At 44.4% G+C, this 72,089-nt stretch overlaps 1 protein-coding gene across 1 annotated transcript; it reads left to right on the plus strand.

Annotated features, from left to right (window-relative positions):
• Positions 1–4,139: 4,139 nt before the first annotated feature.
• LOC310782244 (protein NLRC3-like) lies at positions 4,140–30,039 on the plus strand (the record flags this gene model as incomplete). Its single annotated transcript, XM_083642925.1, has 6 exons — positions 4,140–4,374; positions 13,137–14,934; positions 15,049–15,222; positions 17,110–17,262; positions 23,501–23,547; positions 29,999–30,039. 6 exons carry the CDS (start codon positions 4,140–4,142, stop codon positions 30,037–30,039), a joined length of 2,448 nt encoding a protein of 815 aa, XP_083499051.1.
• Between the last annotated feature and the right edge of the window lie 42,050 nt (positions 30,040–72,089).

Raw genomic sequence — 72,089 nt, forward strand, 5'->3', positions numbered from 1 at the left:
CCAGGTGTGCATTGCTCTAACTAAAGCCGTTGTGGTGCTGTGCTTGGGCAGATATGCATATTGATTTTTAGTTACACACATCGAGCACTGTGGGCATGAGCTTTTTTAATACAAATCGTTCTATTGTTTTCCCTACACAAGAGGTTAGAGAGATGGGACGCCAATCTGAGATTGAGAGCCATGGTCTTGGCCTTTGGGTATGGGACAGACGTTTGACTCTTTCCATGTGTCGGGGACACGCCCCTGTTGGTAAGAGCAGTTGGCCAGATGTGTAGGCTAATGACCGGAGCCAGGTCCTCGGCCTGTTCTTTAAGCAGCCAGGTTGGAATGCCGTCTGGCCCACCTGCTTTCCGGGGGTCCAGCCGAGTGAGGGCTAGCTTCATCTCACCTATGCTACAGATATCACTTTGTGTGGGAGGTTTGGGTAAGGGGAAAACACAGTAGGGCGTTGCTTTAGTCCATGATTTGGCAAAGAAGTTGTTCAGGGCTTCTGCAGCTTTGTTTTCTTCTACTCCCTGTATTCTAATTTTTGCATCAGGTGATTTAGTACGTCCTAGGCCTTTATTTATAAAGTCCCACCATTCCTTGGGGTTCTTTTTCTTCAGATTTTGCATTTCATTTTTATAGTATCTTGTTTTTACCTTATGTATAAGTCTTTGGACGGAGTTTCTAATTTCTCTCCTTTTTCCCACTTTCCCCCATTTATTATAGGCTTTTTGTCTTTTCTTTATAGCCTGCTTTATTTTCTCCGTCATCCATGGTTTGTCCGCAGTTGTTATTTGTTTCTGTCTCACAGGCATGCATATGTCCATCGCTGTCTGGATATAGTTGTTGAAACTTGCTGCCTTGGCAGTGATGCCCTCAGCCTCGTAGACAGCAGACCAGTCGGTCATAGTGATGCATGTTGCAAGAGCCTCTTTTCTTTCTTTCGTCACTAACCGGCCCCTCCTCCGCTTCACCTGTTGTTTCTGCCCTGTTGTGTTTATTGGGCTCAACACCAGACACTTGTGGCCGCTGGAACCCAGGGGGGCAAGGGTGGTCGGAGGGCTGTAGAGTTTAGCCATGTTCGTAAAAATCAAGTCTAGGGTGGCCTGCCCCCGGGTCTGACGTTTAACTATCTGCCGAATATCAGGGTGGGAGGAGGTTAATGTAGTTATAGTATAACTACAGGGTACAAGGAGTGAATTTAAACTTTAACTAGAGGGTAACAAGATCTGTAGTTATAGTATAACTACGGGGTACCACACTGTAGTTATAGTATAACTACGGGGTACAAGGAGTGAATTTAGACTGTAACTAGAGGGTAACAAGATCTGTACTTATAGTATAACTACGGGGTACCACACTGTACTTACAGGTTAATTACAGGGTCGCGGGCTGTATTCTAAAGCAGGGGACCAATTCTGTACTTATAGGCTAATTACGGGTACCACACTGTACTTATAGTGTAACTACGGGGTACAAGGAGTGAATTAAGACTGTAACTACAGGGGAACAAGATCTGTACTTATATTATAACTACGGGCTACCACACTGTACTTATAGTATAACTACGGGGTACAAGGAGTGAATTTAGACTGTAACTACAGGGTACAAGGACTGTAGTTATAGTATAGCTACGGGGTACAAGTAGTGTAGTTATAGTATAACTACAGGGTACAAGGAGTGTAGTTATAGTATAACTACGGGGTACAAGGACTGTAGTTATAGTATAAATACGGGGTACAAGGACTGTAATTATGGTATAACTACGGGGTACAAGGACTGTAGTTATAGTATAACTACGGGGTACAACGACTGTAGTTATAGTATAACTACAGGGTACAAGGACTGTAGTTATAGTATAACTACGGGGTAGAAGGAGTGTACTTATAGTATATGATGTCATCAATCTAAGGCTGTAAGGCTATTATAATGTAAGGCTATTATAGTGTACACAAGTGCCAATATAATGTCATCAATCTAAGGCTGTAAGGCTATTATAATGTAGGGCTATTATAGTCTACACAAGTGCCAATTATGATGTCATCAGTCTAAGGCTGTAAGGCTATTATAATGTAAGGCTGTAAGGCTATTATAATGTAAGGCTATTATAGTCTACACAAGTGCCAATTATGATGTCATCAGGCTGCTTTTTATTTTGAGCTCTGATTCCTTTTTTTGGCCAGTGCACGCAGTGGCGCAAGCCCTATAACAGGGTTTGTCCACCCAATTTGCAAGCCCATTTGGTCCCACTCAGAAACCATAAGACCTGCTGCTACCGAACTTGGTAGGTAGGTTCACAGAGTCACCTTTTACTATGGGTGGAGAAATTACACTTGTTGACCACTAGGTGGCGCTCTAACAGCCCTCTTTACGTTTTGGTCCATAACTTTTGAACGGTAGCATCTACAATCAAAATTATTTTTTCCCTGGATTCCTTGGGTTATTCCGCATCTGCTGATAGAGGCCACACCCATTTTTGTCTAACTAGATTTTCCACCATTTTGAATTGTCCCCAAAGCACATAGCTGCACACCTGTAACGAGGTTCATTAGGACCTAATGAACCTCGGTACAGGTGTGCAGCTATGTACTCTGAGCTGATAAAAAACAATTGTGTCATTTCGACTATAGGGGGCGCTATGGCAACAATAAGTACCTGTAGCTCAGAAACCATAAGAGTGACTGTTCCCAAATTAGGTTCATAGAGTACGCTTCTACTCTGGCCTAAAAAATTACACTGATTGACCTCATGGTGGCGCTATAGCTGCCCTCTTTACGTTTTGTCCATAACTTTGGAACCATAGCTTCTACGTTCAACATTCTTTCTATATAGACCACGCCCATTTCCGTCTAACTAGATTTTCCGCCATTTCGGATTTTGTCCAAAAGCATTTTTTCGCTATTTCTCCTTCAAATTTTGTCAAATCTCCACCAAACCACATCTGTCCTGCACAAAACCTGTCTTGCCGTTTTTTGAAAGACCTCACCGTTGCGATAATCGACTTGCAAAGTGTCGTGGGTGGGGCCTATTTCACAGAAATCGCTATTTCGCCTTCTAATTTTGTCCAAACCACAGCGCACAGCATGTGTGGACTGTGCTGCTCAAAACTTATTTTGTGGTTTTTTGAAAGCCAGCACCGCACCGTAGGCTATTTCATCATGAGCTTATGATTTTGGGATACTGCTATGGGAGAGATGTAATTAGAACAATAGAAGTTGAAAAGGCACCATGAGGCTATCCAGAGGGGTGGGGTCCTTTTAATGCAACAAATACACATAGAATTTCACAATAAATACATTATTGCACATGCGCGCGCGCGCGCACGCACACACACACACACACACACACACACACACACACACACACACACACACACACACACACACACACACACACATTAATGTATTATAATAAAATGTTTTATTAAATGCAACTACATAAATTTACATAAGCTAATTAAATAATTATTTTCTAGGGCTTTCTTACCATACTGATTTTCCATTATATTCTTCATACTTTTGCCTTCGACAGCCCTCCACTTTAACAATGTCGCTGCCTGCTACAACCAACAGGCCTGTCAACGCTTTTCTGCGCTGGCCATATGCTAGGTTTCGACCTAGCCTTGTTTATTATCATTTTTTCTGCCTTATGATTAAATTGTAATGTGAATGTACTGATATGGTGAGGTTCCAATAAGCCCTCGTTGGGTTTCCTACCTCACCAGCACAAGTTTTTTTCTCTCTCTCTTTCCTCTAAAACATTTATTTTATGTATATGATTAATGTTTATCTTGTGCAAACCAATAAACTAAACTAAAGTAAGAACCACTGACACTTTTTGTGGTGTCAGTACCATTCAGAAAAGGCTTGAACCCCTTTCATTCACTTTGTGTCTATATATACAGTATATATATATTTAGAATCAGAATCAGAATTGTTTTTTTCGGCCATAGTATGTTTGCACATAGGAAATCTACACGTTTTATGTAATATATTTTCTTTTACTGTACATTTTACTTGTGAAGCACTTCAAGATTTGTTTCTGCAGATGAAAACCCAATTTATTATTATTATTATTATTATTATTATTATTATTATTATTATTATTATTATTATTATTATTATTATTATTATTATTATACCAGGGAAGCAACAATGGCGGATAGAGAGAAGCTCTTGAAAATACTGGATGCGTTGGGAGATGAAGAATTCAAGAGCTTCAAGTGGTTCCTGCCACAGGCCATCCCAAAGAGCCGACTGCAGAAGGCAGACAGGCTGGACACAGTGGACCAGCTGGTGCAGACCTACAACCAGCAGTCTCTGGAGGTGACCAAGCAGGTTTTGGTGAAGATCAACAGGAATGATCTAGATCCTTACCTAGGACCCAAAGGTAAGTCATGGACAGATATAAATATATGTGAACAACAGAAATGACACTGAGGCCCAACTTTAAAGAAAAAAAAAAGTGAACCTAGCTGCGTCTGTGTTTAGCCATTTCAATGCTATGTCTGCTGCTCCACACGGGTAGAAATTTCCCAGAAAATCTGGCGGACAGGGGCGGACTGGGATCATAATTCAGGCCGGGCATTAGATACCAAGTAGGCACTGCGTCCGAAGGCCGTTTGAAGCCCAATTTGGGCCGTTTGAAGCCTAATTTGGGCCGTTTGAAGCCAGATTTGGGTCGTTTGAAGCCCGATTTGGGCCGTTTGAAGCCCAATTTGGGCCGAGTCCAATTTTACAATGAGATGCACCCACTTTAACCCTGAGTAAAGTAATAAAACCACTAGTAAACCAGTAGGCGGCGCCTGGCCTGCTGTTCAGTGAGTGGCCCGACTGCGGGCACAAAAAAAAAAAAAAAATTGCAGGCCAGACCAGGCCACCGGGCATTTGCCCGACGTGCCCGATTATGCAGTCCGCGCCTGCTGGCGGATGTGACGTTCTGCGCATTCATGAGCCTGCTTCTCAGTGCTTCAGCCAGTAAATACACCAACGAAGAAGAAGTAGGCTAACACAGGCTAACATTACGTTAGCTAGCTAATGCAGTCAATAAATTCAGCAACCAACCAACAACACAGAGTCCAGTAAAAAGTGCACACAGAAAAAGAAAAAAGATTTATCTAGTGAAGCCCGTCTGGCCAAACAGCAGCAATGTGACTGATGTCGTGGGGGAAACTAGAGTCGGGGCTGTGTTTTCGGTTGGAGGGACTGTCCGCTTGTTGTATTAGCTGCTGTGATATTGTGGTTTTAGCCGGCTATAGATAACGTTAGCTGCTTGCTAACGTTATTACCTTATAGCTAATTGATTGACCCCCCAGAAGCTCCGCTAATAACCTTACCGTCTTGTGTGGATAATGCAACCGTTGCAAATATGTGAGGCTGCCCTGCGCTCTGTGGTGCTCTGTGAAGCTGCCTATTATAATGATAGCTTGCTTGCTAATGCGGATAATCAATTAACACCCAGAAGCTCCACAAATAACGTTACTGTCTTGTGTGGATAATGTGATAATGTCATAAATATGCCTTACGTTACTACTGTTATGCTTATGGAACATTGTTTGGCTGTTCCGTTTGGTCGTGTCCAGCTTACATCAGCCCCAGGCATTAGACTGTATAATAATAGGGGGGAGCAGTTAGCTCCTGGCTCATGCTAATGTTAGTATCCACCAGGCCTGGACTGGGACAAGAAAGTGGCCCTGGCATTTTTGGCCAATTGTTTGTAAACAAATGCACGTCCAGAGCACATGTATCAGCTGCCCCACTGACGTCAACACTTGGCTACACTATTAGCATAACAGCTAGCTACACAACATGTCATGTCCTCCATGGAAACGCGCAAAATGCAATGCTTTATAAGAGACAGTACTTCTGCAACTTGGAGAGAGTTTTTGCCGAGAGCAACCATTTTCCCACTGGCATTCTGCGAAGACCCGCCCTACTCTGCCTGTGATTGGTTAGTATGTTGCCTTCCTTGGTTGGGATTGATCTAACCTCGCGTCACCAGGCTCTTCTCGGCAAGAAAGAGCCTCCGTTTACAAGTGATTTTATCACCCTGCCTGTTTCCGCCCTAGACAGGAAACAACAGCGGAAATAGCTCGTTAACTTGACAATCAGACACAACGAATAAGAAAATAAAACGACAAACAACTAGCCTCAACACGAGACTCATCAGTCATTAACAAAATATGGACATACCGAACACAAGTTTTTTATTAGAAGTTCTTGTAGAAACATTGCGGATTCACAATATCACATATTTTAAGCCAATACAGAAGCTTTACTTTTCAAACAAATGGCCAGTTGATGGAATAGGTATAGTTGTCTGTCCGCTGTTATCGATAATGGAGGATCAAGTACAACAGTTGAAATCCAAAGGCATCTCTGCTCCAGGGCCGTTTCTAGCCTGCTACATTAGGGTGGGCTGGTAGAAATATTAGGGGGGCAACTTTGGCGGTAGGTTGCCCAGAGGTTGTCGGTTCGGAGATGGGGATTAAGTTGCCTTATATTCTAATTTATAAAGAACGATTCGAAGCAGGGTGTAGAAGCCATTTCCAGAGTTAAGTGTAGTAGGGACACCAAATTGTTCCAGTAGGTGACTGTGTCACCATTGTGCTTTGGGTCACATAAGTAGGAACTTACACTCAGGTGACAGGCCAATGTTTACAAATCTATTAACTATTTGCAAACTAACTATGTACAAACTAACTATTTACAAAACTATTATTATATTTACCAGACTTTTAGTCTAATTCAAACTCAAACTGAAAAGTGGCAAAGAACTGGTATTTGATGTGTCCTATAAACTTACCTGACTCAAAAGAAATAGCTATAAGCGAACTTTGTCAAAACAAAATGTGAAAAGGTCGATCAGATCGCTGTGTTTGAACAGGCAGCCCCTGACCTGACCCCGACATACTAGAGGGGGCCTTTTTGAAACACAACTTCCAAAGCCTCCAAACACGTCGGGACATCCCCAGGGATCAACACACACAAGGTTCGAATGGTGCAGTGTCACACCTTAAAGAAGCTATGTGTATAGGTATCACATGACCGTAATCTGATAACCTCGCTTTGTGGCATTTTCAGCCTCATTCATCATTCATTTTTTCTCTCACGTTTCTCACATTTGTAAGGGAGTCAGGAAGGCACAGTGACCTACATCTAGACCAGCTGTGAGTCCAGATTTGAATGAATCCTCATCATCGCTGGAACCTCTTTTCTTTCCCCACTCCACCTTACATCCTAATATATATATATTATTGACGGTGTTGGTCTCATCTCGGAATTGTAGTCAGTATTACTCAAACCAGACTTTTAGTCTAATTCTAACTCAAACTGAAAAGTGGCAAAGAAAACAACCTTGAAATCAGATTAACTCGCCCTAAAATTAAATAAAAAGTCCTTCATCCATAGTTTCAAATAATCAATTCCATAACTTTTTTTTCATTGGATGAGCTTAGTTCTCAAATAAAATCAAAGACTAATACAGTGAGAGTTCTCAGTCACCATAGCTAATATTAACCAAACTAGGTCTTATTCAAACTCAAACTGAAAAGTGACAAAGAAAACAACTAAATCAACAAATCAAGCCTATACTCAAAATTCAACCTAACTATATTAGTATACGGTATATTATATATTTGGGATATAGGCTATATCCCAAACGGGCAAAATCAGAAACACTTTACAGGAGTCGGAGCAGTGCCTGTGGAGTGTACAGGAGCTGTAATGTTAGCTGGAGCCTCTGATGTGCTAGCAGCAGCATCGCTAGAGGCAGTGCCAGCCCAAGCCTTTATGGGGCCCTAAGCAGAATCTGATTTGGGGGCCGCACCACCTCGCCCAGACACCCATATGGCCATCTGTAATGGAAATATACCTTTGTCTTTCTGTTGTTCCCATCTTCTCTTTTCATTGTGTATGAATGTAACACCAGCTCTGACGGAGACAGTGGAAATTAATTAAAACACTAGCATTAACTAGCCCGTCTGTACAACACAATATTATGTTTTTGTGTGATTAATATTCAAATATAATATATTGAGAAGAATCAAGTGTTCTTGGGGGCCCTAAGCAGGTGGGGCCCTAAGCAGTTGCTTAGTTTGCTTATGCCTAGGGCCGGCCCTGGCTAGAGGCAGAGGCAGCACAGGGCTTTAGTATCAGAAACCGATACATCATGAACCCTTTCACTAGCATCACAGCATTCACAAACTACACATTTTCTGGGAAAGGGAAGGTCAGATTGCGATGCTTAAAATAGGGATGTCGACGGTTAACCGTTAACCGGTTAACCGCCGACAACGTCATTGGTCGGTTAAGCATGTCGGTCAAATGGTTAATTTGCATATTAAATTGGCATACAACATGTTGCCAATATGGTGTTTTTTTTCCCTCCTTCGCGGTAAGCAACAATGTTAACTAGCCTAAGTAGTTACTGTAGCAGCATTATATAGGAATTAAAAGCTCCTGCCACTGCCAGAACAACATTCATTTAGAGAAAGGCTTTTCCAAATGGAAAAGCAGTGTGCACTGTCCGCCTCTCCCCCCGCGTGCGAGATGTGCTCTGTGATAAACTCAGCTCCACACATGCGCCACACCCCCGCCTCCCCTCTGCTTTGACCAGACGGGAGAAGACGCCCTGCCCTGTGCAGAGTCAGACTACAGCGAGCCAGTCAGTCATGCTCCTTCTGTGTTCCAGCCGCGCTGTCATGAGACCATGAGGTTACTTTCAATGACGCGTTTCAAAACAAGCTGCGTCTTCCACATCGATTCACTGAGGAATCCACACTTTTACCGTAAATTGAGTTCTCTCCGGGTCTGTCTGTCTCTCAGGTGTAATAATCCCACAACGATTACAGCAAGAGTGAGAATGCTCTTCTAAACACATCGGCTATTAATATATAATTATTTCTCTGCATCTCATATTAGATCGGTAAAAAGTTTGGACAGCCTGCCTCATTTGTTCATCCTCCCGAGTCCCGCAATGCTGACAGCTGTCAGCGTGCGGACTTGCTGCACTCGTCGTCATGTCGTGCAGCCGGACACACAGAGAGCATACAGCCCTCGTCGCAGATAAAGAGAGAGAGGGAGAAGCGTGGAGAGAGAAGCAAACTATTTTTTTGCACATCTCAAAAGCAGGTAAACCACTGTTGAATTAGTGAGAATGTCAGAAGGAGAGAGCAATAAGCGCTTCGTCAGTGCGCCCTGCAGCGTGAAGGCTTGGGGCGGTGTCTTGATGTGCTATTCAAAGTGGAAATTCGTTCAATTAGCGACACGTTTCGTTCTGAGCTTTTAAAATTAGTTTCTGCTGGTTTTATTAGACTATTTACGACACATGCACATGCGGTAAGATAATTCATTTAAGAATTGTGAGCGTGAGTATGGGTTTTTTCCCTCCGTATTTCCCCCTTCTGCAAATGCGTGCAGCTCCTCATAGCCTATCCGAGGAATGTTTTTGTTTAGATGGCTGGAGGATTTAACTTGTCTTCTCGTTTTGTTAATGTGTTTTTTTCTGCTTGTAGATGTAAAAATAAACGCTTTCTACTGAAAAAAAATCAAGCATCTGGTAAGCCTAAGGTTTAATGGGGCACAGACAGTAAAATAGCGCATTTTAATCTTCTCGGTTAACCGACAGTTGTCGGCTAATGAGTGTCAGTTGTCGGTCAAGAAAAATTATGATTTTCGACATCCCTAGCCTAAAAGGACCCTATGTATTTTTCCGCTCCGAATCCAACGCCACCACCCACGCTACGATCTACAGTTGCAGAGAATCGTCCGCCCTGAAAAGAAGAGTATTACTATTTTCCTAACTTTTGATTGGTTGGGCAAGACTCATTTCTGGGTGGGCTTAGCCCACCCCTGCCCATGCCTAGTTCCGGCCCTGCTCTGCTCTGCTGCCGGTGCTGGGAAAGATGTATGACTCATTATTAGCCAATGAACAGCCAGGAAGGGGTCTTGCGCTACTTTTAAATGCTAAAATAAAGCTGAATGTACAATTTGATTCGGAAAAAACCCTGTTAAAAGTACAACACAAACTGTCCATTTTGCGGCAACTCAACAGTGCTGCTTAATCCAGGACCTTACTTCCTGGAACTCTTGAGAGTAAAAAACTGGTCCATTGGAGTGAATGGAGATGTTGCGAATCTTCTATATACACGGTTTTAGACATGAGCTCTGGACATGAGGAGCGAGATCACAAGGTGATTTAAAGAGACAGTACAGTGCCTGGTCGGCTGGTCCGCATGAGCCGCTGGCCTGGGGGAGATTTATTTATTTATGTATTTATTTATTTTCCCCCCAACGACCGGCCGCAAGGTGCGTTTGCCCATGCACCGGGAAAACGCCCAGTGAATTAAATGACCAATCCAGGCCTGGTATCCACTTCCCCGCCGCCAATGCAAGCCAAAACACGACCAAACATGCCATAGTGACGTCCACCAATTCGTCCAGAATCCTTCCCGGCCGTCTCGAGGCTGATCTAGCCGATAAATTGTCCAGGTTGCCGTTTTCAAGTGACTTTTATCAGCTAACGTTACAAAGCAACCAACACCTCTGCTGTCGTTGTTTTAGCGAGCGGGGCACGCGCGCCAGCTCGAGCACATGCTGCCTGCAGTCCCTCTAACGGCCACCGGTGTCAGTTAGAAGTTACAGAATGGACCTTTGAATCCTGCTAACACTGGATAGTCAAATATTGACACCAAACTAATGATCAAGTGACACAAAGTAGATGCTCAACAAAGTGTCACTTGTGTATTTGCTCTATCTCTACAGACTATGGAACCCTACACCTAACATTACTGTAACCCAACCCCAAGTTTAACCCAAGACCATGGGCATCGCTTATAGACCAATTTGACCTTAATTTGTAGTTCCGCCAATCGTTCAGTATTTATGTAAAGAGTTGTTGTAAATTCAAGCTCCTTTAAAGTTTATATCTCTCTCTCTCCCTGCATCTCTCTGTCCCTCTCTCTCAGCAGATGCTGACGTCACTGATGGCTGGGAGACTTCAGAAAACAGAGGAGCTTCCTTCATTCAGCCACAGACTGTTCCTCTTCAGCGTTCCTATGACCGCAGTCAGACTAAAGGTAAAGCTATAAGAAGGAAGATAGATACAGTATAGAAAAATAGATTTTATGTCCACCCAAATTACTAGGGTTATGTATGAAATAAACTGCCATATTTAAATTTATTTTAGTTAGTTTTTCTCACAATAGTTTGTTAGTTGTTTTTTGTAAAGCCTCAGTTTTGTTTTTATTTCAGTAAACAAAACTGTTTTTAGATATCGTTATTTTGTTTTCATTAACGATAATAAACTTGCACACTTGTAATGGAATATCTGAATATGAGAATTATCCACAGTCTGCTCTGCCTGATATCACAACCTGTCTGTTCCACTATGTAATCAGGAAGCCTCTGTTCACAATAAGTGCATTCGTAAATAATCACTCCGAGCGCCAGAGCGCACTGGACCGTAAATTAGGAGCGGCATTGTAATGTACTGTACATCTGTGCTCTCATTTCAGTGTAGCCGGATAACTGCAGAGTTCCAGGGCATGTCTGAAAGGGCCTTATGAATCTTTTTGCTATAGAGGGATAGAGGTTTAAGAGAAGCCTTCAGCAGAGTAACATAGCAGATATGTTGTATTATATATATGATATATTATCAGCAATATATATAGATCCAACTTAATACTCTGTCTTGAGTATGATCTCCTATTCTGCATGTCCTATTACCTGATACTTATTTATGCATATATTTATTGTTACTTTTAGGTTTTTAGTTTTAGTTTTTTTAGTTTTTAGTTTTGTCACACTTGGTCTTATGCTGTTTTGTTAAATGTTTTGTCTAATCGTGTTTATTGTATTGTATTCATGTAGGGACCCCCCACAAAACAAATCTAATGAGATTACCTAAATTGGCTGTTTGGAGTGATGTTCAATATAGTAAATCATGAAGAATAAGTGCACAGTGTTTTCTATCATTTAATCTAGTGATATGAGAGGTTACGGCATGACAGTATTTTTTGGCCCCCAGCAACAATCTCTATTTCTCATGTGTCGTCCCACCGTCCCCCAGTCCCCCCCAGGAAAATGAATTGCACACCCCTGATTTAGGGTGTGTGTATGGACATAATTTGACCTTCATTTGTAGTTCCGCCAATCGTTCAGTATTTATGTAAAGAGTTGTTGTAAATTCAAGCTCCTTTAAAGTTTCTCTCTCTCTCTCTCTCTCTCTCTCTCTCTCTCTCTCTCTCTCCCTGCATCTCTCTGTCCCTCTCTCTCAGCAGATGCTGACATCACTGATGGCGCGGAGACTTCAGAAAACAGAGGAGCTTCCTCCAGTCAGCCACAGACTGCTCCTCCTCAGCTTCCCTCTGACAGCAATCAGACTAAAGGTAAAGCTATAAGAAGGAAGATTATACAGTATAGAAAAATAGATTTTATGTCCACCCAAATTACTAGGGTTATGTGTGAAATAAACTGTCATATTTTAATTTATTTTAGTTAGTTTTGCTCACAATACAGTTTGTTAGTTGTTTTTTGTAAAGCCTCACCTTTGTTTTTATTTCAGTATACAAAAATGTTTTTAGATTTCGTTATTTTGTTTTCATTAACGATAATAAACTTGCACACTTGTAATGGAATATCTGAATATGAGAATTATCCACAGTCTGCTCTGCCTGATATCACAACCTGTCTGGTCCACTATGTAATCAGGAAGCCTCTGTTCACAATAAGTGCATTCGTAAATAATCACTCCGAGCGCCAGAGCACACTCAACCGTAAATTAGGAGCGGCATTGTACTGTACATCTGTGCTCTCATTTCAGTGTAGAGGGTCAGATTGGATTCACGAACGCACCCAATGTCACCTTCCTTCTTTGCTATTTCAAAAGAAAGGATGTATTGATGTTGACAATGACAACATGTTATTTACAGAGCACAAACTTTTATAAAGAAATAAATGAATAAATAAATAAAATTAGCTTCAAATGACTTTCCATGGTCTCACAGGCATCTGTTTGGTGCCACTACCTGCAAAAGAGCCTTGTAGTTTAGTTGAGTTTTTTATTGAATGTTACTTTGTTCTAAACAGATTTCATCACATGGCACCAACAAGCATTCCAATCTAACCTCGAGGACAGTTATATGTGCGTAGAAGAAGGATGGTTAGAGAAGAAGGATGAGAAACCTCTGGATGTTATCTACACAGAGCTTGACTTCACAGACGGGGGGGTCGTACACATCAACAGCCAGCATGAGGTCTGGCAGATTGAGATGGCATCAAGAAAGCCAACAGATACAGACAAAAAAATCAAACCCAGCGACATCTTCAGACACCATTCTGCAAAACACAGATCTATAAGAACAGTGCTGACCATTGGGGTTGCAGGAATCGGCAAAACGTTCCTTGTGCGCAAGTTCATCCTGGACTGGACAAAGAAAAGAGCCAATCAAGATGTAGATCTCATATTGCCCTTCACCTTCCGCCAGCTGAATTTACTGAAGGGAGAAAGCTTTCGTTTTGCAGAACTAATTCACAGATGCATCTGGGAAACCAAAGACATCACATTGGAGGCTCTTAATTACATCTTCACAGAACTACAGAAGTCAGGAAACAAAAGCTTCGAAAAGAGTAAATTCAAAATCCTGTTTGTGTTAGACGGACTGGATGAGAGCCGCCTTCAACTAGACTTCGAAGCCAATGAAAAGTGCTCTAATGATGTGAGACTTGTGACCGAGCCAACCACAGTGGATGTCCTGATGACAAACCTAATCAAGGGGGAACTGCTTCCCTCTTCTCGCCTCTTGATAACCACACGACCTGCTGCAGCCAAACAGATCCCTGGGAAGTTTGTTGATGTGGTGACAGAGGTGAGAGGCTTCACTGACCCCCAGAAGGAGGACTACTTCAGGAAGAGATCCAGTGATGAGGACCAGGCCAGTAGAGTCATCTCCCACATCAAGACTTCGCGAATCCTCCACATCATGTGCCACATCCCAGTCTTCTGCTGGATTGCTGCTACAGTCCTGTTGGAAAGCAGTGACAGAGTAGACATGCCCAAGACTCTGACTGAGATGTACACAGAATTCTTGAGGTTTCAGGTCGTTCAGACAAAAAAGAAGTATGGCGCAGAACACTGCCTTCGGTACATTCAGTCACTTGCAAGACTGGCTTTTCACCAGCTGGAGAAAGGCAACCCGATCTTCTATGAGAAAGACCTAAAAAAGAGTGGCATTAACTTCACTGAAGCCTCACAGTACTCTGGAGTGTTCACAGAGATATTTAAAGAGGAACGTGGTCGGAAGAAGGACAAAGACAAGATGTTCAGCTTTGTTCATCTGAGCATCCAGGAGTTCCTGGCTGCTGTTCATGTGGTCCTGTCACTCATCAACAGCAACAAGAATGTAATGCCCATGCCAAGACTGACTTTCACAAATCTGCGGATGTTTTTCAGCAAAACAACTACAACAAAAGTCCACAGGATCGCTATTGACAAGGCCTTACAGAATCCAAATGGACACCTTGACTTGTTCCTTCGCTTCCTCCTGGGTCTTTCACTGCAGACCAATCAGGCTCTCCTCGAAGATCTGCTGACACAGAGAGGTAGTTGCTGGCTGGGAGCTCAGACACCAATGAGCTCAGAGACCAATGAGAAAACAGTCAAGTACATCAAGAAGAAGATAAAGATGGACCTGTCTCCAGAGAGAAGCATCAATCTGTTCCACTGTCTGAATGAGCTGAATGACCATTCTCTAGTGGAGGAGATACAACTGTACCTGAGATCAGGAAATATCTCCACAGTCAAACTCTCTGCTGCTCATTGGTCAGCGCTGACCTTCATCTTACTCTCATCAGAAGAGAAGCTGGAAGTGTTTGACCTGAAGAAATACTCTGCTTCAGAAGAGGCTCTTCTGGGGCTGCTGCCAGTGGTCAAAGCCTCCAATAAAGCTCGGTAAGTGAAACGATAACTTAATATATTAGGATAACTTGAGTATATCTTTATTCAAATAGTACAAACTTGAAAACATGTTAAAGTTGTTTGTCATCATTACTAATTCTCCTACAGGCTGAGTGTCTGCCAGCTGTCAGAGAGAAGCTGTGAAGCCCTGGCCTCAGTTCTCAGCTCCCAGTCCTCGAGTCTGAGAGAGCTGGACATGAGTAACAACGACCTTCAAGATTCTGCAGTGAAGCTTCTCTCTGTTGGACTGGAGAGTCCACACTGTAGACTGGAAACTCTCAGGTCAGTATTCCTCAACCTGGTGAACATTTGTTCTCTATTTTCTATCTTTACACTGCTACGATTTTGTTATTCATGTCTGCGCTTGCTTGTAAAAATTTATTTTCTGTTTATTCATGCCTTTCCCCGGACCGCCACCGTTCCTTATTTCCAATTCAAGGACTTGGCAACCCTAGTCGTGTGCGTGCTTCTTCCTGAATAAGTGCACAGTATGTTTTCTAAAATTTAATTAAGTGATAACTGTACAGGCAAACAAGGGAGTAATTCGGTGTGGGGATTTACTACGAAAATGGCGTTTCACCTAACTATGGATTATTATTTCATCGCGTGGTGAATACCCGTCACAATATGTACATGCTTTTTGGCACTCTTAGAAATGTGTGTTTTTTGGTGACTTTGAACGGCTGTACCGTTTCCTCCAATTCATTGGCGATACTAACTAACTGGACGACTGTAGCTCACTGTATACTGTACGGTGAGTGATGCTAAAGGCAGTGTGTATTTGGTCATGTATGCGGAAACTCCCAAAAAGTTTTCCTTAAAAATCCCTTAAAAGGAGGGAACGTCATCTCATATTAGTGATGGGTATTACGGCTCTTTGAAGGGAACCGGATCTTATGGCTCCGTTCCTTTCCGAGAGCCGTTCAAAATAACGGCTTTTTTTTAATGGGGCGTGCACTACTGTTTCTCTGCGAAATCACTAATATAATGATATGGTATGATTTGGATCAGATTTGATCTTAGACCCACCACTATTTCACTTTTTCATCAGTGGACTGCAGCAGCATTAAATTACTCATACAGTATTTCCAGACCTAATGTCAATGATCTGCATTGTAACACACGGTGACACCATATCATCTGCTTATTTAGTCAGTGAATTTACTGACTCAGCTGAAAGTTGGCTTTCCTTGAATGCAATTCATGCAACACTTCGTTACCCAGAAAGTCGGCAGATGCACTCCGCGCCCTGTTTTGCCCGTTTTGATATTAAGCTGAGTCCGCCCACCCAGGGCAGCTACAGCATGCGCCGGTAGCAATTAACGAGTGCACCCGAGCTATCCTCCCTGCCCCATGCTCCCTGCTCAGCGGACTACAGGGAGGGAAGTCTACCTTGTTTGTGTTGTGGGGAGCGGCAAGCAGTGAAATTTGGGCACAACATTAAAACGAATGGCTCTCAAGTAGGACTCGGTTCCTTTCGTTCATAGCAAAGAGCGGTTCAATAGATTCGGATCGTTCGCGAACGTCACATCACTATCTCATATGCAGTGAAGGGCTGCTCAGTCGTTACAGTGAGTCGTTACAGTATGGCTGTTAAAAGTTAAAACACTTGTTCGGCGTAATGCACAGAGTTGAATCGTTCGTGGGACAGGCAGTCAAATCAAGGCAAGCAGAAGGCGGACTTGTTTTGATGACGTTTGATGTGTAACATAATGTTACACATCAAACGTCAAACCCGGTCACACATGCAGCCCTGCTCCCCAGTGCTCCACAGGCTCACCAAGCTGTTTTGTCCAAGCAGTCTGCTGTGCTGACGTGTTTTTGAAGTAGATGTAACTGTGCCCACACTTCTCACTGTGATTGTACTGTGGTCCTGAGTAGACGCAGCTGTGTCCCCCATGTACATCTCAACGAATTATGATGAATTTCATCGATCATGTGTCTTGAAAACGATAAGCACTGATGACCGATGACCTGCTCTACTCTGCCTCTGATTGGCCCTGATATTTTACGTTAACCAATCATCACTCTTCATGCCAAAACCCAACCATTCATCACTCCCCTGTCCTGTGTGTGTGTGTGTGTGTGTGTGTGTGTGTGTGTGTGTGTGTGCATGCGTGCGTGCGTGCGTGCGTGCGTGCGTGTGGGTGTGTGTGGGTGGGGGTGCAGGCTGTCAGGCTGTCTGCTCACAGAGGAAGGCTGTGCTTCCCTGGCCTCAGCTCTGAGCTCCAACCCCTCCTCCCATCTGAAACAGCTGGACCTGAGTTACAATCATCCAGGAGCCTCAGTGAAACTGCTTTCTGCGAGAGTGGAGACTCTCAGGTATGGAGAAGTAACATCTGTTAGAAGGCTAAAGGTTGTTTAATGGTTGTAAGACAAGTGTCAACAATGTTAAGCAGATATTTATCGGTTAGCGTATCGGCTGAAAAAAATCCATATCGTGCATCCCTAATTGAAGGTTATTAAATGTCCATGTTTCCATCATTAAAGAAAATCTGCTGATATGACTTTGTTTACCTCCCCAGTGTGGACCATGGTGGGGAGCAGTGGTTGAAACCAGGTCTGACGAAATGTAAGTGTGTATTTAGTTTGATTCATGAAAACAAAGGAACACACATTCAACTATTAAGATAGAAAGTGCTTTCACACAGTAGTATAGGGTGACCAGATGTCCCGCATTGTGCGGGACTGCACAGCATTTTCAAGATTTTTCAAGCGTCCCGCAAATTGAGACGTTGTCCCGCATTTTGATCGTCTGGCTCCAGTTTTCAAATGCGCGTTTCTAAAGTCTGGTTTATGAAGGCTGTGTGTGGTCTGTGGAGAAAGCAGGGAGGGAAAGCTGTCATGACGGGGCGGGCTATGTCTGATGTCACATGTCAATCAAACTGGAGCGGGTACACGAGGTCCTGGGATCAAATCAAATGCAGGCAACCGGTTAGGGTACGCCCACACACCACCACAACACGGAAAAGAACAGCGAGTCGATTTGACGCTGCGCGCGGAATATGAAACATGGAAAGAGAAAGGGAAGAAACTGCGACTATACAGCCAAGAAAAGGAGATGCAGCTACAATAAGGACTGGAACACTATTTACCCATGGGTGAAACCAGTGCAAGGCGATTCTCAGAGAGTGTTTTGCGACGTTTGCCGGAGTGATTTTTCAGTTGCACACGGAGGTGAATACGGTGCATGCTCCCTAGTCCGATACCTCACGAGTCCGACACCTCACGAGTCCGAAAAAAGAGGCATTGGACAGGGGATCATGTCTATGTTCCCCGGCTTCTATGTTCCCCGGGTTCTACTGTATATTCCCCGTTTTTCACTAACCCTAAACCTAACCTCCCCCAGACCCTAACCCAAAACCTAACCTCTCCCACCCCCACGCCTAAACCTAACCTCCCCCAGACCCTAACCCAAAACCTAACCTCTCCCACCCCCACGCCTAAACCTAACCTCCCCCAGACCCTAACCCAAAACCATGAGATGTCGTCGGACTCGTGAGGTATCGGACTAGGGAGCAGTCCCCGTGAATACGATGTGAAACGACACAAACAATGCGAGACTCACAAGAAACGTGTGGCTCAAAAGGATGCTTCCCAGTCTATGTATACGTTCATACTGAAACCCAAACAGGATTCCAACACAGATAAGGTAACAGCAGCTGAAATAACTACCGTTTACCACACTGTGCAACACTGCCACTCATACAGGTCAGAAGACTGTGGCAGTAAGCTAACAGCTGTCTGTTGTTTGAGAAAGTACAGGCAGGACAAACCCTTTTGAAAGCACTTTAAGTACTACTTGAAAGAACAGTTCTAAGCCTTGACTGTTCTGTTTTATTGTAGGCTACACAGTTTAGTCAGGTCAGGTGTGTAGAAGCACTGTGAAACTTAAGCTTCATGCTTACTGTGTTTATGGAATGTAAAGTTGCATTTAAATAAAATACATTTGTTAAGTTGTTATTTGCATAGTCTATATTATGTGCTACTGAATCAACCTGAGGGCAAAGTATAGAGATGTTATGAGCTAAGGGCAGAATAGAAACGTTTATTTTTTTTAAGTTAGAGACATTTATATCAACATTTTAGACTACATTGATGCATTGGTAACGCGTCCCACATTGTCCCACACAAACATACTCTTTGTCCCACATTTGGCTAGTTGGGATCTGGTCACCCTACAGCAGTATGTGACATCATTCACAGCCTACTGAATTGATGTTATACCTTATGTAAGCCACATCAGAGAAGTGAGTGAAAAGTGTGCATTTAAGTACTTATTACAGCTGTTTAGATCAGCTATTGTTTTCCACTACTTTTCTATTAATTATTTCCACCAAAAAGGCTTCATCAAAAGTTACAACCAAAAACCAAATCAGCAAAATCCTTTTCCCACTTTGTAATACCACCCTTAGAACAGAGCTACATTTGCCATTGTCTAATTTGACCTCCATCGGTATATTCCTAGGTTTTCTGGGGCCCAGTCTGTTGATTTCATTGCCAAACTGTTGGGGGTTATGAGTTTGTAAGTCGTCAATTAAACTTGCGGATGCTCGCTAGCATCTGCCTTATCACTGATGACATCATCGAGTGCTTGAGTGACATCACTGATGATGTCATAGACATGATGACATCACAATTGCTCGAGTGACATCACTGATGATGTCATAGACATTGTGACATCATCACTGATGATGTCATAGACATTGTGACATCATCAGTGACATCACAATGTGGGACAAAAATTGAAACAGAGACACAGAGCCCACTTACTCCCTTTTTTATGACGATGATACGATGATGATCATGATGATGATGATGATGAGTGAATACAGTCACACAGTTGATCATACCAGGCATCCAAAAGCGTTTGGCTACCTTTAGTGCAGCCCAGCTGCCTCTGTGGTGCAGATTTTGTAGTGCACTGCCTCCTTGGCCAAATAGGATCTTACTTGAACTTTTGAAAAAAGTGGTCGGGGAATTTACACCTACTGTATCACCCAGTAAAGAGAAGCCCTATGCCCCCAGTCTCTCAATAAGTTACACACACACACACACACACACACACACACACACACACACACACACACACACACACACACACACACACATACACACACACACACACACACACACACACACACACACACGATAAATCCATTTTGAATCGTTAGGACGATATAAATAAAGACAACCAGTGTATTAGATGATAAGCTGCTGCTGTTATTCACTCTTGTTCTCTCCATTAGATGCCTCTGAACTTACACTGGATGAAAACACAGCAAACACAACTCTCCTCCTGTCTGAAGACAAAAGAAAAGTGACGAAGGTGGAAGAGGAGCAGCCATATCCTGATCACCCAGAGAGATGTAACAGATATTTGCGGGTGCTGTGTAGAGATGGTCTGACTAGTCGCTGTTACTGGGAGGTTGAATGGGAAGGAAGGGTTGATATAGCAGTGGCTTACAGAGGAATCTGCAGGAAAGGAGAGGGTGCTGAATGTCCGCTTGGAGGGAATGAAATGTCCTGGACTCTGGTCTGCTCTGATGAAGCTTACACTGCCTGTCACAATGACATAAAAACAGTCATATCTTCCCTCTCCTCCTCCTCCTCTGACCGAGTAGCAGTGTATCTGGACTGGCCTGCTGGCTCTCTGTCCTTCTACAGAGTTTCCTCTGACTCACTGATCCTGATCCACATCTTCCACTCCACATTCACTGAACCACTCTATCCTGTGTTTGGGTTCTGGTGTGGGTCAGTGTCTCTTGTCAGCTCTGACTGTCTTTATTCCCCCACTGTTGACCATGGTGGAGTGCAGAGGACGAGACCAGCTCTGAGGAAATGTAAGTCTGTATTTAGTTTAATTCTTATGTAAGCCAAGTCAGAGGTTGGTTGTTTCTTTCTTTTTTTAGGGCTGGGCAATATATCGATATCATGATATGAAACTAGATCTTGTCTTAGATTTTGGATATCGTAATATCGTGATATGACATAAGTGGTGGCTTTTCCTGGTTTTAAAGGCTGCATTACAGTAACGTGATGTCATTTTCTGACTTTAAGGGCCCTATCTTCGCAACGGCGGTAATTTTGCGTTAGCGCCCGTTTTGAGCTGGAATAGCGCCGCGCAAAACTCTAATTGTGTGTGTGTCGGCCCGCTGTGCTTCACGTAATCTCGGCACAAAGCTCCTTAAGGCGTGTTTATGCCCAAAAGCATTTTGTAGGTGTGATCATGCAAGCCACAGCGTCACGTCAGCAGCTTTCTCCTCACTGCGAGGAACAGAGTGAGAGAGAGGAAGAGAGGAAGGGGGCGAGAGAGAAAAGAGAGATGGGGAGAGCGAGAGAGGGGGAGAGAGAGGGGGGAGAGAATGACAGGGGAGAGAGAGAGGGAGAGAATTGGATGGTGATTCAATATAGATACACCATTAGAAACTAAAAAAAAAAATTTGATAACGAAAATTGGTGCTGATGGAACAATATTCCATTTGAACACAAAGGGCTGCTGCACTGCGCAATTACGCAGTGGATAATATCCCCATGGTGTTATATATGTCCCAAAGCGTGCGCTTACTGTAATTAGATGTTTCGTTCATATAGGCTATAACATACAGATCTAAACATATTTGTTTCTTTAATAGGGTAGGAATGTGTGAGATTTTACTTCTAGCCTATTTCAATAGCCTATGTCAGATTTGTCCACTCTGGTTAAGCCATTGACTGCGGTCACGCCATCCGGGCTGGGGAGAAGCTGGTCTTGCATGCGTGCAATTGCAGGGGAAAAGGTTACTGTACTGGCCGGACAGGTGTTGTGCCAAAAAGTGATTTGCGTTTTGAATTGGATTAGGGGAATGAGGGTCGGTGACCTGGGTGTTTTGGGCCGGCCATGGGGCTCACAGGGTGGGGAGAGGCAGCGCTGTGCGCGGTCCCACGGAGCGAAGTTTCTGGCAGCAAATCACTTTTTGGCACAACACCGTCACAACTTTCTCAAAAGCAGTCTACTGTTAGCCTACCTCACACCACAGACCTGTATAGTCGGGAATTATGTATCCTAATAAAACCATGACAAACGAATTCTCATTTTTAAATCAAGGTGTGCTTTTTTCTGCAATGTAGGCTATAGTTGAAATCAACGTGGCATTCTGAGGAGAGAAGAGTGTGTGCAGGCGCGAGGTGTTGGAGAGTGACATCCATGCCGTGCGTAATGTATCCAAGCAAGGATTTCCTGCACTGCGTGGAGAATACTGTTTGCGCTCAGGCGTACGCCATTTTTTTCCTAACACATTGCGCTGGAACGCCTATTTTGGCACGGTCAACGCCCAACCCTCTGTTTACACTCGGAACATAGCAACGGTATCTTCGCCAGAGCGCAAAATGACACTTGCGGGAGACAGATGATAGACTAGAGGCCCATGCCTGGGCCACGCCTACACCTGTGTCTGTGCTTAGATCCCAGCGCAAAACTGGATGGTGGAGGCAGACGATAGCTTAAGAGGCAGGTAAGATAGCAATAAGAGGCGTGCAAACGGCAGCGCAAACGATAGCGCCGTACGAAAATAGGGCCCTAGGTCTTCTATTATTTGCCTTTAGCCACTTAAGTCATATCCACAATACTGATGATTATTTATCAAAAATCTCATTGTTTAAATATTTTGTGAAAGCACCAACATTGTCGCAGTCTTGATATCGAGGTATTTGGTCAAAAATCTTGTGATATTTTATTTTGTCCATATGGCCCAGCCAAACATCTGGCTTTCTTAGAACTAAACATTTAGCCCACTCCATAGAAAATACAGAGATATATACCGTGCAATACCATTCAGACTAAAAATATAGGATTCTTGGTCCATATTGCATAGTCTTACTTTGATTTAAATCAATAAATGAATATATAATTACTAACAAGAATTGAACTGTTCAATAATTAACAGTCAACCAATAAATAAACAAATAATAAACACAACAGGTGTATTAGATGAGAAGCTATGCTGTATTGAGTTTGAGTCTTGTTCTCTCCATCAGATACCTGTGAACTCACTCTGGATGAAAACACAGCACACAGAGAGATCCTCCTTTCTGAACACAACAGAAAGATGACGATGGTGACAGAGGAGCAGCCATATCCTGATCATCCAGAGAGATTTGACCACTGGTTTCAGCTGCTGTGTAGAGATGGTCTGACTGGTTGCTGTTACTGGGAGGTTGAGTGGGAAGGAAGGGTTGAGATAGGAGTGACTTACAGAGGAATTGATAGGAGAGGAGAGGGTGCTGACTGTGGGCTTGGATGGAATGAAAAGTCCTGGAGTCTGTGGTGCTCTGATGATGGTTACGTTGCCTGTCACAGTGGCAGCATAAGTAACATACCTCCTCCCTCCTCTGACTCTCATAGAGTAGCAGTGTATCTGGACTGGCCTGCTGGATCTCTGTCCTTCTACAGAGTTTCCTCTGACTCACTGATCCTCCTCCACATCTTCCACTCCACATTCACTGAACCACTCTATCCTGGGTTTGGGTTCCAGTGTGGGTCAGTGTCTCTTGTCAGCTCTGACTGTGTTTATTCCCCCAGTGTGGACCATGGTGGAGTGCAGAGGACGATACCAGCTCTGAGGAAACGTAAGTGTGTATTTAGTTTGAGAACAAAGCAACACACATTCAACTATTTAGATAGAAAGTCCATTCACACAGCAGTATGCGACATCCATTCATTCACATCCTACTATGAACGAATGTATTTGCTTTCTTTTATTTAGGGCTGGGCAATATATCAGTATTATATCAATATAATATGAATCGTTAGGGTTGTGCTACAACCTAGGTTTTACGAGCGAGTACGAGGGTTCTCACTATTGCTGCCAAGCTGCTCCCAAGCAGCACCAACTGGATGTACTAATTTTATTTCTATAAAAATGTATTTTATAAAACCTGCCACGCCGCCTGAAGGCGTCAAAAAAGGCGTTAAAAAAAACGTAATTTTTTTTCTTCGGTGGGGCCCGCCGAAAAAGAACATTCCCTTCCCTTCCCTTCCCAGCACCCCCTGCTTAAAGTGACTTCCAGTGGCCCTGGTCAAAGGTCAAGGTCACTGTGACCTCTCGAACGCCATTTTTAAGCTTGTTAACGCGATATCTCAGGAATGCCTTGACGGAGTTTCATCATTGATGGTTAAAGGTCAAAGTTAGAAGGAGAGCTCCGCACATCTCTTTTTCGGGCAGGTGCGTCGGACAGGAACAGAATTGTCCATCAATTGTAAAGAAGGGAGTCCCGCACACCGTCCAAACTTGCAATTAGGAATTTATTTTGTGACGTTTCGGTCACCGACCTTTTTCAAAGTTTGAAAAAGGCCGGTGACGACGGCCAAACCTGTGTTTTCACTCACAACCTGACGATGGTGATGATGCATGATGATGCAAAATGTGCAAAATCACACGTGCGGGATGCAGACGATAGCATAAGAGGCACGCAAAGGACAGTATTTTGCGCGGACACACCTGGGCCACACCTACACCTGTGTCTGCACTTAGATCCCGGCGCAAAACTGGATGGTGGAGGTAGACCATAGCATAAGATGCAGGGAAGATGGCATAAGAGATGCACAAACGATAGCGCCTGTACGACGTTAGGGCTCTAAAAATACCGAGATATGATTCATCAACCAGCCGTACTCTTAGTTAAATCAATAAATTTATATATAATCAATCACACATATTAAACTGTTCAATAATTAACAGTGAACCTGTTAATAAATCAACAAATAATATAAACATTACAGGTTTATTAGTCTCAACGCCAGACTCATGAGAGTTCTTACACTGATACACTACGTTACTGCATACTGCAGATCTCTCTCTGGGTCTGGTGGATTCAGTCTTCACCAATCAGTAACGACTTTGCGATTAGTGATGGCATGGGAGGCACAGCCCATTTTTTGAACCGCTCTCTCATTGGTGCTATGACCTGTCCCTCATTCGATTTCACCCCCCTAGACGCGCCCTCAAACCCCAGCAGTGGCTGTGAAGTGGCACAGACCCACTATGTAGTATGCGGAGCGCAGTGATTCAATGTAATATTTGAGTCTGGGGAGAGACTACAGGTTTATTAGATGATAAACTGCTGCTGTATTGAGTCTTGTTCTCTCCATCAGATGCCTGTGAACTCACACTGGATGAAAACACAGCACACAGAGAGCTCCTCCTGTCTGAAGACAACAGAAAGGCGACGAAGATGACAGAGGAGCAGCCATTTCCTGATCACCCAGAGAGATTTGACGATGAGCATCAGCTGCTGTGTAGAAATGGTCTGACTGGTCACTGTTACTGGGAGGTCGAGTGGGAAGGAAGAGTTGAGATAGGAGTGACGTACAGAGGAATTGGTAGGAGAGTGGTAGGAGGGCGTTATGATTGTCTGCTTGGATATAATGAAAAGTCCTGGAGTCTGACCTGCTCTGATGATGGTTACGTTGCCTGGCACAATGCAAAAGGAAAAGTGATACGTTCCCCCTCCTCCTCTCACAGAGTAGCAGTGTATCTGGACTGGCCTGCTGGATCTCTGTCCTTCTACAGAGTTTCCTCTGACTCACTGATCCTCCTCCACATCTTCCACTCCACATTCACTGAACCACTCTATCCTGGGTTTAGGTTCGAGTGTGGGTCAGTGTCTCTTGTCAACTCTGACTGTGATGATTCCCCCAGTGTGGACCATGATGGAGTGCAGAGGACGAGACCAGCTCTGAAGGAATGTAAGTGTGTATTTAGTTTGAGAACAAAGCAACACACATTCAACTATTTAGATAGAAAGTCCATTCACACAGCAGTATGTGACATTCACATCCTACTGTGAACGAATGGATTTTAAATCTTAGGTAAGCCACATCAGAATGTCTTTCTTTTATATAGGGCTGGACAATATATCAGTATGTTATCGATAATTAATTAATTAATCTAGATATCGTCTTTGATTTTAAATATCGTAATATGGTGATGTAACCGGCGCCAGACCTAGGGGTTATCTGGCTCCGGCTCATGAGATACACAGGCTAAGAAAGAGCACCGTGGATACACAGGCTAAGAAAGAGCACCGTGGATAGGGTCGTCAAAAGGCCTTTCTGTGTGGAGTTTGCATGTTCTCCCCATGCCCCTGGGGGTTTCCTTCATATAGGAACCCCACACCAAAACATGCAATATCCTGGTCGCTGAAGTGGTGCCTCCTCTGGTCGTTAGGCGCGGCTGTTCGGAGGGAGGGGAACTCGTTGGAATAGCGTGATCCTCCCACGTGCTATGTCCTACCGGTGAAGCTTCCCCTGTCAGGTGAAAAGAAGCGGCTGGCAACTGCCCATGTCTCGAAGGAAGCATGGAGCCAGTTTCGGCTCTCCCCAGATCGGCAGAGAGTGAAGCAGCAACCAGGATAAACAAATTAAAATTTGCACTAATGGGGGATAAAAATGGGATAAAAAATCTGGAAAAAATAATAAATAATAAAAAGAGCACCGTGGATCCTTGGACCACTGGCTGATGACCGTGGATGAATAAGGAGAGGGAGACGAAGACTGAACGTCTTCACCAAGCCGCCATTTATTTCTGACATCATCAAAATATTTCTGTTATTCACTCTTATGTTCACTTTACTTTAAAAAATAATAGAAAACAATAGAAAAACACATCTTTCCATATTGGTTTATAGACTTCATTATATACAGTACACAGATGCATACTGTATTCATCAAAAAAAATTATTATGTACCAAATAAAATATAAACAATTTGAAAATAATAATTGGATTTGTCCCATTACTGAAACATACGCTAGTGATATCAAGATACCAAATTCTCAAACCAAAATAAATAATTCATCCATTACTGTATCAAAACGGTTGTCCTAATATTATCTGTTATATCTATTCACTAGTACTCTGTTGACAAGGTGCATGATATAGCTGTGGCAAATAAACAAGAATAAAGTTACTCTCAAAACAATACATCTCATTTGTAAACACTGATAAAGTACTAACACATTTTAACATAACACATACACAACATAAACCCACATGATCTCTAAATGATAAAACATTACTGCGGGATGCACAGCATTAGACTAGCATTAGAACCTTGCTTGATTGCATGTAGGATGACGTCACATAAAGGGGACGACTACCACCTGAATTGCATTGCGTTTGTGACTGGGCAACTTCAATCAACTACAGACCAACACAATAGCTACGTTTGTCACAAGTGCCCCAAAACACACAAAGCAGTTCCTTAAGCATTCCCCTTTATGTAAAGATAAACTAGAAAGTTTCTAAGATGTTTTACAGTACCTGTGGATGAATAAGGAGAGAGAGACGAAGAGTGGCTGCGTTCCGATCAGTTAGTAGTTCCCCTTCGAAGTGGACTGCACAGAGTATTTAGCCATGTTAAATAATAAGTCAAGTCAAGTCAAGTTTATTTGTATAGCACATGTCATACACAGATGCAGTTCAAAGTGCTTCACATAAAATGGATGACATAAGAAAATAAACAAAAGAGGATAAAATAGACATTTCATAACAGCTTTGTCTTTATACTGTAGTTTGGACGCCAAGCATACCCTCTACTGGTACCTTGCGTCTTTTGTTGCCCGTACTTGCCACAGCATTGGGTTTGCATAAAATCAGATAGAGGCAATTCAAAGTGCTTCACATATGATGGTCGACACAAGAAAAGAAGAGAATAAAAGAAGAGGATAAAATAGACATTTAAAAGCATCACAACAGAGTAGTTGCAAAAATAGTTAAAAACTTACAGAGGGATAAAACAAATTTTCTATCTGTCAGCAGTTAAAAGCGACAGTAAACATAAAAGTCTTTAGTCTATTTTCAAAAGTAAGTAAAGTTGGGGCAAATCTGAGGTCTTCAGGCAGATTGTTCCAGCTAGCAGAAGCATAGTGGGTGAATGCGGCTTTCCTATTATTTGATTTGATCCTAGGGACAGTTAGTAAGCTGGACCCTGCTGACCTGAGAGGTCTAGACGGTTCATAGCGTGGGAGCAATTCAGCGATGTATTTTGGGCTTAGGCCGTTAAGTGATTTGTAGACTAGTAACAGTATTTTAAAATCTATTCTATGACACACTGGCAACCAGTGTAAGGACTTAAGAACTGGAGTAATATGATCAGCTTTCTTAGTCTTTGTTAGAACTCTAGCGGCAGCATTCTGAATGAGCTGAAGTTGTCTGTTATTTTTTGGAGACCAGAGAAAAGGCTATTGCAGTAGTCTAACCTACTGTAGATGAAGGCGTGAATTAGTTTTTCTAGATCCTGGACATGTAGCCCCTAATTCTTGCTATATTTTTAAGATGATAGAAAGCAGATTTTCTGATTGACTTAATGTGGAAGTTGAAATTGAGATCAGAATCAATAATAACGCCAAGATTTTTAACTTGCTCCTTTGGCTTCAGGGATAGAGACTCAAGGCGTGCAGTGATTTTAAGCCTTTGTTCTTTGGGACTGAAGACAATCACCTCTGTTTTGTCTTTGTTTAGCTGGAGGAAATTCTGGTGCATCCAGTCATTTATTTGGTCAATGCACTGAGAGAGTGAGTCTAAGGGAGCATATTCACCTGAGGAAAACTTATATAGAGTTGGGTAAGGCTGAATACCCTGTGCAGTCCACTTCGCAGGGAACTACTAGCCGATCGGAACGCAGCCAATGTCTTCACCAAGCCAGCGCCATTTTATTTCTGACGTCTCGCGCTAGATAAGGCTTGTACTTCCGGTCTCTCAGCCTGATCCACAGAAGCGCTACAGCGCCATCTACTGAGTAGGTAGTGCAAAAATTCACACTGCATTTACTTCGATTCTGTTAGAGAAGTTCTTAATATAAAAAAAATATGGGGGGTGTCTGTTTTATATCAAAACAATATCAAAAGTTTTTCAATCCCTTACAGTGATATGACATAAGTATTGTCTTCTGCTGGTTCTCCTATCGTTTGCGCGTCTCTTATGCCATAAGAAGTGCGCAAACGATAGCGCCTGTACGACGATAGGGCCCTATTAATCACACATATTAAACTGCTCAATAATTAACAGTGAACCTGTTAATAAATCAACAAATAATATAAACATTACAGGTTTATTAGTCTCAACGCCAGACTCATGAGAGTTCTTACACTGATGCACTACGTTACTGCATGCTGTAGATCTCTCTCTGGGTCTGGGACGGTTCCCCTCAGCCGGCTGGGGTTGGAAGTGAACCGTTCATTTGACCAGTGATTGGCCAGTCTTCACCAATCAGTAACGACTTTGCGATTAGTGATGGCATGGGAGGCGCAGCCCATTTTTCCAACCGCTCTCTCATTGGCGCTATGACCTGTCACTCATTCAATTTCACCCCCTATAGACGCGCCCTCAAACCCCAGCAGTGGCTGTGAAGTGGCACAGACTCACTATGTAGTATGATGTGGAGCGCAGTGATTCAACGTAATATTTGAGTCTGGGGAGAGACTACAGGTTTATTAGATGATAAACTGCTGCTGTATTGAGTCTTGTTCTCTCCATCAGATGCCTGTGAACTCACACTGGATGAAAACACAGCACACAGAGAGCTCCTCCTGTCTGAAGACAACAGAAAGGTGATGAAGATGACAGAGGAGCAGCCATTTCCTGATCACCCGGAGAGATTTGACGACACGCCTCAGCTGCTGTGTAGAGATGGTCTGACTAGTCGCTGTTACTGGGAGGTCGAGTGGGAAGGAAGAGTTGAGATAGGAGTGACTTACAGAGGAATTGGTAGGAGAGGAGGGCGTGCTGACTGTCTGCTTGGATGTAATAAAAAGTCCTGGAGTCTGACCTGCTCTGATGATCGTTACACTGCCTGGCACAATAACACAGGAAAAGTGATACGTTCCCCATCCTCCTCTCACAGAGTAGCAGTGTATCTGGACTGGCCTGCTGGATCTCTGTCCTTCTACAGAGTTTCCTCTGACTCACTGATCCTCCTCCACATCTTCCACTCCACATTCGCTGAACCACTCTATCCTGCGTTTTGGTTCGGGTGTGGGTCAGTGTCTCTTGTCAGCTCTGACTGTGTTGATTCCCCCAGTGTGGACCATGGTGGAGTGCAGAGGACGATACCAGCTCTGAGGAAATGTAAGTGTGTATTTAGTTTGAGAACAAAGCAACACACATTCAACTATTTAGATAGCAAGTCCATTCACACAGCAGTATGTGACATTCACATCCTACTGTGAACAAATGGATTTTAAATCTTATGTAAGCCACATCAGAATGTCTTTCTTTTATATGACATAAGTGTTGTCTTCTCTTGGTTTTAAAGGCTGCATTACAATAACATGATGTCATTTTCTGACTCTAAGTGTTCTATTATTTGCCTTTACACACTTAAAGACCGTGGAAATCTAAAATAACAGCATTTTGAGTTCATCACACCACAGGAACCTATGTTAATAAGCCACCAGCCAAATTTAAACGATGATGAACGTTGCAAAGTATTTAAATGTAGGTTTGAAAGACATGGAGAAACTAGGCAGAATTATCCCCTCACGCTCCCTGGCAGATTGTCTGGGCATGTTGCATTGAACCAGCTCCCAACTCGCGGGGGGAGGGGGAGAGGTGGGGTGGAGGCGATTGTCCTGGTTGGCTTTGGGAATACGCATCTCAGGTTGCACTGTGTGAAGTTAACCGTGCTATCCTTCACATCTCTCAATCCACAGTGTGTGCAGACGAGTGCATGCTCTCTCTCCCCCCTCTCGCTCGATCGCGCTCCCTCTCTCTTTCTGAAGCGCCTGGCATACTCTTCGCGCACGTGCTGGAGACGGGGCTCCGAAGAGGGCGCGGGCCAAAACAGAACATAGTCAGTGCGCACCTCGCTCCTCCCACCCCCCTCCTCCTGTGGAAGCTCCAGGGGAAAATGGCGGCGATTAGTGCCAGGCAGTCTGAATGAAATTGAATGTAACGTTCCCAATTCTATGTATTAAATAAAAAAAACGACCCTCAACATTTGGGAAGGCTAAGCCACACAACTAGTTTGTTATAATCGAACGTCATGCTTCGAAGGCGACTTTACGACGATGAGGACGGTGAGGACTCAATCACAGCAGATATCCACTGATAGCCTACCACGGAGATCTCACAGGCACAGGCAGCAAAACCCGACACGCTGATAGAAAAATCTCCATGGACGCGGCGCTCAGGCCTCGCCCCCCCGACACGCCCCGTGCAATGACGTCAAAATCGCCGCGCGCCCTATGCGCTTGGCTGGGCGCAAAGAGTATGCCAAAGGCTTCAGACCCCCTTCTCACAAAACACGATCAACTCGCATGTACTCGCACTCACCCTGTCAAGCCCAGCCTTGCTGTATTTCCGTCTTCAATTGGTCGATTTCGATTTTGGACCCTCCTCTCGTGTTGTCGTTTGTGGTGTCCTGACGCCAGGTATCCCAGCATGCTTTGCAAGGTGGTGAGCGACAGACGGCAGCAAGGGAAGGAGGGGCCATTTCAAAATCGACCAATTGAAGACAGAAATACAGCAAGGCAGCCAACCACGCTGTAGCAGCGTGACTTTATATCGTCCACATCACTTGGAGGTGTGTAGGGCCTGTCACTGTTTCACTCGCTCGCGCTTTCTCTGTCTCTCTTCACCCGCTCTCCGTCTGTCTGTCACCCCCTTCTCACCCAACGCGATAAACTCGCATATACTCGCACTTGCCCTGTCAAGCCCTGCCCCGCTGCTGCTGCGTGGTTGGCTGCCTTGCTGTATTTCCGTCTTCAATTGGTCTATTTCGGTTTTGGCCCCTCCTCTCGTCTTGTCGCCTGCGATGTCCTGACGTCAGGTATCACAGCATGCTTTGCAAGCTGGTGAGCGACAAGATGGCAGTGAGGGAAGGAGGGGCATTTCGAAATCGACCAATTGAAGACGGAAATACAGCAAGGCAGCCAACCACGCTGTAGCAGCGGGGCAGGGCTGACTGGGCGAGTGCGAGTACATGCGAGTTTATCGCGTGCGGTGTGTAGGGCCCGTCATTCTGACTGTTTTATAAATGGAAAATAAATGGAAAATAGCTCACAACAGATACAAAAACATGAGCATATGTGTTTAATGTACAGACTCATTTAAAGAAAAGCGATGTGTCTCCCTGGGGCCATGACCTCAAATGCTGCCTGGCAGAGCACCACTCTGACACGGCCCCATTCAGACAGTGTCCCAACGGGCTGAGTGCAGGGGAGGAGCAGGGGGAGGGGGAGGGGGAGGGGGCCTTGGGGCTGAGTGTGGGGAAGGTTTTGTAGAATGGACAACTGTAAGCATTGTAAGGTAGCATTGTTTAGCAGTGCTGAGACTTCCGAGTGTCAGTCATTGTCAGCTGATTCGCTGTGAAGCCTCTCTCTGTCATGTATAGCACGGCTTTAAGTGGGGGGAAGGCATTTGCGGTAGTTTCGAGATCATTAAACTAACGTTACACTGCAGCCTACCTGTAAACAACCTGCAGTTAGAAAGCTCATTTTCAACTTAATCTGTGGTGCAATGTGGCCAGCAAGAAGACTGAACCATGTCCCTGCACTGGTGAAAGACTGTGGGCCCTATCTTCCCAAAAGCGCTAATTTAGCGTTGCGCTCGTTTAACGCTGTGTGCAATGCAAATTGTGGGCGGGCACAAGCGCATGCCTGTTATAATTGTACTGGGCATAGGCGTGCCACATGCCAAAGCAGGCGTTTCAGTGCTAAAATGTGGGGATAGATGGCATTATCCTATCGTCAGCAGCGCGCAATTACTTTGCGCTAAGAGCTTTGAAAAGGACCTCTTAGGCGCACCATAGCGCACCATAGTCTCCATGCAGCGCAGCGCAGTGCAAAGTAAAATTCCTTTTGGATATGTCATTACGCACAGCCTTCCTACGCCATAACATCAAATTATGATGCTAAAATTGGGTATTAGCAGATAATTCAGTGAGGCAATCAACTATAACTCACTGAGAAACTTTTATCACATCGCAAAGAGGGAAATTAATTGAGAAAACTTGGACAATGGACATAGGCTATTTACCTTCATAACCCGGAGGGTCGTTGGCACCACAGACAATCTGTCAATAAGCTCTCTCCATCTCTCTCTGTCCTCGCACGAGTGAGTACACTCTATTACGCATGGAGAGAATTACAACATATTGCATGCCTCGCGCAAACAGCAATTGCAAGACGGGAATCTGATTGGTTTTGATTGACGTAATGCCCAGCACTGCCTGGCCACGCCTGTGAATAATTCTGGTAGTTAAGACCGCCCAAATCCCGTTTGCGCAGGCATTTTGGGGGCGCAGATGATTTTGGCACGGCTCTAATTTGCGCCTGCGACACATGCCGTGAACGTTTCCGCATCCCCGCCGAGAATTGCATCCCCAACATATTTCGTGGCTGTTTTAACTTAGAAATCAGGGAGGTCACGTCTACCAGACAATTATATCACTTTTAAACAGTTACATTTCTGTATAAATCATTACAATTAGGCTCCCGTGAGGTGGGGATGCTTTTTTTGCTGCTGGGCGGGGTGCAAAACTCAGCATACCACCTGGACAAATGCGCAAGGCGGACTGTTATCTTGCCTGCGTTAAGGCACGCGCAAACAGGTGCGCAAGCGCTAATAGGGGATATCGTCTGTATGAAGATAGGGCCCTGTGTCACCAAATTCAACCTGGATGTGATAATGACATGAAGCCCACGGTTGCAAGGACTAAGTAACGTTAGCCGGAACACGTTCCTCGAGGTATTTGGTCAAAAAATCTTGTGATATTTGATTTTGTCCATATTGCCCAACCCTAGGCTACATGTCAAGTCAAGTCAAGTCAACTTTATTTATAGAGCACATTTACAATGACCAGTAGCCGACCAAAGTGCTTCACAGATAAAAACAATAAAAGTATAGAGGCAACAAGTACAAAATACACTGCTACCAAGCAAAGTGCAATACAAATGTGGCTTTCTTACAACTGAACATTTAGCCCACTTCATAGAAAATACCAAGATATACCTGTATATTGTGTAACACCATTCAGCCTAAAAATACCGAGATATGATTCTTGGTCCATATCACCCAGCCCTACTCTTATTTAGGGACTGTTCGTTATTTATGAGAGGGGGGGTATGGTGCAGAAAGGGGGAGGGATATCAAATATTTTTTTGAGTACTGGGGAGGGACTTTTGTATTTTGTATATATTTTAAATGCGTTTTTTCGTTCCAAAATTCGTGTTTACTCCCCTATTTATATCTATGGTTTACCTGTATGGTGACTGGTCTTGGTATCTCCCATTCCTTCCTTTCACGTAAACCGCTGCTTCTATGCACTGTGTACAGGCCCTCATTCGGTCCTGCTGTTTGCTTGGTGCATTGACTGGAAACGTTTATCATCGCTTTATATTGTTTCAGAGCTGGAATTGTTGACACATATGCAGTTGGCTAGGCTCAGGGCCGGTTCGAACATATAGGCGACATAGGCGACCGCCTAGGGCGGCACTTGAAGGGGCGGCAAATTGTGCGCCTTCACTTGCAGCTCTCCAAATATTCTCCAGCGCTCTGCCTCTCATGCTCTTCCCCGCTAGATCCATTCTCTCGCCGCTGTCCGCGGCACGAACCGCCCGCCCTACTATGCCTCTGATTGGCCTACCCTGATATTCTTACCCTAACCCAACCAATCATCGCTCCTCATGCCTAAACAAGCACTACTACTAGCCAATCAGAGGCAGAGGAGGGCGGGTCATCATGTCTTCTCCATCCCGCTTGAATGAGGAAAAGGGACACGGAGTAAATGAAATGACATAGCCTACAAGTAGACTAATTTACATCATTAACTTTGGGTTAAGGTAGCCTAGGCCATGTGCTCATATGTGTGTACCAGTATTAGTGTAATCAGTAAATTAGCGCGATATTTCTAATGTTGTTTCTGGGTTCCAAAACAATCTGTTTCCCTGTGCGGTGCGCAGTGCGCACTTTGCCTGCCCATTCATTGGAGAGACCAAAATTCCAAGATACAATATCTGAAGTTTCTCAAAGTTGAAACTACCTCTGCAGCAGTAGCCTACAATGAAACAAGACAGACTTAATGGACTGGCAACAATCTCCATATAAAATGAACTGGCAGAGAGAATCCTAATAGAGGATGATTGGATTTATTTAAAGACCTTTGCTGACGCAGCCCCCGCTGGTGTCCACTTCTGAAAGGTAAACAAGCTTTATTGTATGCAGACCTGTGCAGACCTGTGGCGCGTTATTTTTGTAGGTAGGCTATATGGATGTGCAAAATGCCTGCATATTGCGTCATGCATACTTTGATGCTGGTATGGTGTTGCCAATTGGGGGCGGCATAATTTGTTCTCGCCTAGAGCGGCAGAATGGCACGCGCCGGCCCTGGCTAGGCTACTGTAGGCTTTATAGCTAGGAGATGAGGCAGTTATTGGGCTGAGTAGCCTACTAAACGTTATATGCCCCCCGCCCCCTCTCTCCCCCGATGTCATAGGGCGCTATCTAACGTAGCCAAATCATCGGAAAAGGTCATATTTTCTTCAATACTACCTTTGGTGTGAATATGATAAAGTGTGGTTATTTATGGTGGAGGGAGGGTCATGCATTTATCTCCAGTCACTCAGGGAGGGACATGGACAAATATTTATAGATCTGGGGAGGGTGAAGGAAAAAAACGAAAACAAAGTCGCCCCTGCACCATACCCCCCCTCTCATAAATAACCAACAGTCCCTTAGATCAATAAATGAATATATAATTAATCACACATATTAAACTGTTCAATTATTAACAGTGAACCTTTTAATAAATCAACAAATATTATAAACATTACATGTTTATTAGATGATAAGCTTCTCCTGTATTGAGTCTTGTTCTCTCCATCAGATGCCTGTGAACTCACACTGGATGAAAACACAGCACACAGAGAGCTCCTCCTGTCTGAAGACAACAGAAAGGTGACATGGGTGGCAGAGGAGCAGCCATTTCCTGATCACCCAGAGAGATTTGATGAGGAGCCTCAGCTGCTGTGTAGAGATGGTCTGACTGGTCGCTGTTACTGGGAGGTTGAGTGGGAAGGAAGCGTTGAGATAGGAGTGACTTACAGAGGAATCAGCAGGAGAGGAGAGGATGAGGACTGTACGCTTGGATGTAATGAAAAGTCCTGGGTGCTGACCTGCTCTGATGATGGCTACTCTGCCAGTCACAATAACAAAGTAAGAAGCATACCTCGCCCCTCCTCCTCTTACTCTAACAGAGTAGCAGTGTATCTGGACTGTCCTGCTGGCTCTCTGTCCTTCTACCTAGCAAAAAAACAAACAAACAAAGAAATGATCCTCATCCACATCTTCCACTCCACATTCACTGAAGCGCTCTATCCTGCGTTTGGTGTCTGGCCTAACTCCTCAGTGTCTCTGTGTCAGATAGAGGAGGGAGAGAGAAAGACTTAAACTGCTGACAAAACACAGCTGCTGAGATGATGGTTCACTCTGTACAGGACAGCACACACACACACACACACACAACCTTCCAACAACACCCACCATCAAGCATGCCAAGCGTGTGTGTTGTATGAGAGAGTTCAACAGTCAGCATGTTCACCCCAGAAGACAACCCAGTCCATTCCATCATCCTATATAAAGGGAGCAAGTGGGTTCTGTCTGTCTGCCCGTTTGTTTAAATTTTTGTCCCACATTGGATGATGTCATCAGTGATGCTCACTCGAGCCACTATGTTGTCACTGATGATGTCACAATCTCTATGACATGGAAGTTGAGCAACTGTGCACTGAGTGATGTCACTCGAGCACTCCATGATGTGATCAGTGATGATCACTCGAGCAATTGTGCTAGTGAGTGATGTCAATAGAGCTGGCGAGGCCACGCAGCAGCCGAGCTGTGGGGCGTGTAGAGAAGCCCGCGCAGCAAGCAAGCTGCAGGGCGTGTGATGCCGCAAAAGCCCGTGCAGCGGGCGAGCCTAGGAATCTAGTGCGCGAGATGCCTAGTTTTAGATAACCTTACAGAGACAGGAGTCAGATCTGTTTAGATGACAAGTTACCAAACTTGCCCAATAAACAAGCTGCTGCCTGAGTCATGTGACTTTTGTTTACAAGCTCTGGTTGGCGTGTGATTGGTCAGTTTGAACCTAAACGAATCAAATATAAAAATGCAACAAAGCTATGGCTTACACTCCAAAGAAAACCAGCTGTTGGAGCCACCCAACCCTAAAAATACCTGCTGAAGAAGTCTGACTAGTTTGTTTGTGAAAGTTCATATCATCCTATTAGTCCGTCACTGATGGCCAAACTCTTCCATCAGATTTATCATTTCCGTTTTGGTTCTAATGAGGTCAGAGTTTATGGTATACTCAGCATGGTGATCGCTTTTCTGGCCGCTGCATTTGCAGTGTTTAATCCATGACTTATTGGATTTTTATTTTCTTGTGGTTGTGTGTAGGCTACATGTATTTTCTTTTTTCTGAGGACTTTTTATATAATCAGATCATACATAACATAACATAAAAAGTCTATTATTGTAATAATTACTGGCAGTCCTATATTTTTTATTGTTATTTGTGTCTTATGAATATATTTTTCGAGCTGAATTTTTTTTAACCATAGTTTTGTTCATGGGGAAGTTTGTATATATTGAAGTTGATTTCGGGGTGCTGTGATCATGTTCAGTTCAGTTTTGTTTAGCCCCTTATGACAACTTAGCATGTCTCAAAGAGCTTCACAGCATCATGTCATGTGTGCTGTCTCCATTGGTTCTATTTCTTGTGGTTTTGTGTAATTGCATTTTTCTCTGATGGAGGTTTTGTATGATCAGATCAGATGATTTTTGTCTATTATTTTTGTAATAATTATTACCATTACTATATTTTTGATTGCTATTTTTGTATTATGATTATATTTTTCTAACCATATTATAGTTTGTTCATATACTTTGTGCGTACTTTTATTACAAATTGAACATCACAGGGGCTTGAACGAGGAATTATTCTTGTCTTTTTTTTCTTCTATGAGTACCGGTACTATTATTATTATTATTATTATTATTATTACTATTATTTCTATTTGTATTTGCATAATAGCATGTTACTGTATATATGGCCTGTAGTGACAGACTGGTGATGTGGCATTAGGGCAAAGCCAGAAGGGCCGTGACCCTATGAGGCGCTTTGGTCACTAAAAAACAAGCAAACCAACAAGAAACTACTTTCTCTTGTGGTTGTGTGTAGGCTATTTGCATTTCTTCCCCCAACGACTTTTTGTACGATACATAACATTTGTTTCTATAATTTTAATAATTACTGGCATCCCTATATTTTTGATTGTTATTTTTGCCTTATGAATAGATTTTTCTAACTGAATTTTTTTTAACCATAGTTTTGTTCATGGGGAAGTTTGTGTGTATATATTGATGTTGATTTTGGGCTGCTGTGATGATGTTCAGTTCAGTTTTGTTTAGCCTCTTATCACTAGCCTGGTAAACCAGCCGGTCACGTGAAGTCACATTTCATTTAGTTCTTCGTTTCAGTCTGGCCTCAAGCTTTCACCGTGTCTGCATTGTGCGGATGTTGGGCGGGTGTACTTGCCTTGACAGACAACTCCTTCAGCCAATCAGCGTTGGATCGAGTCAAACCCAAATCCACTCGGGAGAAATTTTCCGCCGAGAAACTCCACGGTTGCATACTCCTGTACTGTTTAATTGTTATTGAGTCTATTTCTGCAATATCTACACTTTATGGCTATTTAAACGTTGACATTACTCCTCGAGGCGGACAGGCAAGGAGGCGGCCATTATTGTTTTGTTAGTGGCGTTCCTGATTGGGTGGTTACGATGTCAAGAACGAGGCGGGTCGCTGTTTGGCTCGTCTGCTTTGTTTCTATTATTTTAATGATTACTGGCATTCCTATATTTTTGATTGTTATTTTTGTCTTAGGAATATATTTTTCTAACTGACATTTTTTTACCCATAGTTTTGTTCATGGGGAAGTTTGTATATATTGAAGTTGATTTCGGGGTCCTGTGATCATGTTCAGTTCAGTTTTGTTTAGCCCCTTATCACAACTTAGCATGTCTCAAAGAGCTTCACAGCATCATGTCATGTGTGCTGTCTCCATTGGCTCATATTGACTTATATGTTTATGTACACGATGTTTAATGATGTCGATTTAGATTGCTTTGTGCCAGCTGGGTGCGTTTAGGTCCCTGGTGCCAGCTGGGTGCGTTTAGGTCCCTGGTGCCATGGATTTACACCCTCTGTGACTTTGTAATGCTGAGGAAAGCCGCATGTGACCGGCTGGTTTAGATGTGCAGTTAGTTGGTTTTATTTTCTTGTGGTTGTGTAGGCTATTTGCATTTTTTCCCCAAGGACTTTTTGTATGATACATAACATTTGTTTCTATTATTTTAATAATTACTGGCATTCCTATATTTTTGATTGTTATTTTTGTCTTAGGAATATATTTTTCTAACTGACATTTTTTTTAACCATAGTTTTGTTCATGGGGAAGTTTGTATATATTGAAGTTGATTTCGGGGTCCTGTGATCATGTTCAGTTCAGTTTTGTTTAGCCCCTTATCACAACTTAGCATGTCTCAAAGAGCTTCACAGCATCATGTCATGTGTGCTGTGGCTCAGATTTACTTATATGTTTATGTACACAATGTTTAATGATGTCGATTTAGATTGCTTTGTGCCAGCTGGGTGCGTTTAGGTCCCTGGTGCCACTGGGTGCGTTTAGGTCCCTGGTTCCATGGAGTTACACCCTCTGTGACTTTCTAACGCTGAGGAAAGCCTCAGGCTGAAATGCCTCTGATTGTCTTACTGCTGTGCTGCATTTAACATGTGGTTTGAAACATACTCCTGCCAATTTCCATGCTTTGTTGGCACCCATCAAACTTGAAGACTGTGAACACAGCAGTTATTTTGGTTATGTCCATTGAGTTCCCTACCAAAAGGCAGGAGACATGAATTCACTCAAATTGGAGAAGTGAATTATCCAATTGAATAAATATCTATAGATATTTCGATGTGTAAAGCAAGTCTGAAGTTTGTTTGTTTGTTTATTTGCACATTTTAGTTTCCAATTTATCTTTAATTGAATAATTGTATTATTATTATTATTATTGGATGATTAGGATTAATTGTTCTATTGGGTGTGAATCATTTGCCTAATTAATTTGATTTATTTACTTGGGTCTAATATCAAATGAATTTGAGAACCATAAGAGGATCTCCCCCTGCTGCCCTTTAATATGTATTGCGGACACCTAAGAGAATATAGGTCAGAGTGATTGACAGACAGGTGTGTTGATGGTGAGACAGGGGATTGGCCGTACATACAGTGTGCCAAGATGCAGGAACAATACATCTAAATACTAATTCGTTCCTGTTGCTATTGGCTTTTTAAACAGATGTAGCCTATGTAACTTTTGCCCTGTTTATTTCTGTTGTTTGATGATTTGTTTGATTGTTGATGTTGATGTTACTGCTGGCTGTAGCCTACCACAAATTGCCCTTCGGTGATAATAAAGATAACCTTGACCTTGACCTTGATGGCATTGATGTGATGATAAGTACGTGCACGGTGGCACAGTGGTAGCGCAGTTGCCTCATAGCTAGAAGGTCCTGGGTTAGATTCCCACCTGGGATCCTGTGGGTGCTGGCTTTCTGCTCAGTAGCCTGTACTACGAAGCTATCTTAACAGATCCGCGATAAGTCCCTTTGATCTGGTTTGACTGAACAGGATCAAAGCTATCTAGTTAACCGATACTACGACGCTGGTTTTCTACTCGATAAACTGAAGCTGGCTTTATCTGGGATCTGCCTGTGCACACGCACGTTTTTCGCTCATGCACAGGCGCGCGTCCACGCGAAAGAGGTGCGCTAGCCAATCACATTATGAACAGCTGAGTTGATCCACGCCCACAGGCCTGGCTCCAGACCCAAGTTACAGAGGGGGCCTGCCCCTAGCTTGGGGGGGCCAAGCTACCCAAGGGGGGTCTGGGGGGTTTCTCCCCCGGAAGAAGATTTTGTACATTTTAAAGTAAAATTCGTCAACCTGGTGCATTTGAGAGCAAAATGAAGAGGCTAAATCTGTGAAGAACTACACACATCTCTAATGTGTTGTGACTTTACAAATAATTAGGCCTAAACAATTAATATTAAGTGTATTTACACATTGTGCACAAATTGCATTCATTGTGACAAATTTACAATAGTTAATATCCAGCCAGAATCATTGCAAATGGATGTTCAAAGTAACAGTTAGCAATAGCATTCAGTTAATCAATACCTAATGACAGCCAGATTCCATGTTAAACTTTAAAACAGAAAAACGGAAAAACGTTTTTAGCAATTTTTTTTTTTTTTTTTTTTTTTTTTAATGGGGGGGCCAGTTTGTTGAATGCCGGGCCTGCTCGCCCACACCCATTTCTACACCCAATTCCTCATTCAATGAAAGCGCAGTGCGTGATCAGAGTTTTAGCGGATATTTAATGTAACCTATGTCAGAATGAAAATCCGCGTTGGATATAATCTGCTGAAGGACTGCTAAAGCTGCCGCTTGTATTCACATCAGTCATTTGATTTACTCTGATCAGCGATTTCTGTCCCCTAAATGTGTAATCTCAGCCTATAAATTTCCACAATCTGTAAACCTATTTAGACCATAGATTTAGAAATGCATGCTCAATGAATAATGATCTCTATCACTCATTATGTGTGTAGTTGCACTGATCGAATAATTAATATATAAAATAATGATAATGCTGATGCCTAATATAAAAGAGAAAACTGCTGAACTGAATTGAGACGATGCGGGCATAGTTTTCATTGATAAAAACTAGCCTATTTTTGCTCATATATTGGCATACAGCCTACAGGACACAGTTCCAGCTGAAACATGCAAGAATTGCCTGCATATTTAGTAGCCTATTGGGGCTATCCCATATTTATCCCATATCTATATTATATGTAGGCTATAGGCTTTTCTGGCATGTAGGAGAATATCACCCTCACTCCATTTGAGGCTCCGTGTATGATATGCGCTGCGTGATTAATAGTGATCATATTTCTCCACGCATCGTTGAGCTGTTAAGACATAAAGTGGTAAGTAGGCTTAATTTAATTATGTAGCCTACAGAGCCACAAATGTTTTTCTTGTTATATTCTCAGTTGACTGCAATCTATTTTTCATATGGCGATCTATATGAACGGTGAGTGACTCCAGAGAGCCGATTATATGGGTCTGTCATGGATTTTGATCTTATCCTCTGAAGCTAACCTGGTCGCAACCAGGTTAGCTTTGCAGCGTCAGTTGCCATGGTGATTGAAAGTTAACTTGCTTTGTAGTACGGCTAAACCAGGTTTAAACTCAAACTTACTCGGATAAGGCATTAACTAGCTTCGTAGTACAGGCTACAGGTGTTTGTAATCATCTTGTATTTAGTAGGGGAAACTGTGTGCTGAGGCTGTTTGTGCTGCTACACCTGGGTTACGTCCCAGCTACCATTGTAACCTGCACCATATGTTTTTAAAGATTTCATAGCCATGAAATTAATTTCATGAAATAGCCATCTAAATAAAGGCTTTGTACTTTTTGCCAAAAGAGTACTGTACCTTGGACCTTTCTTTTTTAAACACAACACAACACAACACACATTAACAGTATTCAGTTTTGTTATTTTTTCAATTTGTATGCTATCAAAAATGGAAAAAAGGAGCTGTTAGGAATTTGAATGACAAGATTTAATGGGAAGTAATTGTACCTGTGTACTCCAAAGAGTTTAACAAACAGAGTACAGCTTCAAAAAGGTGATACGGGCAAGAACAATACCGCAACGCGTTTCAACCGTTGGGTTTTCGTCAGGCTGTATGGAAGGGCGTCGGCCGCCAAACCTGTGTATAAGGATACGTGGCACCAGGTAAGAGGGAGTGACGTGAAGGGGGCAGAGCCCTGATGTCAGAATCCAACACTACACTCTACTGGATGTAAAAGATAACACAGGTAATAGCCGTAGCAATAATAATAAAGTTGTGCCAACACAGACATCACAGTAAATAAATAGAAGCAGGAAATCAACATAGGCTACACAGGACGCACAGTGTGCATATGTCTAGTGTCCATATAGAGATACCAGCAGTTAGGCTACAAAGAGTAGTAGAGTGGAGTATGCAACAATATATACAAACAGACCTTCCAGTGAGCAGGTTTTCAAAGCAAGGTAGGCTATAGGCTACAAGCATAAAGCATGCGCAGGACCAACAATGACACGAAGAGGAATCAATAATAAAGAGGAATCAATAATAATAATAATCATCGTTGTCAAAATAACAGAGACTGACTGAAAAAACAGTAGGCACCATGCGACGCATAGGCCACAGACCAGGGCACAGATTAAATAAAACATGAGAGATCTAGCTCCTCATTGAGTTCGATAGGAGCGGCCATGTCCAGTCTGTATATCCAGCGCGCTTCACGCGGGAGGAGAACCCTATCCAGATCCCCACCCCTCGGGTGCCGTTTCACACTGTCAATGGCCCAGAAACGAAGTTCGGACTCCCTATGTTGATGTTGAATAAAATGTCCAACTAAAGGGGCTTTAATGTCTTGCCGGCTGATAGCGCTCTTGTGCTCAATGATGCGTGTGCGTTAACGGGCGGAGAGTTTTCCCAAGATACCCGGCTCCTCCATGTCAAATGTCAATGTAATTACATCACTCAACGCGGCCGCGGGGGAATAGATGCATGTCAAATACTAACTATATCTCAACAAAATCATGAACGTAAACAAAGCAAAAGGTGGCGCGGAAAAGAAAAGAGACAAAAAACGTAAGAGTCTGGAAGCCAATGCAGAAAATTTTTGCATGTGTGTTTTTGGCTGCTGTGCTATGCGTGATTGAATGTGTTTGTGTTTGTGTTCTTAGATAATATTATTGCTGCCTTATTGTGGAGTCAAATCTCTCCCTTCCGCGTAAGTCTTCGACAATCCCGGTGTTTCCTGTGCCTGTGGTATTGCCGCGTAATAAGGGTGTTGTAAAAAAGGACAGAGGAAAGGAGGCCCCTGGACGGTGGACGCAGGATCCACCCCAGTGATCCAGCACGTGCACTTTATGGGCTTGGCCCAGCGTTTTAGCCTGGCCATTTTAGCTGCTGCATTTTAAAGAGGACATTTTGGATAGCTGCATTTTAACTCCCTGTCTTTTATTTTTTAGATTTAGATAGCCACTGTTTTTGTATTTTAATATTTTAGAAATTAAACATTGTTATTCCCTGGCACTGTGTTCTTGTTCACCTTTTTTATACACCACTGGTTTTAACTGCTCTCCACCCGATACGACAAACCTGTTTTTAGTATTTGTTTGGGTCAATTTATTGTGACTCTTCCCCCTCTATCTTGTACCCTGTCACCCTTATCCCATTCAAATTTTAGTGCTATTTAAAAGAGTCCTAGGCTCTTGTTTCAAACCTACAGTAGGTGGCGGTGTCGGTTTTTAATATGGAGTTTTAACGTAGGTTCAGACAGGACGATCTTGATCCTCACCGGTTCCCCAGTCACTGCACTACTCCTGCTTGCTCACCTGTTCACCTGTCAGCTTCCTGGTGATAATTCAATAATCAGTGGTTGCCTCCTAGTTTCCCATAAGCCAATAGCATAGCAGCACATCACCTCATACACCTTTGCTCACCTGCACTGCTAGCCTATCACATTGTGGCACTCCCATTAGGCAGCCTATCACATGGTTTCTGTGTGCATAAATATGCCTTTTTGTGTCTCATTCAGTCTCTCTAAACCCTGCTGGTTGACGCACTGCATATTACTGGTGTTTGGTGGTTCTCTGCAGAACATTTGAGTCATCCCCGTGTTCTCTGCTTCTGCACAAAATCAGGTTGTATGGCGATTGCTCGCTACATATATTTGGTGGTTTCTCATCATAATATTCTGTAAAGATCATTCATCATCGTTATAATAAAATCATTGTTTATTCATCAAGTCTCCTGATTGAAATAAGAGTACTCGCCTAGCCCGCCACGGCCGTCACACCATGGCCAGTGGTGTGAACTGTGAAAGCTGTGTTGATTAACGTGGTCTCAGGAAAACAAAGCTCCTTCATGCTATATGGCCTATAACACAAGAGAATAGAGTACCGTAAATTCCGGACTATAAGCCGCGGCTTTTTTCCCGTTTTTTGGCCCCTGCGGCTTATATAACGGTGCGTCTTATCTATGGATTTTTTCAGAAAAAAAAAAAAAAAAAAAAAAATCTCTCTTTTTTAGCACTCTTTCTAACTATAAATCCACTTCTGTTTTAATTTCCTCTCTTGCCCTCTTTTCACCACACCGCGGACACTGTGTGCACTGTAAAAATAAACAACGGTGGTGTTGTGTTATGTTGTTTTGTTGAAATGTTACGGTAATACTGTAAATGGGAGCTTCCTCAAACAGCCATCCCGACAATCCCCTCTGTGCGTGACCACTTACATATGGTAATTACGGTAAGCAAACGGCCACAAGCCCATCAACTCCCTCCCCCGACTACCAGGAGAAAATCACAAACTTCGGCGAATTCACACAAAGGAAGATCAAGGAATATTCCATCGAACCGGAGCAGATCATAAATATGGATGAAGTGCCTTTGACGTTCGACCTGCCACTCACTCGGACTGTTAACAAGAAGCGCCCTGGAGGATTCTTTCACCAAAAAAAAGCTTTGCTCGTTCTCGACAGCATGAGAACGAGCAGTAGATGATCATGAGGTGGTTTTTCAGACGTGTCGATATAGCAGTTTATCGCAAAAGTGTAATGGAAACACATTTTTCGCATTTGCACGTCATGTGACCCATATTATCCCTTGGAAAAGGAGCGGAAAATAAGTTTGGTAAGTAAGGTTCGATAGCCGTGTCAAAACCTCCGCACCAAGTGGAAAACTTTGAAGCAACGCTACCTAGCAGAAAGACGAGTGTTGTGCAAAAGCGTAGCCGGGCAAATTAGATAATGTTTAATGGCAGAAATCGGTCCATGGTGACAGCAGGCTGCCTGTGTGCGCGCATTTGGCACAGCGGCGAGATGAGAGGATGAAAAGCACACACTGGTGCGGTGGTGCTGTCTGAAGTGAATACAGTGACTGTGAGTAGGCTAATACATTGCACACGTTTCAGGTGCAATTATAGAACCAAATCAGCCTTTTCCCCCCTCCATCTCTAAATCGGACCAGTTGTAGGCTATTAGGCTACCTTTTTTCCTCTGCCTGTCGCGCTGACTGCATTCACGCAGCCAGCAACATTTTGCGACTCATTTTCTTTTGAATTGATAATCAGGCTCGTTTATATGCATTGTAACTTCATGTTGGGATTTCCATTGACCATTGGTTGGATTTGAGCATGCAGGGGACGGGATATGGGGCAGATCCCCGTGCGTAATCACTGTGGCAGCTGCTGCAACGGGGAATCACTCAAACGCAACTTCAATGGAAACGCCTACAAGTCGCAATTGTACATTGTCGAAGTTGTAGAAATATCGCAATTCTTTTGCGAAAAACTGTAATGGAAACACAGCTATAGATGAAGAGGAGTTCGTTGGTTTTGAGTGACAATGAAGGAGAGAGGAGAGTGGTTGACGAAGCCACCCTGAACCTGTTCGTTTCCGACACTGAAGATGAGGACTTTGGTGGTTTCAGTACGCAGGAAGAAGAGGAAGACGAGCATTAGTGACTTGACTTCTCTGGTTACAGGTTTGCTGCACATATAGCCTATTGTTGTGTGATTTTGTCTGGGGATTAGTGACCTGACTTTTGTTTTGTTTTGTTGAAATGTTAATAAATGGGAGCTTCCCCAAACAGCCATCGCTTTCCCGACATTCCTCTCTGTGCACGAACCCTTTCATATGGTAATTAAACATCAAAACACCCGCGGCTTATAGACCGGTGCGGCTTATAGAAGAAAAAAATAGTCAATTTTGGTCCCGCGGCTTATACACCGGTGCGTCTTATAGTCCGGAATTTACGGTAGTCATTGTAGTATGCTGTCCTCTGCTGCATTAAACGTCACTCTGGTGTTTTTTTCTCCACTCCAGTCAGGTCAAAATGCAAAGAAAAATATCATCATTCTTTAAAAAAGAGAATAGAAAGTCGTCCCAGCCCTGTCTTCAGTGAAGAGGACATAGAGGTTGATGTAAGGGACAAGTTTAGTGATGGACTAGAGTGATAGATATTTTTCCTTCATGGTAATGCATGCAGATTTAATTTTAAGATTTGTGTGGTCTCCCTTTTTTGTCAAGTCCATTGAGCTTGGGCAGTGACAATGTACTTAGTCTGGTGATTATGGATCTTTCCAGGAGACTGAGCAGTTTGTAAAATAGCCGCTTACACCTGCTCAGTCTCTTAATTTAAAATGAGATATTTCTCTAAATCTGGCTTCCAACCCCCCAGATTTTCTTTTGGCGCTGCACAAAGTGCCAAGAGTTCACCCCTGGTGGGCTGGTCTGGACCTACTGCGCCCCTGGTGGGCTGGTTTGGACCTACTGCGCCCCTGGTGGGCTGGTCTGGACCTGCAGCCAGGGCCTCTTTTTGGTCCCAGTCCGGCCCGGCTTTACAGTCATGCCCACTTTATACTAATCCTGTTTTGCAAAAACCATGCTTTTTTTTTTTGCATGCAGTATAAATGTGTTATTTGCACCTATTGTATTTGAATATTTTTGCATACTGGGGTCCCTAAATAGTTTTGGAATTGCCTAAATTGGGTATGAGTGGAAAGTTGATACTCTTGTTATTAGAATATAGGAGAAATTAGGTGATGATGCTGCCATGCTAGCATGACTTATGTCAGCATGCATTTTGAGCTGAGCTAAGTGTTGTCCTCATCTTTTTCCAAGATGGCGCCGCCCATGGCTGCTGTGGCGCTACTGTGCTCTGTGCTCTGTTTGTCCTGTATAGCTTCTGTGTCATGTGTAACTTCTTACTCAAAGGAAGAACTTCTGAACATTGGGAATTCAAATCCGATCCACGGATTTGTTGGATATACTCGTGAAGGGAACCGCGGTCTTCGCCCAGGCTGTGAGGTGGGTCAGGCGGCAGCGAGGAAGGAGGGCTGGCTCCCTGGTTCGCCTTCGCCGGAGGGGAAATCGGCCTCCACTCCCGGGTATTTTCCTCTCAAATGTGAACTCTCTTTGTAATAAAATGGATGAACTCCGGTCCCTCGTAGCAAGGAGCAATGACTTTCGCTCAACAGCTGTGTTCGCGTTCACGGAGACCCACCTATCACCTCTCATCCCCGATGAAGCGGTGGAGCTGGTCGGCTTCTCCATGTATCGGGCGGACCGCGACTTTGTTTCAGTCAACAAGTCGCGAGGCGGAGGTGTATTGCTCTTCGTTAACAATTGTTGGAGCTCGGATGTTACAGTGATCACCCAACACTGTTCCGCTTCTCTGGAATCCCTCTTCATAAACTGTCGTCCGTTCTATTCCCCCCGCGAGTTCAGCTCGATCATCCTCACGTGTGTTTATATTCCACCAGATGCTGACGTCGATACAGCACAAGACACACTAGCCGAGCAGATCGTCAGCATTGAACGGAAATATCCTGAAAGCCCGGTGGTTGCCGTCGGAGATTTCAACAAGGCTAGTTTAAGCCGCGCTCTTCCGAGGTACCGGCAACACATCACGTGTCCAACTCGGGGGGCGAACACTCTGGATCATTGCTACAGTACAACTAAGCAGGCATACCACTCTGTCTCCCGTGCCGCGCTGGGCAACAGTTACTGCTACAGGCAGAAACTAAAACACTGTAAACCTGTAACAAGACGCTTTAAAGTGTGGTCCTCCGAGGCTCGGGAGAAACTCTGCGCCTGGCTGGAGCGCGCAGGCTGCGATCGGGGTCTTGTCGAGTGGGCGGGGCCAGAGGCTGGTAACAATCTGGATGATTACACAGAGACTGTGACGTCATTCATCAGCTTCTGTGAGGAGGTGTGTGTCCCCTTCCGCTCCAGGTTGATCTACAACAATGACAAGCCCTGGTTCACAGCCTGTCTCCGCAGGCTGCGGACCGAGAAGGAGGTGGCCAGGCGTAGTGGAGATACTAACAGGTTTAAGGAGGCCAAATACATCTTCGCGAGAGCGGTGAAGGCGGCGAAACAACGCTTCTCGGAGAAACTTCAGAGGCAGTTCTCTGAGGGGAACCCCTTCTCCGTTTGGAAAGGCCTCAAAACAATTACTAACTACAAACCAAAGTCCCCACGGACGACTGACAGCCTCCTCCTCGCCAACGAGCTCAACGAGTTTTACTGTAGGTTCGAGACAGAGAAGCTCCCCCCCACCCTCCTTCCCCACGCCTCCCGGCCACACCCCCAGTCCTCAGTCCCCAGGGTGACCCCACCTCCCCTGCCCCCCCCCCCCACACACACTCCCCCCTTCCCCCCCCACACATTCCCCCCTCCCTCCTCCCCCCTCCCCTGTCTCCCCTGTCTCCCCTCCCCCTCTCCCCCCCCCCCCACCCCCTCCCTCTCTGTCACCGAAAGGGAGGTAAACCGCCTATTTAAGAGCCAAAACCCCCGGAAGGCGGCCGGACCAGACTCCGTCACACCCGCCACCTTGAAACACTGCGCCGACCAGCTGTCCCCGGTGTTCACCAACATCTTCAACACCTCGCTGGAGCTGTGTCGGGTCCCAGCGTGCTTCAAGGCCTCGACCATCATCCCCGTCCCCAAAAAGGCCAAGGCCACAGGCCTTAATGACTACAGACCTATCGCGTTGACGTCTGTAGTCATGAAGGTCTTTGAGCGTCTGGTCCTGGCCCACCTGAAGTCCATCACAGACCCTCTACTAGACCCCCTGCAGTTTGCATACCGAGCCAACAGATCCACGGACGACGCCGTGAACATGGCTCTGCACTTTGTCCTGCAACATCTGGACCATGCAGGCACCTACGCCAGGATCCTGTTTGTGGACTTCGGCTCGGCCTTCAACATGATCCTACCACACATCTTAGAACGCCAGCTGTCCCTGCTGCGGGTGCCGGCCTCTACCCGCAGGTGGATCACGGATTTTCTAACCAACAGGTCACAGCGGGTGAAGCTAGGGAAATTCATCTCCCTTTTAAAGTTCATCAGCACTGGCTCCCCGCAGGGCTGCGTTCTGTCTGCCCTACTATTCTCCCTGTACACCAACAGCTGCATCTCCCTCCACTCGTCGGTCAAGCTCCTGAAGTTTGCAGACGATACCACCTTGGTAGGCCTCATCTCCAATGAGGATGAGTCCGCCTACAGGAGGGAGATCACGCGGCTAGAGAGCTGGTGTAAAGACAACAACCTGGCCCTCAATGCTCTCAAAACAGTGGAGATGGTAGTTGACTTCAGGCGGAAGGCAGCCCCTCCCCCCCCGCTCAACTTGGGAGGCACCCCAGTGGCCTCTGTTGAGTCTTGCCGCTTCCTTGGCATGACGATCTCCCAGGACCTGAAGTGGGAGCTGAACATCGACGCTCTCATGAAGAAGGCCCGGAAGAGGATGTACTTCCTGCGGCAGCTAAAAAAGTTCCGGCTGCCGAGGTCTATGCTGACTCAGTTCTACACCTCCATCATTGAGTCCATCCTCACCTTCTCCATCATCACCTGGTTCCCTGCGGCTACGGTCCAGGACAAGACCAAGCTGCAGCGGGTGATTCGATCAGCGGAGAAGGTGATCGGCTGCCCCCTCCCCTCTCTCGAGTCCCTACATGACACCAGGGCCTTGAAGAGGGCCAGAAAGATTATGGCTGACCCATCCCACCCGGGTCACGCCCTCTTTTCCATGCTTCCTCACGGTAGGCGGCTACGCCTGCCAGTGACCCTAAAAAACCGTCACAGACTCAGCTTCTTCCCCTCAGCAGCACGTCTCGTAAACCAGTCAGGTATCCCCCGGTTCCCCCCCCCCCCTAAGGGGAGCTGCCTCGGGCCTGAACCCTTATCCAAATATTTGCACTTGCCCATACCTGTATGATCACCAAATATTGCACTTTCTTGTCCTGTTGTTCCACTGTATTTGCCTCGTTTTGCACTGTCCCTTCTATGTGAAAAAAGTTTAAGCACTTTAATGCCAAAACAAGTTCCTATATGTTACATAACATAATGGTGAATAAATGATATCTGATTCTGATTCTGATTCTCTACCCACAAGGCTTGGTCAGTGTCAAACGTGGGGTTTTGCTAGGTGTCAAAAGGGCATAAGTGTAGTTACACCCTTTTGACAGCAAACAAAAACGTTTAATGACTTTGCAGTACACTATACAATGACTTCCCTGACCCTTTGGACAGGGTAACTGTCATGTTACCTAAAACGCAGGTGTACCATGTGTACCTGGACACATGACTTATATTGATGTATCCTGCCTGGGACACATTCAAAGAACTGTAAACCCCTGTAAAACTCTTACTATCAGACCTTGTATTGACCAGTTCACACTCCTAACCTTATAGAATAACATTTTAATCTAGGCCTAAGTATAGTAAGTAAGTGGGAATATTAACATATTTATATTCATCTCATATTGACCTAGAATATTAATTAGACTATAGGATAGTAGAAATTATGTTATCATGCTGGAATGCTAGCATTACTTATGTCAGCATGCTAGCTAACGCTAGTAAAGGCTGTAAGTTAACATTAGCATGTTTACACAATAACGTCACTTGAAATGCGGCTCGTTAAGTGGTATTTTTTCTGCTATTTACAATTTGAATAATTACTATCCCCATCCATAATAAGGTCGTACCTTGATCAGTAACTGGGGGCTACTGTTTCACGTTATCAATCCAGCTCACGACGCTGTTATCATCATTTGGCACTCTGCAGCAGCCAGCAGCACAGTCTAGCTGCGGGGACCTACCCCTGCAGTAATGGCGGCCCCACTAGATGGCAGCCTACACAAATTGGCCGTGGGATTCGTGTATAGACCTTATTCGATTGACGTCACTCACGTACGGGCACGCCCACCGCCGCCATATTCTCGACATAGCGCTGCAGCTTTAAGTGACAACCTATGTGAGAGCAGCGTTTATAGGAAGCTAGCCGCCGTTAGCTTTACCTGTATCGTTCCAATTGTGTTCGGATGGTGACCTGCGTTAGGCATGGCTGTAGTAATGACAGCAATAAAGTCCCCGTGGTTTGTTTCTATCTCTACCGTCCACAGACGTGAAGGGAGCGAGACGGAGGATACGTCAGCAGCACAGGAGATGTGTGGATAGTTAGGAGAGACCGGTGAAACTTTCTGACAGCTCCTCACAGCAAAGTCTGTTCACCTCGTTTTTTCTTTTGTCTATTATTACAGGCATTAACGGCAGCATACAAACAACAACTCTGGTGTTTTTATTGCTGTCATCACTATCGCTATTTTGTAATGGAACAGAAATGACAATAAGGCCGTTACTATAGTTGTCAGCTGCAGGACGATATGTCAACAATATGGCGCTGTCCGGGGTTAGCGAATAAGGTCTATTGTCTTTGTTATAACGACATAAATATAAAATAATATGTTTGGGATAACTGTTAATGGCTACCTTCGGCGTTATAAAATGCAATTGCAACATATTTATGTCTGTTCTCCTCCCATTTTCCCAGTGCGTGCTGTTGTAGAGAGAAGGCGAGTCATAGCTCTCTCCGCAGGCAACGAGCCCCTATATATGAATCAAACTGCCTTTGCTGACATATCTCTAAAATGATATCCCACTGAACATACTGCATTTGAACAGGATGTATAGGGTTTAAGTTGGTATCATGGAATAAAAGTGATTAATTTGATCTTGTCTTTATTTTTACTGAACTGTAGGTCAATGGTTCTCAATCTTTTTCACGTCAAGGACATCTTAACTGACACAAATTAGACCCAGATTTTGTCCCAGGATCCCCCATCTCATAATATTTCTGCTTTTTTTATTTCAGAAAGTGTATGAAAGCCATGACCAAAATAGTCATACATTCTGTATGGATGATTAATGATGAATTATAGTGAAAATAAATGATGTCCCCTTTTGCTTGGGACCTCCTGGAACTCCCTCAAGGACCCCAGGGGGGTCCCCGTACCCCACTTTGAGAACCACTGCTGTATAGGTGATGCTATGTCTATCAAACTATCAAAGGCTCTGAAGACATGAGAAATGGGACAGTATTTACTAACATGGAGCAGTTAGAAATGCTAAAATCCCAGACAGTTGACAGATTGATTTAAATTCCAGTGAAATCTACACAGGTGGATCTGCAGGTGAATCCAGTGAATCACCTTTTCCTCGAACTGAGAAACGTTCATGATGAGAACACAAATTCTAAACATGAAATTAATATAGAACAGCCAGCACTGCTTAAACGTAAAAGACAGTTTTAAAAATCTGATCATCATCTCTACACAGTCAACACAACTATCACTGATCTAGCAGAGAGCTATATCAACCACATGTAAAGTTATATAGATCACTTACACAAACTGTTCACTGAAACTGTATCACAGCATCATTCTAATTAGAGCCATGGATGGAGAACTGAACGGGCCAGCTGGGCACAGGCCCAGGGGCCCAAAAGCTCAGGAGGCCTTAAGCCAGAGCCTGATAGCCTGAACTACATGATGATGTTGTCACTAACATATAGCCCTATAGTCAAAGGGCTTAGTCATGTATATCATTCACCCTATAACAGTATATGTAAGGTTGCCTTGACTTGTTGCATGGGTTGGTATGAAACAAGAGCAGGTGACTTCCTTCATCACACGCCTGTGTTTCTCTGAGAGGTGTCATAATGTGTATATGCCAATGAAACCTCATCCTGTTTAACACTTTGTTTCTCTGTATAGATGCTATTCCATCAGCATCATCATGGTGGCCGCGGTCATGCCGTCCTGCACGCACAGCAGCTGCAGCTGACAACTAGTAACAGCCTTTGACACGTCCGCGGGAACATAGTCTAATTCTGTTTGTCCCACATAGCCTAATTCTGTTTGTCCCACATAGCCTAATTCTGTTTGTCCCCCTGGCTGCGTGGAGAGATCTGTCCGGCCGCTCAGAGCACAGAGGCTGCCCCGTTGCTGTCCATGGTGCTGAAAAGCCTTCCCACGAGTGAGGCAACTTTCGCGCTACAGTAACGGGAGGCAGCGCCACAGCCAATAGCGGAGCCAAAAGCTGTAATTTCCTATCAATTTCACAGTAATGCCCTGCACCTGTTTGACAGGCTATATAACCACTTGTCCTTTCAGAGAACTGTGCTGATCTTAAAACACTCCCAAGGTTGAACTGAACTGTGCTGCTGCCTTCCAAACCCGTTGCCTTCCCGAGCCCCTGTCTCACTGGACGCTACCTCCAAGAGGATCTCCTGGCCTGCCTTCTCTCCAGTAACGGACTGTGTGTTCCTTACCCACGGAGGATTCCCTGGACCGCTTCCTTGTTTTGAATTGAAAAATACTTTTTAGTTATTGTCGGCTTTCCGACCTGTTTAGGCCAGGCACCTCAGTTTTGACCTCCCGGTCTTTGCATTGTTTTGCAAACCTTCTGAAAGTCAGTAAAAGACTTATCTGTGTCTGTCCTCTCTGCATCTGAGTCCAAACGTCAACTTTACAGCCTTATTGTCTTTCTGTTCTATTACAAAATAGCGATGGTGATGACAGCAATAAAAACCCCAGGGTTGTTGTTTGTATGCTGCCGTTAATGTCTGTAATAAACAAAAGAAAAAACGAGGTGAACAGACTTTGCTGTGAGGAGCTGTCAGAAAGTTTCACCTGTCTCTCCTAACTATCCACACACCTCTCCTGTGCTGACGTATCCTCCGTCTGACAGTAGAGAAAGCATAGAAACAAACCACTTTATTGCTGTCATTACTACAGCCATGTACGCAGGCCACCATCCTAACACAACAGGAACGATAGAGGTAGCGCTAACGGCGGCTAGCTTCCTATAAGTGCTGCTCTCAGATAGTGACTACTTGAGAGTGCTATGTCAACAACATGGCCGCAGCGACTGCGATGATGCTGATCGATTACTATCTATTGCTCATTGGTTTCCCACTCACTCACCCCCCCCCCCCCCCACACACACACACACACACCTATACATGTTATTGCTTTTTTGTGGGGCCCACCCTTTCTGAAGGTTGTACAGCACTGAAAAAAATCAGGCAGTTTCCTCGAGTGGACATGAACAAAGATATCACTTCAAATTATCAATCAGATGAAGTAAGTTCCCTTACCAGACAAGAAGCTAACTCCTGGGGACTTGTCTGGTATATAGGCTTATGGGGTCGGAATATACATTATAGCAAGTAAAATTGTTGGCAAAACACAAAAACAGCTTTCCAACATTTTTGAAAAGGCTGTTATCAGGAAAGGAAGGAAGATCAGTGGTGATGCCTCGCACCCACTGAACTCTGCATTCCAGCTGCTTCCATTTACAACATTTACAAAAACTCCTTTATCCCCTGTGCCATACGATCATTAAATAAATGAATTGTCCTGTGTGCTGTCACTGCTGCGCTATGTAATATTTTAGATAGGTAGGTATATGACTGGTATTTTAGATAGTTAGGAATTAGGAAGCCATTTTAGTTAGGTATTGTATTTGTAATATTTTAGGTAGGTAGGTATATGACTGGTATTTTAGATAGGTAGGAAGCCATTTTTAGTTAGGTGTTTGTATTTGGAATCATATGTTTATTTGCACTATCTATGTCTTAACTTGTACATGTGTGTTTTATGTTCTATGTCTTTATGTTTTATGGTGTGCTGACTGTGCACAATGTATCTCGATGGGAAGAGAAGCCAAAGAAAAATTTCCACCATGGTGGACAATAAAGTATCAAATCAAAATCAAATCAAATCATACACACTCCCCGGTTTATAGCCATGAAGTGAGGCCAGAATATACACACTCTCTGGTTTATAGCCATAAGTCAGGTCAGAATATACACACTCTCTGGTTTATAGCCTTAAGTGAGGTCAGAATATACACACTCTCTGGTTTATAGCCAGAAGCGAGGTCAGAATATACACACTCTCTGGTTTATAGCCATAAGTCAGGTCAGAATATACACACTCTCTGGTTTATAGCCTTAAGTGAGGTCAGAATATACACACTCTCTGCATAGCCTTAAGTGAGGTCAGAATATACACACTCTCTGGTTTATAGCCATAAGTCAGGTCAGAATATACACACTCTCTGGTTTATAGCCATAACTGAGGTCAGAATATACACACTCTCTGGTATATAGCCTTACGTGAGGTCATAATATACACACTCTGGTTTATAGCCTTAAGTGAGGTCAGAATATACACACTCTCTGGTTTATAGCCTTAAGTGAGGTCAGAATATACACACTCTCTGGTTTATAGCCTTAAGTGAGGTCAGAATATACACACTCTCTGGTTTATAGCCTTAAGTGAGGTCAGAATATACACACTCTCTGGTATGTAGGCCCAGGTGGGGTCAGAATATACACTGTCTGGAAATGTGTCACATTAGGCACAAGTATGTTGTTTAAAATACATACTACAGCCCAGCGAGCACAAAACGTTTTTTCAACGTTGATTTTTAGTTGAAATCTGGGTGATATTGGGTTTGAACGTCTAAGACCTAATTTCACCCTCTTTTCAACCGGCTAAAATGCGGTTACAACGTCAACGTGTAAAAAAACACAATTTGGTTCATCATTATTGTTAAAACATTTGTTGTAGCTTGGAATAGAGGCAATATTGATAGTGTGTGGATTGGCATTTGTCCATTTTATTGTGTAACTGAGAGTTGAAATCTGGTCTATACGAAAACTACATTTCAACGCATTTTATGTCACATGAAATATCATAAATATGGGACTATATAGGCTATGTGGTGCCAGCAAAAAGCTTCCAGGACACAACTATGGTTAATAGTTTAGCGCAATACTATAAAATAATGAATTCAGTTCCTGCAGCAACGCGCATGCGCAAGTACTTAATTGCTAGCTATACTAACCGTGACTGACTAGACTAGACCAAAGCAAGTCTGCACCGGTCTGCACCAAGTGCGGAACGAGGTGCTCTGGGCAAGCTATGTTATTGTAACAGACTGTATACGAGGCTCTGTGTACCTCCTCAGTCTCTGGTGTTAAATGAAGTAACCTCTGAAGCCATATGCTACAGCCTATAGACAACACACACACACAACATAATTTTAGTCTGTTACATTAATATAATAGTCTCGTACACATCACATAAAATAACTTAACTCCCGATCGTCGACAATCATGTAGTCTACAAGTTGTGTGCGAGATAGAGTATATATGTGCCCAGCTCTCTATAGAGTATAAGAAAATGTATAGCTCAGCGCGTTAAGCGGACTGGCTTGAATGTGGGAAAGCGGGGTTCGAAGCGAATCCTGTGTGCGCTGCTGAACATTTAATTTAAGAACCTGGTGAAATATGGTCTAAATCTGAACGTTCAATAAACGTCTGCAAATAGTGGGTGAAAAAACTTTCACTTTCAAACCTTCCTTGCACGTTTTTTCAACGTTGACCCTAAACGTTTTTTAAACGTCTTTTCAACCGAAAAATGCTCGCTGGGAGCATGCGCTGGGAGGCGTCATCAGTGATTGGGGTAGTAAGGTGTTTCGCGTCTGTCGAACATCATACACCCTCGCCCAGTAGACCCAGCCGAGGCCGATTAAGACCCCGACCCGTGTCCCAGAAGCACTCGCTCACGGATCAGCCTTCCTACTCTGTCTGCAACATTGCCCGCGGAAGGGTTGATCACGCCCAATCCGCTGCAATAGAGTTAGTGCTACACCGCAGTATTGAAAGACCCTTCGGTGCATGGAGGGTCTAAGGCAGTGGGGATGACTCCAGGCCGGGCTCCTCCTTCGTCTCACCAGACCCTCCCGGGAAAAAAGGCAAAACTACCATGGGCAGCCTACCATGGGCAGAGAGGATGCCTCATGAAGGCCTGTGCGCTGCACGTCACTCGCCTGCGCCAAGCACCTTGCTCTAGCCTGAAGGACCCCAGGCTGCGCCGATCTTTGCACAGATTTTCAGGAGGCTAATCCGTAGCGTTTGTGGATTTCTCCCTCACGAGAGAGCCAGGCTGGGGTGCTAAACCCATCCCGTACCCGATGCCGTCTCTCCGACCGTCAACTGTCTCTCCAGCTTGTCACCAAACTATACTTGGTTGTCACCTAGTCTATTCCTAAGTGTCACTGGTCAGGGGAGCCAGGATTCTATGTTTAAAATACATACTACAGCATGCACTGGGACGCGTCATCAGTGATGTTAACTGGGGTTGTTAGGTGTTTCAGGTCTGTCGAATATCATACACACCCTCGCCGAGTAGACCCAGCCGAGGCCGATTAAGACCCCGACCCGCGTCCCAGAAGCAGCCGCTCACGTATCAGTGTATTCTTAATAGTAAAACTATTATTGTTGTGCAACGGTAACTTGCCTGCTTTTAACTCATTGGCTGCCAGCCATTTCTGGAAAACGGACGCTCCCAGTGCCAGCCCTTTCAGAGCGTTTTCAGTGATTTCTCAAGACCCACAGAATATTGTGTGATATTACTATGTAAACACCGAACACGCCCAAAGAACGATGAGACTCTCTTGTATCATCAGCAAAAAAAAGTTTATTTATATCATTTTCCGTTCTTTAGTTATCAGCAGTAGAAGATAGGTTGGTTTCACCAAAAACAGATGTTTCAAACTAGAACCTGAGATAATGAGCCTTTTGTGAAATGAAGCATTTCAAGCACATCACTGACTCTGAAGGTAATATTTTCTGATGTAGTGACACCTCAAATATCTGAAGAGTAATTTCCTTCAATAAAACAGCAACAACAAAGGAATTTTGATGGCAAAATAATATTTTTTAGCTGCAACCAGCAGCGCTGGCCCCTGCGTGCGCAGACCCTACACCTTCTTGCTGGTCTTGATTTACTGCTGGTGGGCATCAGGTATTCTAGCTTGTGTTTGCCAATCTGTCCATCGAGCCTGCTGTCTGGGTCGGTGTTGTATGGTGCCCTGCGTGCCCCACCCCCCTCAACTGCAAACTCCTCCTCCGTAGGAGTATTACGACTTACTTTGCCAATTCCTCGCCTACCTTTTGCTATCTTATCTTTTCTCTGCCTGCGATATCCACATCGCTACTCAATAACTCTTCTCTCTCAATCCGCGGACATCTGAAACAACCGTTCTATCGCTAAACGTTAGCATAGCCGCCTGCTAGGCTAACGTAAACAAGAGCTGCTAGCCACCAGCTAGCAGCTAACGCTAAACTGTTTACAATGCCCTCGCTCTCCCCCCTGGATAATCACCATGCTACGGGACTATTCAATACGACGACGCTTAGTGGATCCGTGGAATCACGCTCATTTCCTTCGGATGATGAAGTTTTCTTCAAGCTGCTGCCTGATGCTACTTCAACACCAGCTCCCTCAGTATCTCGGGTCCTGTCCATCGCGCAACAACTAGCCACAACATCCGAGCGAATGGTCCGTCAACCTAGGCTACCAGCCTCTGCTCCCAAGGCCTCAGGTCCCCGGGCACCGCAACGGCGTGAGCTGCTTCTGGCCGCAGCACTACGACACGCTCCTGACATGGCTAACGCCAGCCATCCCCCTCCCGAATCGGGTAAGATCGATCCAACTCTTACTATCCACTCTCTCTTAGATATGATTAAACTATTAGAAAACCGTGTTTCCCAACTAGAGAACGATAAACGCCAGTCACTTAATGATAGTCTTGTTACACTTAACCAGACTGGCTTCCCTGATAATTTACAATGTACCTCAGTAGCTGATGTGCATTGTGAATTAAGCGAGGATGCTAGCTGCGGTCCAGCTGGTGCCCCCATTAATGCTACCCCGCAGCACGAGCAGAACAACCCGGCCAATGTCTCGTTGGCCCCACAGTCTGTGGATGATGGGTTTACAGTTGTCTCACGCTGCCGTGGCGTTAAACGTGCACAGCCCGCCGTTGTGCAGCCCGTTTCCCAACAAACCACTTCGGTTGAGATTCGGAATAGATTCACGCCGCGCGCTAACTCTCCTGTTCAGCATGCTGCGTCGTCCGCTCCGCCTGACAATATTAAACCCTTTATTCTATTGATTGGAGACTCTATAACCCGCAATATCAAGCTTAACACACCAGCCGAGATAGTTTGTCTGCCCGGGGCCAGAGTACCCGACATTGAAGCTACTCTTAGGGTGCTAACAAACAGCCATAGGCAGACAATTACCCAGGCTACCCATGATAACATCATACTACATGTTGGCACCAACAATGCTAGGTTTAAACAATCGGAGATCACAAAGCACAGCATAACTAGGACCTGTGCTTTTGCTAGCAAGATGAGTCGGCATCCATTAATTGTCTCTGGTCCCCTCCCTGTCACACTTAACTCTGACATTTTTAGCAGGCTGTTTTGGCTCAACAACTGGCTGGCCAAACACTGTGCTAAGGGCTACCTATTCTTAGATAACTGGCCCTCCTTTAGAGGCATGACTGGCATGCTTAAGATGGATGGCATCCACCCTACCCCATTGGGCGCCAGCAAAAAACCTGGATAGTTGCCTACGGCAAACCCAGACTACTATCCTTGATTGACAGTTTCACCCACAACATGCAGGGCCACAGGCTGCTAGACAGCCTGTTAGTTCTACTTGTGCGGTTATGGAGTCTGCTAGTTCAATTAACTTAGTCTATCCAATACAGACTGTGCTCCGTCCGCGCCGCACTATTACTAGTAACCGACCCATAAACGCTCTGCAAAATCCTAACCCAAACCTTATAGGCAAGCTTCTCTCTTGCCTCTGAACCTGGGTGGTCGCAAATCCTCCCTCTCCTGCCTGCACCTTTTTCCCTCTGCTTGCTCACCACGCTGCCGGAGCAAACTTGCATTTGTCTATACGAAATGACAAACATGGATTTATTGGATTTACTGGTCTCTCAACGCAAATCAACTAAACTTTGAGGAAAGCGAGGTCCGGGGAGCCCCCACCCTCTGCCCAGACGGATTTTCGCCGCGGGGTACGGGAAGACAGCAGCGATTGACCCAAGGCTGTGACGTCATGAAAATTGAGATGGGCGGTCAGTGAATTTGAACTGTGAAAAATGGATTATACCTGGATTATATCACGGAAATTTCCACTGATCTGCATAAGGAATGAACTTATGTTGGGATTCCAGAGACTTAAGACAGAGACTTAAGACATAGACATAAGACCTGTTCTGTTTGGTCTGTGTGACCTGATAGGAATTCAGGCAACCAAAACATTTTCATCCTAATCTGGACTCGGAGCTGCCAAGGACGCAGCCAAAATTCCTCTCCTGATATCTACGAATGCAACTGCGCTCCTCAACCCTCCACCCTCCCCCTGACACCTGTTGGACTCGAGGCCGTCACCATAGCGACTCGCTATGTTTCGCTCACCATCCGGGAAGACGACTCGCACTATCAGGCTCACTAGCACACACAAGGACAATTGGACATTCACAGACTCTCAAACACACACGCACACACACACACACACACACCCCACCCCCCACCCCCCCCACCCCCCCCACCCCCCCATGCCGCCTTGTTCCAGCCTGGCCCTGCAATCTTTCCTCCACGCTTCATCCTCACCCAACCCCTCCTTCCCTCGTTCTCATCTGAATGGGGCCATATAGATGGAGGCTGCTATGAGCGATATGCATAGCCCCCAGTTCCTGTGTGAACGAGCTTCTCCCCCCCAGCCCCCCACTGCTAAACCCCCGCAATCCCTCTCCCTCCCCCACCTAGTTTGTTTGCAACGGATGTTAATTCCTTACATGTAACAACAAATGTTTATGTATTGTACTAATATTCAAGCGTGCCATTATTCCTTTCAATCTAGAAATAATGTAAATAGTCTTAATTCGAGTATTGAATGGTGATTCCCATTCGTGTGTGTTTATGTCTCTAAATGTTGTACGTTGAGGACCGCAATGGAAATAAGCCGCAAGGCTTTATTGTGTTTTTATCCTCGGTGAACTGTCTGTTTCCCTGTATCTGTGTTGACTTTTTCACCAAAATAAATCAAATCAAATCAAATTGTTATTAATCCGATTGTTACCACCGCCGCTCCGTCTCCGTATTATACCACGATCTCTCAAATTAACACAGTTTCTCTTCGTCGCTCCGTCCCCTCACGCCGCTCTCGTCCACCCCTCAAAACGTTAAACACCAACCTCATTGAGATTAAATCTACTCTTGGTATCGAATGCTCTAAATTAACTAACATTGATGATAAATCTATTCGATTTGGATTCATTAATATCAGATCAATCACCAATAAAGCCCTCCTGGTCAATGACTTAATCATTGAACATAATATTGACGTTATGGGATTATGCGAAACCTGGCTAAAACCGGACGTTGTTCTTCCACTCATGGAAGCCTCCCCCCTAACTTTGACAATTCGCATGTTGCCAGAATGTCAAGAAATGGTGGGGGCGTTGCCCTAATTTATAACTCAAATCTAGGTCTTTTGCAGGATCAAAAGTATAAGCTCCTATCTTGTGAGATACTCTAATGAGACACTCTAATATAGCTGGCCTCGGAGCCTTCTACCTAGTTATGCTCTACCGCCCACCTGGGCCCTATTCATCTTTTCTTGATGAATTTTCCAATTCCAACCTCGTAACCCTCACGGGTAATATCCTTATCATTGGCGATTTCAATATTCATGTTAACTGTAAAGCTGACCCACTCTGCAAAGCCTTTCTATCTTTAGTCGACACCCTTGGCTTTGCTCAGCTGGTTCATGAACAAACGCATTCTAACGGCAACACGCTTGATCTCGTCCTCGCTCGTGGGATTAACGTCTCAGATCTGTCAGTCATGATATACCCTCCAGCACTGTCAGATCATTATCTCATTAAATTTAAAATAGACCTGCCCCTCCGGCAATCAAACCTAGCCGATACCTATACCGCCCGGCGTATCGATAGTTCTACTCCCACTGAACTCGCTGATTTGTTATCGGGGCCGCTTTCCTCTCTCCCAGAGCGGATCGACTCCATTAATGAATTCACAAATCAATTTAATTCAATCCTACTCGCCTCGCTTGATTCTATCGCACCTCTACGTACTAAAATCCGTCGCCCTAAAAAACCCTCGCCTTGGTATACTGACGATACACGCGCACAAAAACTAATATGCAGAAAACTAGAACGTAAATGGCGATCATCCAAGCTTGAAGTCTATCGACTAGCTTGGAGTGATAGCCTATTAAAATACAAATGTATGCTCTCCGTTGCAAGAGCCTCCTACCTATCAGATCTTATTAACACTAATAAAAATAATCCTAAATTTCTATTTGACACGGTCGCAAATCTTACTCGCAAACCCTCCCCCAATACAAACTCTCCATTTACAGCTAATGACTTCCTTGACTTCTTTAACCGCAAAATTATCTGTATTAGAGATGAAATTAGCAACTCTCTATTACTCACAAAGGGTGCTAACCCCTCTCCTAGCCCTGTCCTTAGAACCTTAGACGAGAGTACTATACTCTCGAATTTTGAGACTATCTCTCTAAATGCACTTTCAAAAATTGTACTTTCATCTAAATCCACAACCTGTTTATTCGACCCTCTCCCTGCAAAGTTGATTAAGGAACTCCTTCCAATACTAGGCCCCCCCTTACTTAACATTATCAATAGCTCCCTCTCCTCTGGCATTGTCCCTGCCTCCTTCAAATCTGCTGTAATCAAACCTCTACTTAAAAAGCCAAACCTTGATTCTGAGGTTCTTAACAACTTCAGGCCAATCTCAAATCTCCCCTTCCTCTCTAAAGTTCTTGAAAAAGTAGTCTCGACACAATTAACTGACTCGCATAATAAACTTCTCGATCCCTTTCAATCTGGTTTTAGATCACTCCATAGTACTGAAACTGCTCTTACAAAAGTAACCAATGACCTTCTCCTCGCGTCCGACTCTAATTTCTCCTCTCTTCTCATTTTATTAGATTTAAGCGCAGCCTTCGATACAATCGATCATAAGATCCTCCTAGACCGCTTATCTAACTACGTAGGTATCCGGGGCACTGCCCTATCCTGGCTAAAGTCATATTTGTCTGATAGGACACACTGTGTCTCATATAAAAATATTATGTCCACATTCTCCTCAGTGAAGTTTGGTGTACCGCAGGGATCAGTCCTGGGTCCCTTACTCTTTGGAGTTTACTTACTGCCTCTTGGTGAAATTTTCCGTAGATATGGCATTAACTTCCACTGTTATGCCGATGATACCCAAATTTATATACCAATTAGACCAGACGATCGCTCTAAACTCGCTAATCTTGAATCCTGCTTAATCGCTGTTACAGATTGGATGTCAAATAATTTCTTGCGACTAAACGCCAACAAAACTGAACTACTAGTTGTTGGCCCAAAAACCCAACTTCCATTTCTCACTGATCTTAGTCTGAACATTGAGAACTGCGTAATTACTCCAAACTCAAAGGTGAAAAACCTAGGTGTTACCTTTGATCCTACTCTGTCATTCGATGCTCACATTAAGGATATCACTAAAATAGCTTTTTTTCATCTTCGCAATATCTCAAAGATCCGTCCCTTGCTAAATGCAACGGATGCCGAAACCTTAATACACGCCTTTGTTTCATCTAGACTCGACTACTGTAATGTCTTATTCTCTGGCCTTCCACTTTGTAGCACAAATAAATTACAACTCGTGCAAAATGCCGCTGCTAGAATTCTAACTAGAACTAAGAAGTTTGATCATATAACTCCGGTCTTAATCTCCCTCCACTGGCTCCCAATTCAGGACAGATCAGACTTCTGTTAACCTATAAATCTTTGCACGGGCTCGCACCCCCGTACTTATCTGAGCTAATCATTCCTTATGTTCCCACGCGTACTCTCCGCTCCACAATTATCTTACCGTCCCTAAAATTAAGAAAAAATCAGCAGGTAGCAGAGCATTTTCTTACCGTGCTCCACATCTCTGGAACCAGCTTCCTCTGTCAGTTAGGGAAGCTGGCTCCATTGAAATCTTCAAAACTAGACTCAAAACCCATTTATTCTCCCAATCATTTGGTTGTGCTTGATGGTTGTGTTTGATGATGTCATTCTCTAGAAATATTTATTATCTCTTGAGTACATACAATCCTGAATTGCTGAGCGGGCTGTCTCAAGCCAGCAATATCAGTATAAACTTAGACTTGACCTAATTTAATAATATGACATCAGTCGACCCAGTAGCTTAGATAGAAAATCTAATAGCTGGTGAATAAACTTAGTCCTGAACTGCTGAGCGGGCTATCACAAGCCAGCAGTATCAGTATAAACTTAGACTTGACCTAATTTAGTTTTTTTTGTTGTAGGTCATGATTAACGGTCCGCATCAACAGGGCTGAATCATTGACAGTGGTGTTAGGTAGTACTTAGACCTGAATTAGCAGTATAGTATTAGTCATCCTAAATAATCCTAATAAATTTTGATTTGACCTCATTTTAATGTTGTCTATAGAGTTAGTTCCACCTCTGCGCAGATTCCTCCGCTCTCTTCTCTCTCTCCCCCTCAGGTGTCCTTCATTGGCCTGACGTACACCCCCGCCGCTGCAGCCCTAGGTCCGGCCGTCATCGCCCTAGCCACCTGTCGTCACTCTAGGCCATACATGGGCAACATACGGCCCGCGGGCCGTATGCGGCCCGCGGGCGCCCCCTGTGTGGCCCGCGATGGAATTGCAAAAAAAAAAAAAAAAAAATTTTTTTTTTTTTTTTTTTTTTTACAGTGCACCTGAACGCAACATGCAAGATACCCGCTGAACAAGTGTCCAAATGTTCATGTCATTCTGGCCAATACTCTTCTGTTATAGCATTTCAGTCTGGAATATGGAATATCTTTCAATAATATTTATGACTAAAAGGCTATAAAAGTAATCTCGTGTAAGAAATGACTGTTCTACATTGAATTACATTACTTTTTTTTGTTCTTGTGTGACCCTCAACACAGGCTTTGAGAATCCCAGGCCACTTACTGATACTTAAATGCTTAAATTAACCCACTCATATCCTGGTTTATTTCAAGAAAAACATTTCGGCTAGTGGAAATTCGAATTGGCTGGTAACTTTAAAATCTAGCAGCCATATTGGCAGGTGGTGAAAAAAGTTAATTTCAAGCCCTGCAGGGAGAGCAGGTGGTGACATAGGAGTGAGTGAGAAAAGGATCAAATATTGGTGGTTAAGACTGAATAATGACATCACAACTGTTAATTTAAAATGAGTTATTCCTCTAAACCTGGCTTCAAATGCCCAAAATTTTTCACGCTGGCGCCATTCAGCCCTCAGCAAAATCTGGTAGCGAGGACATTTTTTTGTGGCCCTCTCTATCATCAAAGTTGCCCATCCATGGGTTACGGCATGACAATATTTGTTCGGCCCCCGGCAACAATCTGAGTTTCTCATGTGGCCCCCCATGAAAAATAGTTGCCCACCCCTGCTCTAGGCCATCTACCCACTACTCCTTCTCCTGTCTGACACCCTGACACCCCAGGCTCATCATCACCACCGACCCCTATCCTCATCATCCTGGTCAGCTGCCTGCCTAAGGGAAGGGGGGGGGGATGCCCCCCCCCCCCGGCCTCATCATCACCTCCAACTCCTATCCTCCCCTCCCCTCCTCTTAATCATCACCTCCGACTCCTATCCTCCCCTCCCCTCCTCTTAATCAATGTCACCAACACGGACTCATGGATTCCTCAGATCATCCTCATGGAACTCTCAAACTTGTTACCCCCTTTTTTTTTTTTTCACCTAGCTAATTAGCTAGTATTCTCTAAACCTACAAACACTTAAAGACTACATTTTCTATTTCTTTTTGGACTCTACTTTTTACATTTTCAACTCTCTTCCCTGATCTTAGGATAATTTAAAAACTACATTTTTGTATCCCTTTTGTTGGACTCCTTTTTACATTTTCAATTTTCTGTTGTTTTGTAAATTTTATTTCCATAATAAACCATTTACAGAGTTTCATTATCGGAAAACTCTGTACATGGTTTAGCCCGGCATCTCTCGGCCTGTCTCGGAGGGGAGTCCCCGGATGGGGGTCCACTGCTGGGCCCCTACAGCACAACGACCTCACAAGGTTCCTCCTCAGCCAAGTCACTGAGGCAATCCATGTGGCGATCCATGTGTGGTCGAGGGCTGCCGGTTGGTTTAGAATAGCTTAGGTAGGCGATAGATTAGCTACAGCCTAAGGCTGACCTGTTATAGTGTTCAGGCAAAGATCAGACTAGAGCAGAGTAGGATAGGCCAGATTAGGCTGTAGATTAGCTAGATCCCCTATGTCTCAGTTAGCTCTGGTTAATGTTTAGAGTAGTCAGTTTGTCTGATCTTCTCCCCCCCCCCTCTCTTTCTCTTTCCCCCTTCCCCCGCTCCTTCCCTTCTTCCCCTTTCCTGTTTTCCCCTCTCCCACATTTCCCATTCCCCCCCCACCTCCTCTCTTTCCATGCTCTTTCCTCCCCCACATCCCACCGCTCCCCCCCTCCCTTCTCCTGCTCTCTCCTCCTTCTCCCCTCCTCTGCTCCTTCTCCTTCTCCTCTTCTCCCCTATTTTCCCGAATCCCTGCCACCTCCTGCTCTCCCCTCTCTCACATTCCCCCTGCTCTCCCTCCCCTGCTCTCCCTCCCCTGCACCCTCCCAGCTCTCCTTCCCTGTTCTCTCCTCCTCCACATTTCTCATTTTCTCCCCACCTCCTCCCTCTCCTCCCCCACATCCCCCCGCTCTCCGTCCCTCCTCCACTCTCCTGCTTTCTCCTCTTCCCCCCTTCCCCCACTACTCTAAAGCATAGTACACATTCTACTCCAAAGCATGGCACCCACTCTATCCCCTCCAATATTTCGCCACTATTTAAAGCATGGCACCCATGCTCTTAGTATTTCGCCACTGTTTGGGGCATGGCACCCATTTTTCCCTGAAGCAAGGCACCCACAAGCTCTGTATGTGAGCATGTGTTTGTTTGGCGGGGGGACTCACTACTAAAGGCTTGCAGCCAATTAAATTAGGCATAGCTTGGTTGCTAAGAAATTGACATATGTCCGTTTGCAAGATGTGTGTCTATATTTTTCTATCATATAATTGCTCGATATGTTATTACTCCTATTGCACTTTGTTAATGTTGTGTCAGTTAGCCCTCCCTTCCCTGTTCTCTCCGTATAGTCTCCCACACTCCTCTATACTCCCTTACTCTTCCTTACGCTCTCTCCTCCCCCACATTTCCCTTTCTCTCCCCACCTCCTCCCTCCCCCTGCTCTCTTCTCCCCCACAACCGCCCCCCCTCACCCCTCTCCTGCTCTCTCCTCTTGCTCCTTCCCCACCTCCTACACCCTCCAACATCTCCCATTCCCTCCCCACCACATCACTCTCTCACATTCCCCCTGCTCTTCTCCTGCTCTCTCCTCTGCTCTCTCTTCATTTCTATATTTTCTATATTTCCCCATCAATTGTTCAAATGTTATCTTTATTCTGTATATTCTTGCTACTGTTGTGTCAGCTAGAATTAGCTAGACATACTTTCTGTGAAGCCCTCTGAGACATGCTTGTGAATTAGGGCTATATAAATAAACTTGACTTGACTTGACTTGACTTGTCTCTGGTGGCTCTCTGCTGCACGAATTTTCTGCTGCACGTTTCAAAGTGCGCTGCACCCAGCTGTATTTTCACAGCGCTCCGCCGTTTTTGTGCGCCGGCTCCCAGCGCTTCCAGCTGAGAATAATGTAACTTTTCAGAAAGACGCTGGTGTCGGGTGCTCCTCTTCTGGCAACTAATCATATGGAGAAACTATCGCAACAGCGACAGAAAGGCTCAATTGTGGGAGCAGATTGGCTGCTGTTCACAGCTAACGTTACAGCATGCATCGGTTTCCGTTTCCCCACGGCTTCTTCTACTCTTTTTTCTCATCTTTCTCTAATCCGGAGAGCACTGTCACCACCTAATGGGTCCGTAAAATAGCTTATACACCTTCAAAATCCCCCATACATTTACAGGAGATGCATCAGGCTTTGATCCACGTCCCACCGTCAAAAAACGCAATTGACGTCTTTAGACGTCAATGGCACTCAATGAGTTAACTGCCTGCTTATGCTTTGGTCAGACAGACAAGAGAGGTCTTATTACACAGAGAAAGTGCAGAAAGTTGACAGTCACTCTGCTACTCAGTTCAACTGGTTGCTATGGAAACCATGCCTGCAGTAACCAGGGGCGGAAAAAGGCTACCACTGGATTGGCTGGTACTGCAGTAGTTTGCTACAATGTTTCAAAACATGCAGCTTACTCAAAGCAGAGTGGCAGAGCGTGTTCAGCTGTGAAGCTGCTCTGTATTGGGGGCTTGTAATTCTTAAAGTCCCTGGAAACCAAAATCCACAAAAACGTTCTAACTATGTTATTTAGGGTCTTATGTTAGTAATTGTGTGCCTCCGAAATTATTATACATTACTTTCAACCCAAAGCCTTAAAATCGACACTTTTCTACAAGATTCTACAAGGTACTTCCTCATTGAAGAGAGCAGTGCGCGAGGTGCTAAAATGCAGGAGCTTATGACGTCATAAGCTCTATATAACCTTTGTACACGCGCGCAACTCGCTCTTCTCCTTTTGTCCGTTCTTTGCCCCCAGTGACAGCGCTCACTCAGTGTATGTCTGTCTGCCTCCCACTCTGTGCCCGAGCGCTATGCTGCTCTCTCTCTCTCTCTCTCTCTCTCTCTCTCTCTCTCTCTCTCTCTCTCTCTCGGGACTAGTGTGAGAGAGAGCACAGAGAGAGAGACACAGCCTGGTGACGCGAGGTTACTCACACATACACACACACACTGCGCTGTGCAGTCGCAGCAAGAGTCTCTCCCTCCGAGCAACGAACACACACACACACTGCACTCGATCTCTCTTTCTCTCTTTCTCCGTTTCCCTCCCCCCCTCTCTCTCTCGCACTCTCCGAGAGACAGAAATGTCCCTGCTGCAGACGGGACACGCCCACACAGTCCGCGGGAGAAAATACACTCTAAAAACTAATTGATTCTCATGAGTTTTGCCATGACTGTCAAACCTAAATTTATATACTTTGCGACGTTCATCATCGTTCAAATTTGGCTGGTGGCTTATTAACATAGATTCCTGTAATGTGATGAACTCAAAATGTTAAATAATAATAAAATATTTCTGGTTTCCAGGGACTTTAATGATTTGTACTGTACTTTGAATTGTTTCAATTAAACCTATTATGCCTATGATTTAGAGGCTTGCAATTTAGATGAACATAATTTTATTGGGTTACTCTTATTCGGACTATTTCGTGATGTAGTTCAGCCACCTGGTATTAGGAGTTTTCTGCTGTCTCAGGGCTTTCCCTCTCAACCTCTGTGCTTAACACCTAAAGAAAATTGGTCTAATTACACAGACCTGTTGTCAAATTCAAACATCTTTGTGGGCCTAACCACTACTGACATTTCAGAATTAGAATTATACAATAAATGTACCATAATGCAACAATAAGTGTTGTGGTGGTTAATCTCTCCTCCCCAACCCGACTCAGCCTTCCAACATCACTCTTCCCTGTAGGCCAGGGAACTTTTTTGAATCTGGGCCAGATAAGATAATGCGAAATTAGGGCCTGGTCAGCTGCTTCTCTCATCATATGGGTTATAAAAATAAAAATCACATGCAATACAATTGTACTGTATTTTGTTTATCGTCTGAAAACACTAGTTCTGCCTGTCTTCCTCCTACTTTGTGCTTATCTACAAACTGTCTGATACTGCTATCATAGGTGAATGGAAAAAATGTTAATTGAATTTGCTTGAGGGCCACATATAGGGCCTCTGTGGGAACGCACACAAAATGTACTACGGTTGGCACACGCATGGGGTAAAACTCCCCATACATCTCAAAGGGCTGACTCACCAAAGGACGGTGCTGCGGCTCTACACTACAGGTTTGACGGTTCAAAAGCAGGTACACAGACGTCTGTTCAGATGTTATGTTCACTGCGGAGGTTGAATCCCTGATCATGTCTGCCTGGGCTGGGCTATAGCAGCTAAATGCAAACTGTTTCCTTGAAACAATGGAAGATTTTCCAGCCAGGCAGCTACCCAACGTCTTGGCCCAGAATCCCTTAGTGAAGGGCAGAACCAAAAGGCATGAGATAGTAATTTCTGCTTGGAGTAGTGGAGACGGTGAGCAACTTTAAATTGGATCAGCTGGTGTCTGCTATTAACTGAGCAGAGTTTGCACAACCGACAAACTCCTTTCCCATATAATGTCAGATAAATCAGTACCAAGTTCCTCCTGCCATGCTTCTCTAATCCTCTCAGTAGAGGCCGTGGTGCAGTTGTCAAACTGCTCAGTTAATAATTAACTGAGCTCTAGGACTGACCTCTACGACTGTCATTAACATAACTACTGTCCTCAACGACAGTCGTAGAGGCCTCCTCATTGCCCCTGGCTTCCCACACAGAAACCAGGAGTGGGGGAGAAGCGGTGATATCTTAACTGGACCAGAAAAAGTATTCATTTGTGAAACTGGTGGCTATTTTGGCTGGAAGTATTGCATTAACACTGACAAATATTTGCTATACTGTGCACTCTCCTCATCATGAGCCCATGTGTGACCTAAAATGAATGCACGCTCCTGTAGGTTCTCCCTGTACAACATCCGCAAAATCCATCCATTTTTCACAAGGGAAGCAACACAACTCCTGGTCCAGGCACTTGTCATCTCTCGCCTGGACTACTGCAATGTTCTTCTGGCTGGGCTACCTGCTGCAGCCAGCCGACCACTTCAGCTCATTCAGAACGCTGCAGCCCGTCTGGTATTCAACCAACCCAAATTCTCTCATGTCCCTGCTGAAAAAACCAGCATGCACCAGCATAGCTTTTTATGCTGGTGTACCAGGACATGCTGGGATGCTGGTATATTTGTTGTGTTTTGAAAACACGTGACCAGCATGGGATGCTGGTGGTGTGACCAGCATGGGATGCTGGTGCTGTGACCAGCATGGGATATGCTGGTGGTGTGACCAGCATGGGATGCTGGTGGTGTGACCAGCATGGGATATGCTGGTGGTGTGACCAGCATGGGATGCTGGTGGTGTGACCAGCATGGGATGCTGGTGGTGTGACCAGCATGGGATATGCTGGTGGTGTGACCAGCATGGGATATGCTGGTGGTG

The sequence above is a fragment of the Poromitra crassiceps genome, assembly GCF_964638095.1.
Source record: "Poromitra crassiceps genome assembly, chromosome: 9".
Classification (NCBI taxonomy): domain Eukaryota; kingdom Metazoa; phylum Chordata; class Actinopteri; order Beryciformes; family Melamphaidae; genus Poromitra; species Poromitra crassiceps.